Source organism: Sinocyclocheilus grahami, unplaced genomic scaffold (genome assembly GCF_001515645.1).
Source record: "Sinocyclocheilus grahami isolate Dianchi unplaced genomic scaffold, SAMN03320097.WGS_v1.1 scaffold83.1, whole genome shotgun sequence".
NCBI classification, from domain to species: domain Eukaryota; kingdom Metazoa; phylum Chordata; class Actinopteri; order Cypriniformes; family Cyprinidae; genus Sinocyclocheilus; species Sinocyclocheilus grahami.
Window position 1 is genome coordinate 732,741 of NW_015505262.1, and position 72,089 is coordinate 804,829.

The window sequence follows — 72,089 nt, forward strand, 5'->3', positions numbered from 1 at the left end:
TTATATTTATAAAGTCAGATGTTTTTTTTAAAAAATCCCTATATTTAAACAATTTAAAACTGATGTTAAAATGTATTTGGAAATTATGTCTAAAAGTAAAAACGTAAGACGTAAAAATAAATATATATATATTATATACTGTTTTTTTCCCCTTTTTTACTTTCAATATACCCCTGACAGGTTTTGTTATATGTGCTCTTGTTTGTACAATATGCTTGGTTCTCAATAATAAATTATTTGATTGAATGGATAAGTTGGCACACAATAATACAAACAAAATATACTTTGTAAAACATCAGTCACGACTGATGATAATGAACAAATTGAAAACTTCCCTCCTAGGAAGCCTATTTCTGTGCTGGTTTGGTGCTGGTAGACCACTATAGGCATGATGTTCGCTACCACAAAATGCATGGTTTTTCTAGTGAAGCTGGTTAACTAAGGAAGTCTTACTGGTTGAACTAGTCAGGAAACCTAACAGCATCATATGCTGGGTAACATCATTTAAAACAGTGGTATTATATTGTCTGCGCAAAATTATATGAATCCACTGCAGTCAAACCCATTGGCCACATTAAAATCTTGATTTGTGACTTGTGTCTTAGATGGTGTGGAAAAAGGCCGGGAACGAGCCTCTGTTCAGTGCCCTGAGTGACCCGGATGCCTACGTCTTCACCTGCATCAACATGACCGCGGAGCGGGAGGAGCTGGAAGATGAGCAGCGTCGCATGTGTGACGTTCGGCTGTTCTTGCCAATTCTCAGGCTGGTGGCCCGGGAAGGAGACCGAGTCGAGAAGCTCATCACCACCCAGATCAGTCTTCTTATAGGAAAAGGTTTGTGTCACACTGGTCCTCAGCTGACCTCAGAGCTGTTTGGGCGGCTCACAATGGAAGCAGCTTAGCGTTTACTCACCACTGCAGCAGAATGATATGGTTTTGGCAGCTGTTCAGCAGTTAAGAAGAATTTGCTTATTTAAACAAAAAAATTATGACAGGCTGATTCAGAAAATCTGGTTTCTAAATGTCTCTTGATGTTGATCATTTCCCCTTTTTGAGATAGTCTTTTTTTACCTTGGGTAGTTTTGTTAATGTTTTTTGAGGATGGATGTTCACAGACTCTGTTCATGTTACCTTCTGCCTAATTCGACTAGCTTCTACCAAGTGTTGATGAATTTGCACCAAAATACCCTAGATTTTGGCCAACAAAAGATGGGAGGTATTTTCTTCTCCCTTTTAAAATTCAATTTTAAGCCTTTTTATTTTGCTGTCCCTAAAAACGTATGATTGTATATGATTAAATGGATTTTATTATTTGCTTTTAGCATTGTGCTAATTTTTGTACAATATTACCAGAACAGACTTGCAGCCCATTTTTTGTGTCTCGGAGAGTTTTATTGTTGGTAGTTTTATTATCTGTAGCATTTTCATAATGAATGTTGACAGCGCAGTTTTAGCGTTCGGACTTTGTTCTAAATGGCAAAAAACCTTCTCCGCAGGTCATCATGAATTTGACTCCCAAAAAAACCATGAGGTGAATGAATTCCGAACAAAAATGCGGACATTTTGTGAAGAGCGTGCTCAGGTGCGTCAGATGTTGCCATGGGATCAATGGATGGAGTACAACTTCCCATGTGACTTGGAGCCGTGCTCTGTAGTGGCACAATCTGGGAAATCGTGCAGTGACAAAAAGATTTTTGTCAATGTGAAGTTTGAGGGCAGTGAGGTGAGTAAAGTCATATTTTACACGAGTTCATATAAATATACAATTCTTTTATGCTACAATTCAACTTTCTGTGAATTCAATACTTTAGCATAATGCTATGTATCTGCTTTCTGTTTGTGCTGATAATGTGAAATGAGCATGAAGTCAAATGTAGTCGTTGACTATTTAATCCTCTCATGCAAAAGTCTAATCTTAGACTGACATATTTTCTGCCTTTGATATCACAAATCGTAACAGTCAGGAGACGTTTACACGGTGATGATGTCACTGCAGCATCTGCAGGCACACATGGCTCTCACTGACCCAGTTTTCCAGAGTGAAGCCTTTGATAGTATTTATATGTGTTGTGTTGCCTGTCAATCCCCCACCCACTCAACACAAATGTTATTTACCTATGATCTTTAACCCTGTAATGAGTCTGAAGCATGCAAAAAAAAAAACTCCAGCAACACTTGTTTTTATAATGCATGACATGGATCAAAAGCCAGACCGTTTCGACACCGCATTTGCAGAGAAAAACAATCACATTATGAGTAAATAATCATACTATCATAAGTGAACTCTGACCCTGTGTGTATCAGTGATTATGAGGGAGTTTTCTTCTTTTTTTTTTACTATAACTAGAGCATGTTTTCTCAAACTTTTTTGAACCAAGGACCCCTTTCATAACACAAACTGTTCAAAGGCCCCAGAGAAGTCGCTGTTGGAATGAAATGAGGAACATGGCAATCATGACCACCCACTCCCATAAAGCATAGTCTCCCCACACTCTCAATCAACTTGGCAGTCTCTTCTCAGTTTTTGTATATATATTCAGATGCGAGATTTCTATATTTGTTATTATACAGTACCATTCAAATGTTGATTTTTTTAAATGTTTTTGAGAGAAGTCTCTTATGCTCAACAAGGCAGCATTTATTTGAATAAAAATAAGTAAAAACAGTAATATTGTGAAATAATATTACAATAGCTGTTTTCTATTTGAATATATTCTAAAATGTTTATTTTATTAAATATTTATTATATTATGTTTTTATTGTTTATTTTTTATTTAATGATTACATTTGCTGGTTATTATATTTATTTATTATATTTATAAAGTCAGATGGTTTTTTAAAAAAATCCCTATATTTAAACAATTTAAAACTGATGTTAAAATGTATTTGGAAATTATGTCTAAAAGTAAAAACGTAAGACGTAAAAATAAATATATATATATATTATATACTGTTTTTTTCCCCTTTTTTACTTTCAATATACCCCTGACAGGTTTTGTTATATGTACTCTTGTTTGTACAATATGCTTGGTTCTCAATAATAAATTATTTGATTGAATGGATAAGTTGGCACACAATAATACAAACAAAATATACTTTGTAAAACATCAGTCACGACTGATGATAATGAACAAATTGAAAACTTCCCTCCTAGGAAGCCTATTTCTGTGCTGGTTTGGTGCTGGTAGACCACTATAGGCATGATGTTCGCTACCACAAAATGCATGGTTTTTCTAGTGAAGCTGGTTAACTAAGGAAGTCTTACTGGTTGAACTAGTCAGGAAACCTAACAGCATCATATGCTGGGTAACATCATTTAAAACAGTGGTATTATATTGTCTGCGCAAAATTATATGAATCCACTGCAGTCAAACCCATTGGCCACATTAAAATCTTGATTTGTGACTTGTGTCTTAGATGGTGTGGAAGAATGCCAGGAACGAGCCTCTGTTCAGTGCCCTGAGTGACCCGGATGCCTACGTCTTCACCTGCATCAACATGACCGCGGAGCGGGAGGAGCTGGAAGATGAGCAGCGTCGCATGTGTGACGTTCGGCTGTTCTTGCCAATTCTCAGGCTGGTGGCCCGGGAAGGAGACCGAGTCGAGAAGCTCATCACCACCCAGATCAGTCTTCTTATAGGAAAAGGTTTGTGTCACACTGGTCCTCAGCTGACCTCAGAGCTGTTTGGGCGGCTCACAATGGAAGCAGCTTAGCGTTTACTCACCACTGCAGCAGAATGATATGGTTTTGGCAGCTGTTCAGCAGTTAAGAAGAATTTGCTTATTTAAACAAAAAAATTATGACAGGCTGATTCAGAAAATCTGGTTTCTAAATGTCTCTTGATGTTGATCATTTCCCCTTTTTGAGATAGTCTTTTTTTACCTTGGGTAGTTTTGTTAATGTTTTTTGAGGATGGATGTTCACAGACTCTGTTCATGTTACCTTCTGCCTAATTCGACTAGCTTCTACCAAGTGTTGATGAATTTGCACCAAAATACCCTAGATTTTGGCCAACAAAAGATGGGAGGTATTTTCTTCTCCCTTTTAAAATTCAATTTTAAGCCTTTTTATTTTGCTGTCCCTAAAAACGTATGATTGTATATGATTAAATGGATTTTATTATTTGCTTTTAGCATTGTGCTAATTTTTGTACAATATTACCAGAACAGACTTGCAGCCCATTTTTTGTGTCTCGGAGAGTTTTATTGTTGGTAGTTTTATTATCTGTAGCATTTTCATAATGAATGTTGACAGCGCAGTTTTAGCGTTCGGACTTTGTTCTAAATGGCAAAAAACCTTCTCCGCAGGTCATCATGAATTTGACTCCCAAAAAAACCATGAGGTGAATGAATTCCGAACAAAAATGCGGACATTTTGTGAAGAGCGTGCTCAGGTGCGTCAGATGTTGCCATGGGATCAATGGATGGAGTACAACTTCCCATGTGACTTGGAGCCGTGCTCTGTAGTGGCACAATCTGGGAAATCGTGCAGTGACAAAAAGATTTTTGTCAATGTGAAGTTTGAGGGCAGTGAGGTGAGTAAAGTCATATTTTACACGAGTTCATATAAATATACAATTCTTTTATGCTACAATTCAACTTTCTGTGAATTCAATACTTTAGCATAATGCTATGTATCTGCTTTCTGTTTGTGCTGATAATGTGAAATGAGCATGAAGTCAAATGTAGTCGTTGACTATTTAATCCTCTCATGCAAAAGTCTAATCTTAGACTGACATATTTTCTGCCTTTGATATCACAAATCGTAACAGTCAGGAGACGTTTACACGGTGATGATGTCACTGCAGCATCTGCAGGCACACATGGCTCTCACTGACCCAGTTTTCCAGAGTGAAGCCTTTGATAGTATTTATATGTGTTGTGTTGCCTGTCAATCCCCCACCCACTCAACACAAATGTTATTTACCTATGATCTTTAACCCTGTAATGAGTCTGAAGCATGCAAAAAAAAAAACTCCAGCAACACTTGTTTTTATAATGCATGACATGGATCAAAAGCCAGACCGTTTCGACACCGCATTTGCAGAGAAAAACAATCACATTATGAGTAAATAATCATACTATCATAAGTGAACTCTGACCCTGTGTGTATCAGTGATTATGAGGGAGTTTTCTTCTTTTTTTTTTACTATAACTAGAGCATGTTTTCTCAAACTTTTTTGAACCAAGGACCCCTTTCATAACACAAACTGTTCAAAGGCCCCAGAGAAGTCGCTGTTGGAATGAAATGAGGAACATGGCAATCATGACCACCCACTCCCATAAAGCATAGTCTCCCCACACTCTCAATCAACTTGGCAGTCTCTTCTCAGTTTTTGTATATATATTCAGATGCGAGATTTCTATATTTGTTATTATACAGTACCATTCAAATGTTGATTTTTTTAAATGTTTTTGAGAGAAGTCTCTTATGCTCAACAAGGCAGCATTTATTTGAATAAAAATAAGTAAAAACAGTAATATTGTGAAATAATATTACAATAGCTGTTTTCTATTTGAATATATTCTAAAATGTTTATTTTATTAAATATTTATTATATTATGTTTTTATCTTATAGTCATGACTGGTTATCAGTAGTTTCAGCCTATATTGTAGGCTTACTCTTTTTCTAATGAAAGAATGTAGAAAATGAATGAACAAATTTCTTCCGCAACTCAAACTGCAGGAACAGACGGTCACTTGGAAATATATGTATTTTTTTTTCCGTTACATTTTTTAGACCCCCTGGTTATACATTTTACTCTGTAGGAGACCTTCGTTCTCCAGCAAGGTCCACAGGACCTGCCAATGTTTCTGAAACAGAACGCCTTGAGAAAGAAGTCCACCGTGTTCCGATCGGCAAAGCAGGAGAAGCCAGAGGACTACGCCCTTCAGATTAACGGGAGATGGGAGTTCATTTATGGAAAATATCCACTCTGCCAGTTTAAAGTAAGTCTGAAAATCACACCATCTTCTCGACTTCACAGCTACATTTTCTTTAAATTTCATATCAAAGTATCACACTTTCAGACTCCAGGCTGCATGTCTTTTTATATCTTGTCCTATTGTTTTGCTAGTTTTTTTTTTAATATACTCCATTTTGCTGCAATGTAAAGTTTGCCAAGCTCTTCAGAGGCCTTGATTTGAATTCATCGTAGGACTTCACAGCTCTGAAACAGTTGTTGATTTAGAAACTGCTCGTACCTACGAAGATGAGTCATACATTTCTACCAGCCTTCAAAACATCAACTACGTTGAGGATAATGTGATTTCAGCTGTATTACGCTACCTAAATGAACAGGCCGCAGGATCTGATGATGATTAGTCCAGGAGTACTGGATCTGGTCCAGTCTTTATAGTGTACATTTTGGAAAACAGGAACTGATAAAACCATCTGTACCTCTGCTACCATTTCCATCCCTCACTGTCTATATCTGTGTCTGTTTACGAAGAGAGAGAAAAAAAACTATTTTTATGCTCTACCTCATTCATTTTTTATTTAAGAATTTTTGGGGCTTTTGTCTTTTTTTTTTTTTATAGTGGACAGATGACAAGAAATTATTTGAAGAAAATGAATTCAGGACATGATTTGGGCCAGATTTTAACTTGTGTCACCCAAATGAGCACCATAACTCAATGTATCTTGAAGTTATGAGCAAATTTTTTCTTAATTTAATCTCTTTTTTTCCCCCCACTCTTGCAGTATATTTTTACATGTTTGCATGGAGGTATTACCCCACACCTGACCATGGTGCATCATTCAGTCATCATCAAGTACCAGGAGGAACAGGGTGGCCTCAGTAACCAGGTGTCCAGGAGTCGTGCTCAGTCCAAACCGCCCCCACTGCCTCTGAAAAGGGTGAGAAGGCACTTTTACACCGGAACACGATCTGTTATTAACAGGGGAACTACTTGTCATGTTTCTCTTGAAGCTTGTGTTGTAGACTTCAACTTCTCTGAACTCGATTTACAATGCGACATACTCGCAATCATTTAGCCATGGTGACTTTTTGATCATATGTGACCCCTTCATGGAAGTGCTTTGAATGAATGAGATGGAGCATAAAGTGTTTTTTCCTTGCTAGTTGTATAGGCTTCCGGAATAAAAAAAAAATGTAGATAATTATTTGTAGCAACTTAAAACAAGCTACATTTTCGAACACACCGTCGTGGCAATTTGTAACCATTTTACGCTTTAGCGAATTGGTGGCTAATTTGTATGATCTTGTGTTTTTGTATAATCTTTTAGGGGTGGACTTTCATTCTTATATATATATTTTTTAGAAAAATCGGACGTTTCCGTACAAATCGTATCGTCTGAATTCAAACAGAATCACAAAATAGATTGGGTTGACGTTTTCCAGCAAACAGAGGTGTAGGGTGACAAAACGCTTCATTGCTAAGGTTTGCAATGTTGTTTTGGGAAGTATAATTCTGGGAAGTATGATTCGGTGTAGAGAATTAGTTCATTTGAAGAGTTTATTTAAATAGACTGGTTAAACAATGATTCACTGATTAATTTGAGTCACTGAACGGACATCGCTGTGCCTTTTTGAATTTAATTAATATTGTAGTTATATATTGCTGTTTCTCACCATTTTTCAACACGTTCATATAAATTAGGGTGTTTTCTTGTTTTTTCGTGGTTGTATTTAGTGTAAATGTATAAGCTATATTTTATGTTATACATTTAATACAGCAATTTTATTTGAGGTCCTCATTGTTTTTGTGGCAGATAAATGCTGCTCTGGTTGTAAAAATAAATTGTAGCCTGTATTATTACAGTTATGCATTTATAAAGATAGTTCCCCCTAAAATAGCTTCAATATAATCTGTTTCATTAGCAGCTTGTAGTGTAGCTAACTTCAGATCAACTTCCCCATCGCTACTATGTACGTTTCTTCTGTGGTTGTCTGATGTACCTGATATACCATTCGATGAAAGAATGATACTGAACCAAAATGAACTGCTTGGTTTACCTTCACAACATTAGATTCACACTCATGTTAGTTCCTCATTCTATGGTTTGGTTTTGTTTTCTCTGTAACTGTCAAGCATGCTTGCACATTCGATTTTTAGCTCGCAATGAAAATACAAGCATTTGATGATGAAGAAAATGTTTAAAATGTTAAATTACTTTTTTTTTCTCAACAGCAAAACACGTCTTCGCTGTGGTCTATCCATGAGCCTTTCTATATATACCTTCTACAGGGTAGCCGAGTGAATGCAGATGAAGGCATGAAGGTAAAACTGCTTTTTTGTTTACTTGTTTGTTTGTTTATCTTAATTTGTATATTGTTAGTAGGATGCGAGTTGTGTTGTTTAGCATCTCAACTGTGGCAGGTAGTGAGGAGTAAAATCATGAACACTGTGGTCATGTGACCCTGACCACATATTTCCCATAATTCATCAGAAGCGGTTAAGTGAAACATCAAAACAGGAAGTGGGGAGTGACTATCTGGCTTTACGGCTCTCTCTTGGGCCTAGATTCTTAGAAAAGGCCGGCACTGTTGCTTATGTTCACCATATGCATCTCCTTTTTTGCTTGTTGGAGAAGGCAACAGTCATTGAACGGTTGTTTCTATTTAAAAAAATTAACGTGAAACATGTAGACCAGTCAGATTTTTTTTTTCATCTAGCCTGAGGAACAATTACTGCAGTGGTGGACTATGTTAAATATGTTTACATGACAAAGCATTTTATCATGCAAAAACATTCATGTAATTTTTCCTCACAGCAACTGTTTTTTTTAAAGAAATAACAAATTTCTGGCTTTCAAAAAGGAACTAGCAATGTCAGAATGATATTTTGACATGATTCATGTGAACAATTCTCTGATCACATTTTAATTTCATTGTATTGCATTGTTCATAGTGTTCTGTTTGCTTTATTCTCAGTGTTTATTGTTGTGCAAGTTTAGCTCGTCTCTTGCCACAGAGCTCTGAATCGAAATTTGTTTTAGCGCATTTATCAGTCTTGTTCTCTGGCTGATTCTTCTTAATGATATCTTATAATAATATTAAAAGTATGATTATATTGTAAATTTAAGTTTGGAGGATAGAGTTCACAAACATTGAATTATTATAATTATAAATGATAAGAATATAGTTATTTTAATTCAAGAAGGTTTTGAACATTTTTGCACTGAAACCACTGCTAGAGAAAAACCACATTTATTTCTTGTGACATCTGTCCCGCGTAACAAGTTACTCCACATGCTTTTTATGCCAGACGCTCATTTACTTCCTCATACTTTACCCACTTCATTCATTCGTACATTCTTTTATTTTCAGAAAACCGAAAGTAAGTTCCCTCTTCTTAAAACTGTAGACTTTAAGGCAGATTTGAGACTAATTTCCAGCTCTGCAATCATTATCCTTCTCTCAGCTGGTGGTTCAGGCTGGCCTCTTCCATGGCAGTGAGCTCCTGTGCAAAGTGGTGACCAGTAATGAGGTCAGTGTTTGCTCCGAACCCGTATGGGACCAGAAACTAGTGTTTGACATCAGCGCGAGTGACCTGCCTCGGATGAGTCGCCTCTGCATTGCCCTCTACGGCGTCATCGAGAAGACCAAGAAGCGCCCTACCAAGAAGAAAAACAAAAGTTCGGTATGTTTCAGTTCATTTCAACAGCAAACAAGTCACTTAGCAACCAACAGACTGACTGACGAGAGATGAGACACCTAACAGATGCTATACTTGGAGTCTTTGACATGCATGGCTGCTGAACATGTTCACAGTGAATGTTGTTTCTAAGTCAAATAAACATAACACACCATTGGTAGTATAGTCAGCATGAAGCATGATGCAATATTATTTAAACCCTCACAACAGGATGTTGTGGTCCATTTTCTGCTTAATGCGAGTAACCCAAGTTATCGTTAGGACAGAGCAGCTAGTTGATGTCAAATCAGAACTCACCAGCCCGCCTCTTCATGGCCCTGTCTCGGTCATATAGCGTGCGGTGTCAACTGAAGGCGCAGTGTTGAAATTCCCAGGTGTCAAAGTGTGTGTGTTTGTGTGTGTATGGTGGGCTGCTGTTGGCAACGCCAACGCACCCACTTCTGCTTTCAGTGTTACTTCTCTTTCAGCAAACTAGAGAAGTCCACATGGGTGTGGGACATGAAGAGAAAAAAGAGTCTCTCCTCCTGTTACACTCGCATTGTATTCGTTCTGATGGGACCCCATATTTCACCATCTTGAAATTTAAGTGTATTGTTTATCTCTAGATTCTGATGAAATATTCACATGTAGGTGCAGTGTAATAGAAATAATGTTCTTTTTAAAAAATCTTTAATATCTATACAATTATATTTTTAATTCTTCTGCAGTGCTCTGTAAATTATTCTGTATTCTGACATTCTTTATGAATTATAAATTGTTTTATAAAATTGTATTAAAATATTTATAATGAATTATAAATTGTTTTATAAAATTGTATTACAATATTTATAATGAATTATAAATTGATTATAAAATAAGTTCCGAATTTCTTTTAAGATTTAAAAATATGTATTTATATATACCGTTCCAATGTCGATTTTGTCAATACTGAATTAATATGAAGTGGAATAGAATTTTTCTTTTATCAAATTATAGATTTTCACATGTAAATGTAGGATTTTAAATTTATAAATGATCCTTATATTAAAAGAAAAATCTTAATTATTAAAACTTAAAAAGTCTTAATTATTTTACAATTTATTATGAATTATACATTATTTTGTGACATTTCATTTACAGTAATTTCGTTTACTTTTCATGTACAGTAATACAGTGTATTTATATATACTGTTACTATGTAGATTTAGGCAACATTGACATAGTATGTGGAATTGAATTGGATTAGAAATTAAACTTTTTTTTTGTTTGTTTAATATTGTTAAAATGGGCAGCTATTTGCAGCAAGCTTTCAATTTTTTATGATTTACTTTCACCTTTTATATTTGACTGAATCTCTTTTCACAAACAAGCGCTTCTAAAAATACTATTGATTGCAGTAATGTCTGTCTGCACAAATAGTAGCACTTTAATTTGACAACTGGACTACGTTTTCAATCATACACAGGAAGTATTAGATCTGTTTTATGGGTGTATTGGTAATCACTGCTGTTGTGACTGGAGTATTTGGTTAGTCAGTTGAATTGTCACCTCCCACAACTGAGGCATTAATGTACAGCGTTGTTTAGATTACAGTGTTACCTCTCCCACATAAAATGACTGTTGTGTAAAGTGTAATCCCAATATGGTTAATAACCCTCTTTCCACAGGACTGCCCTTTAGCCTGGGTTAACACGATGGTGTTTGACTACAAGGACCAACTAAAAACTGGAGAATTTTCCCTGTCCACATGGCCATCAGTCCCAGGTACTTTTACTTGTATAATGGGCACTTCTCGTGTTTATTGCCATCTTATGATAAATCGCTTGTTGTATTCCTCAACTGTAAGTCACTTTGGATAAAAGCATCTGCCAAATGAATAAATGTAAATGTAAAATGAACAGTAGCTCATGCTATTTACTGTTACTTCTTTTGGTATGACCTTGGGTAGAGTTATTTTAGAGTATTGCTGTGTCTTGTGAGTGAGTTACTTTATTTAGAATAGTTATTTTTAGTGATTTCATATCAGGATTAGAGGCATCAGTTTAGTTTTAACAGCTCAATCGCTTTATTTTTAGATGATAAAGGAGATTTGTTGAATCCTATGGGCACTGTGGAGAAAAATCCAAACATTGACAGCACGGCTGGTCTTCTGATTCGCTTTCCCAACATCAGACCACACCCCCTGTATTATCCTCCAATTGAAAAGGTGCCTTTTTGTGGTTCTCCTTAATGTTTGTATGCTTCTCTTAATGTCTATACGTTTTATGGAAATGACGTATAAATGCTCAGTCATTATCTTCATATTATTTTCAGCTAAATGAGCTGGGTTTGAATGGTGAAAAAACTGTTGCTACAAAAGAAGAGGTAAGAAATAACACGCATCGGTCTGTTAGAGGAGAAACATGCAGATACACCAGCCATGAAATGGAAATGGTTGCTACATTAGGGCCTGTATTTCTACAGCACCGTTAAGAGTTGTGGTTAGCTGAAGCATTGAATGTTTTCCAATGATTGATTCATATCACTAGAGCCGAAAGTGCTAAAACTACCTTAGTAGACTTTACTCTTAAGAAATGTTTTCTTTCAGCACCTGAAACTGAGAGAGATTGTGGACAATAAAAACTACACCGAGTTCTTTGAGGATGAGAAGGAGCTTCTGTGGAAGTTACGTGAGGTGGTGAGGCAGCGATACCCAGAGAGCCTCCCCAAACTCCTCCTCATCACTAAGTGGAACAAACACGAGGACGTGGCTCAGGTATGTTGAACCACTAGTTCCTCGGGATATGATTATTTTTAGACATTGAAAAATGTAACCCTTTTGCTTTGCTAAACATCCTTTATCTAAGCTGGTGTTCCTGGGTCAGAAATGACGGGCCTTTTAAAAATCGCTTGTAAATCTCTCATTATGCTATATTATCACCAAATCTTTGATTCAGTCTTTTTGTCAATGCCAGTTTTGACAATGTTCACTCAAAAACTGAGGTGCATAAACTCAGATCAATGAGGCCTACAATCAGAGAAGTACAAAACTTGTGCTAATTGAAATAAAACAAGTTGATAAAAAGATTGAATCCAATATTTGGTAATAATGTAGCATAAAGAGAAATTTATGAGCAATTTTTTATAGGCCGGTGATTTTTGACTGGGAGCACCACAAGTGTAACGAGGAGGTGAAGACAAACAAACAAAAAAAGTATAAAAATTAGTATTATATTATTCCCTGTGTGAGCAAAGTCAGTAGGTTTTAGTCCAATGTGATAAAATTACAGTAACTATAATTTTCGGGAAAAAGAAGGTCAAAATGTCTGGAACACAACATGAGGGTTAATTATTCCAGGAATACATTATAAAAGGCACATTTAAAATAAATGTGAATAATTCCTTGTACCCTATGTGTACCCCTTCTGTCATTTACATTTTTATATTCATTTATTTTACTTTTTTGGAGTTAAAGGATTTTTGGAGGTTAAAGGGTTAGTCAAACAAGTGTCAAAAAAGCAATATACAAAATATTTCTATCCCCCCCAAAAAAGTATCCTTTTATTTCAGGTCATTTGTTTTACTTTTTGTTAAAAAGTAGTATTTTAAAAATAAAAAAGCTCTTCTAAATTAAATTAAATATTTTAAAAAATGACAGAACTGACAACATTTTGTTTAATTGTTTCAATTTCTTCCTTCAGGATTGATTTGCTCATTATACCACATCTCTCACACAATCTTTAACAACTTCCAGGGCGCTTTTCTGTCTAACTTTATGGTTTTAGAGGCTGTTGCAGTTCAGTGCATTTTTTCTTTTTCTTTCTTTTCTTAGATGGTTGGTTTGTTACGAAAATGGCCAGAATTGCCTGCTATACATGCTCTAGAACTTCTGGACTACAGTTTCCCTGACCCTCATGCCCGCTCCTTCACTATCCGCTGCCTCAGGAAGTTGCGGTGGGTGGCACTGCCTCTATAATCAACACCTGAGTGCTTTTAAAAAAATAAAAAAAGTAGCAGGAGTGTCAGTCAGCACAGGCTCTGTCATGCATATATGTCAAAATCGTAGGAAAAATACCTTTATTCATATTGCTTTAAACATTTGTAGAGACATTCAAATAAGCACTTATTAATAATTTAAATAATTCATTTTATTAATGTTTTATTTAATTTGCGTGTCAAGAGAGCCTTGTCTGAATTGGATATTTATGAGGGATTTATATTCAAATTTATTTACATTCAAGTTGGCTCATCTGTAATGTGTTGTTTTTTTCTCAACAGTGACGATGAGCTCTTTCAGTACCTCTTACAACTGGTGCAGGTTCTGAAGTATGAATCCTACCTGGATTGTGACTTGACCTGTTTCTTGCTTGAGAGAGCCCTGGCCAACAAGAAAATAGGTCACTTCTTGTTTTGGCACCTCAGGTATAAATTCATCTTCTTATAGTGCTCTACAGCGATGCACCCCCATTCCTTTCAGTGTAATTTAGGCTTTGTTTTCGCTTCCTCTAAAGGTCAGAAATGCATGTGTCCTCAGTCAGCTTGAGATTTGGACTTATTCTGGAGGCGTTCTGTCGTGGGAGCATCTTTCACCTCAAGAACTTGATGAAGCAGGTTTGTTGCATTCCTTATGTGAAAAGCAAAACTTTTTTTTTTTTTTGCATATGCTGTGATGCATCTTTATTAACTTATCTTTTATGACCTGATGTGAACCACTTTTATTTTTGTGTATTTTGCTTTCCGGGGCCCTTTTTGACACTTGGGGCCCAAACTTAGCACTTGACTTGTTTTCTCGGTTACTGGTTCTGGTAATTGTCACTTTGCGTTGTATCTTTTCTTGTAAGAAACAACGCCTGTCCGTTCAGGCACATATATGTACATGTATAAATATAGTAAGTAAGCACAAGGGTGCTGGAATATGTTTTTTTGGTGCAGCAGCAGTTCCACAGTGACTGTGCTCAGAACTCGTTTTCTTTTGAATGCTTAATAATAGCCAAACCACTGTAAGGAAGGGGAACTGCACTACGCTGCTCAAAGTTTGCAGCTGTTTGTACATGCCTTCTCAGATATTGATTATCACACCCATGTTAAATGCCTACTGCTTTAATTCAGTCCTGTTTTGTGATCGTCACCAGATGTAATGTTTGCGCGTATGGATTTGTAAATACTTATACACAGACTTATTATTATCTCTGTCTCCTACAGAATGAGGCTCTGAATAAAATGAAAGCTCTCAATGACTTTGTGAAATCAGGCAGTCAGAAAGCAACCAGGATACAGACTACAGAGGACATGAAAGTGTGCATCAAACAGGACACTTACATGGAAGCGCTTTCGGATGTCGTTTCCCCTCTCAACCCGAGCATCGTGCTGTGTGAACTATGGTACCATTCAAATGCATGTTAATAAAGTAGATTTATAGAAAAGTCTCAAATCAAATAATATAATATAATATCTATAATAGATTTTAGAGGTTGTTGTGTCCGCTCTTGTTAACAAATGATGTTTCTTTTGGTTAACATCCTACAGATGGTGTGTTATTTAGCAATGCAGATTTTGCGATATGATTGTGCAAAACACTTTTTAAGTAATCTCTCATTATGCATTTTTTAATGGTTTTATGGGTTGTTTTAAGTTTTTAAGTTAAAACTGAATCAATGGCATAATCTAATATTACAGAAGCAAAAAATAGTTTTCAATAATCCCGCTAAATGATTAGGTGCATACCATACTGTACAAGTTACGCATACAAGCATTTACCAGAAAGCAAAAAGCCTGTTTCGCAACCATTTGTGTACGTGTGCCGTTTCTTGATGCTAATCTTTTTTGTTTCAGTGCAGACAAGTGTAAGTTCATGGACTCAAAGATGAAACCTCTGTGGCTGATGTACAAGAACAAATATGATACTTTGGGCATTATCTTCAAGAATGGAGACGGTATGGGCACAAAGTCATGCTACCACATTTTTTGCCAGCACTGAAGATTTTTTTCCCCCCTCATTTTTTGATTGAAAAAAAAGAAAAAAAGACTGACCTTTTTCTCTGTTTTTTTAGATTTGAGGCAGGATATGCTAACCCTTCAGATGATTCAGCTAATGGATGTTTTATGGAAAACAGAAGGTCTTGACCTCAGGTTTGTGTAGTTAACTTTGTGAATAAGCACCTATATATTAGCACTTGTGTATATAGATTATAAACAAAAAAAAGGAAAAATATATATATAATTGTTAATTTATATTGTAAAAAATAAATATTTTATTTATGTAATATTTTATTATATTTATTTTTGATATATCTTATTAGTAATTTCTGAATTGTTTATTTGTTGGATCCCAGAATGCTGCCCTACGGATGCCTGTCAACTGGAAATAAAACGGGTCTTATTGAGGTGGTGAAAAACTCAGACACTATCGCCAACATCCAGAGAAACAACAGCAACAGTGCAGCCACCGCTGCCTTCAACAAGGACGCTCTTCTCAACTGGCTTAAATCCAAAAACCCAGGGTGAGCAGCACACTCTCTAACCTTACACCGCGCCACAGCCCGTGTGGTGTGAACGCTGCAAGCGAGCGTAACGTAGCCGACAAATTTAGCATCTTTGAGGATTTTGCATGAGACATGCAATGCGTTTTCTACTTTCAAACCTCACTCACAGAGTTAAAACTCTCTTGGCTCATTTGGCCTTTTGGTTTATATGAAACTATAGTGTAACATCAAATGCACTTTGGTTGCAGAAGTTGCAGCAGTGGAGATAAATTTACCCCATGTTATGCTGCGTTTACAATTTCATTTGTTCTTGGCAGGTGTTTTCTGCCAAAGTGGCTTTATGTGCATATTGTTTTTTGTGATAACAGCTAAGTATAAAAGCTGAGCACTAAGATGAAACCACAATGTGTGTTGCATTGTGTAACAGTCTCCTTTTGCAAGTTGTCGATCCTGTCAGAATGGGGGGAAAAATGACCTTTTCTGAAATGCACTGGTTTAGAGAAGTCTTAGTGTTGGGGTCTTTTTGGGGTCAAACTAACCTTCAGCATCAACACTTATTCACAGTGTACTTTCCGTACATGACTGATCTTAACTGTGTGATGTTTTAGCATTTAGGCAACTTACAAACTACTTTTGGTTAAGCGTATGTGGCTAACCTAAAAAAAAAACAGCTACTCACTATGATGCATGCATGATTTTTCCTCAAGTATCCTGTTTATACTCTTGAAACTAGAGTGCAGTAAAATGAAGACATTGAATTCTTGTCTGAAATGGATATATGCCCCCTGTGGACATATCCAGTTCTGTATGCTGGTTGTCCATTTACTGTAAATGTTATGCTATATCGTAAGGAATAAGAGTATGGGACACTCGTAATATGTCCTGTCCATTGCTTGCAGATTGGATGATGTTGTCTAATGTTTTCATGTTGCATTTTGGTCTTTAAGAAATGAGGGGATACACAAGGAAGCGCATTATTTGCTGAGCAGTTTAATGTATCTGTGTCTAAGATATGTAAGATGTATTTAAGATGTAACTTTTTGCCCAATTTGCCAATATATATATATAGAATTTTTTTTCTTGCGTGTTTTATTATTCATTTATTTTAATTGACTGCATTATTTCTATCTATCTATAATATACATTATACGTATGTATGCACAAAAACAGTAAATGTGTGTGCTAATGATTTAGCAAACAGCAAGATAGTAGAAATGGCAATGGGTTATGAATTAAAATATTTTTTTTTTTTTCAGGGATAAACTGGATCAAGCCATTGAGGAATTCACCCTCTCCTGCGCAGGCTACTGTGTAGCCACATATGTTCTGGGAATAGGGGACCGTCACAGTGACAATATAATGATCAGGGAAACGGGTCAGGTGAGAGTGAACTCAGTGCCCCAGCAGTGCTGTGTAATCATAAATTGTATCACAAGATGGCACCAGCCATCCATATGAGAATGGGTTGCACTTATCCTATTTCACATACTCGTGTATTCCTCAACTGTAAGTCGCTTTGGATAAAAGTGTCTGCCAAATGAATAAATGTAAATGTGAATTTTAGAATTGTCTTTCAAGTTTGAATTTGGTAAATAATTTAAGGTATGATTGAGATTTTCTCTGTATTGTTTGCAGTTATTCCATATAGATTTCGGGCACTTTTTGGGGAACTTCAAGAGCAAATTCGGGATCAACAGAGAACGTGTACCTTTCATTCTGACATACGACTTTGTCCATGTAATTCAGGAGGGACGGACCAACAACAGCGAGAAATTTGAACGGTCAGTACATCTGTTTTTTAATTCATGGCTTAATTCTCAACTTTAACGCAAACACAAAGCTAGTTGCCATATTCTGAACTATAGAATAATTGTTCTGAACTATAACCTTTCTAAACTAGTCTTTTTTTGTAGTTTACTTCCATTTTTATCAGCTGCATTTATCAAAAGTTTATCACCTGTGTAAAAGTGTCAGCACAAAAAGAAGCACCTTATGCCGAGTTCACACTGCACGATTTTAGCCCGATTTTTCACGTCGCCGACACCCGCAAAATATTTGGCATGCTAAATATCTGGAGCTGTCGACGATTCACAATCACGCTGTGTGCAATGATTTCTGACTGAAAACTACATCTGCGATGACCTACAGCCAATGAGAGACCAAGATACAGGGCAGAGGCAAGTTCGTAGAGGAGTTATAGACCAGAATATCAGTATTTTAATAGATATATGAACTATTATGTCATATAGAAACGAGCACAAACATTTGCTTGACCAGCCACAACATCAGCATAACAGTTACTGCAAAATTATTTATCTCCAACTCTCTTTGCAGAACACCAAATCCCTGTTCCCTGCATGTTTATCTTTTTCTCCTTGTAGCTGGAAATCAGCTCACAGACAATTTGCGGGCTATATATATATATATATTTTTTTTTAATAATTCCAGTCTTGCTCGAGAACTCCGTTCTGACGCACGCAGGTTCTTGCGTTATTTCCTTATCACTTCTCGCGTGTGTTTTGTTGTGAAACGTAGTTTGCGGACCAAGATTGCGGCGATTCTTCCTATTGTGAAGTCATGCAGTGTGAAACCCCCTGTCGCCGATCCATCGTGCAATGTAAACACAGCAGCAACTGAATGCTACCCCAGATAGTCACGTAGTGTGAAAACAACGCCGATCCGACGAATTTGAAAATCATGCAGTGTGAACTCTGCATTCGTTTCTATGATTTCCAACAGAAAGCATTTTTTACATTCCTCTGATATGTATGGAAACTGCTGACTGCTTATAACCAGACTACATTTATACTGAATGTAACTTGCTAATAAATGGAAGGTTTTTGTTGGGAAAGAGAATGTCAAATTCATGGTTGAATAAGGAAAGAGTGCATGTGTTCTTCTCTTCGCCAGGTTTCGTGAGTGCTGCGAACAAGCCTACAAAATCCTTTGCAGGAATGGGACTCTTTTTGTGAATCTTTTTGCCTTGATGAAAGCTGCAGGACTCCCTGAGCTCAGTTCTTCCAAAGACATCCAATATCTCATGGTAAGAATTGCACAGACAGGTATTATTTATTACCCATGACCATGAGATGGGTGATATTTGCAGTTTCTCTAGTGCTTTGCAAGCATGAAATATCAAATCTAAATGGATGACATCTAAAGACACTGTTATGTATCAGATTTGTTTTTAGAACTAGGCTAAAACAAAATGTTGCCTATAATTTTTCATTATAGAGTTCACCCAAAGATTGTCATCATAATTATCAAACCACTATAACTTTCTGTTTTTGTGGAACACACACACACAAAAAAGATAATTTGAAATATAGTATGGAGAAAAAAAGAGACATTCTTAAAAAAATATTTATTTTCTACAGAAGACAGCAATTCATGCAATAACATGAATGTTAATCATTTTTTAGTAAATGATTACATAATTTTAATTTTTAGGTGAACTGTCCTTTAAAAGTATGGTTCACCCAAAAATGAATATTTGCTGAAAGTTTTCTTCATCTAAACAGATTTAGAGAAATGTAGCATTGCATCACTTGCTCACCAAAGGATCCTCTGCAATGAATGGGTGCCGTCAGGATGAGAGTCCAGACAGCTGATAAATACATAAAAACAGCTGGTAATCCACACGACTTCAGACCATCATTTAATGTCTTGTGAAGTGAAAAGCTGTGATTGTAAGAAACAAGTTCATCAAAATGTTTTTAACTTCTAGCTAAAATACTCCAAAGTAGTCCTCTATCCATAATATTGTCTCGTCTGAATCAGGAGAGAAATACAGTATGCATAGATCAAGCACAAGTACCATGTAAATAGTCCAAAACAGTTCTAAACAAATATTTTGATGTGAGAGGACAACAGTGGATGGGATTTTTCACTGGAGGAAGCGTTGTTATGGATTATGGACATGTATTTTGGCAAGCAGCAGCGGTTTAAAGTTAAAACCCCTAAATGAAGAATATGTTTCTTACAAACACAGTTTTTCGCTTCACAAGATTTTAATTGAAGGAAGTGTGGATTACTTGTGGATTATTGTGATGTTTTTATCAGCTGTCTGAACTCTTATTCTGACGGCACCCATCCACTGCAGAGGATCCATTTGTGAGCAAGTGATGTAATTCTAAATTTGTCATGATGAAGAAACAAACTCATCTACATCAAAATGACAAAAGTAAGCAAATTTTCATCTTTGGGTGAACTATTCCTTTAAGAGTAATTCATTAGAGGAATAATGAATGTCATAACCAGGTGGATTTAGAATATGTTCAGTGGTGACATTCCACCTCCATCATGACGGATTGTTCTTTTTCTCACAGGACTCTTTGGCACTGGGGAAATCTGAGGAGGAAGCACTGAAGAACTTTAAAGTGAAATTTAATGAAGCTCTAAGAGAGAGCTGGAAGACCAAGGTGAACTGGATGATGCACACTTTTGCCAAAGATAACAGATAAATGGCACTTGATCACAGGAGACCCACTGAAACCCTCTTGATGCTGAGTTTTGATTTAAACCAATGCAGCTTTGAACACAATCAATGTCGCACTGCTGTCTAGCATTTATGGCATTATACTTCCATGCAAAGGCAAAAAAAGGCATGACCAATATCATAGTTCAAATGCGACTAGATTTGGTGTTTAAAATCCGGAAATTCAGTCAAAGAAGTTCCTGCGTTTTTTTTTTGTTTTTTTTGCAGGGCAGTATATACATCAACAGCTGTTTAGCGAATGTTTACATCTGTGACGTAATATTGAATAATTCTATACATTTGTTTTAGTGAGACCTACTGCTTGAAATGAGAGTAATTTCAGATACATGTTGTATTTGCAACACACTGCACTGGGAATCGAAGCTACAAATTTAACAATCTATTGGCGTGCCACTAATTTAACTAGCATCTCTGATTTGTATCTGTCACATTTGTGTACCTGCACCGATTAAGTGAGATTAATGTATTTATCATTTATAACTGTACAGCATAAATAATTGCCTTTTGTTCTGAAGAAGAAAGCACTTTGTGTTTTCATACAGTTTACATTTTTGTTTTGTCACATGAATGTGTTTGGTTGTACATATTCTTTAGTGTATCATACGTATATTTACATTCCTTAAAACAGTATTTTTTCATTTGAATTATTTGTATAATAGGGGAAATTGTTGATCAGGAAAGCCTTTGTATAGTGGTGTACATGAGAAGACATTTTTTATGTCAGTGTAGAAATGAGCCTTAAATATTTTGTATTTGTGGGGTATTCTGTGCCTTTGGGATGAGACACAAGCCATCTTGAAGTCGTGTCCAAAGAGTTAGCTTTTTGTTCAGTGAAATGTGTTCAAAGGATGTATGCCTTGTACTACTGTACTATAAATCAGGGCAAAAGTGGAATATTGTTGCTCTGTAGAACATTGGGCTGTTAATTGTGTGCCTATTTTGAATATAGAGTCAGTCAAGCTTGTGTTTTCTCTTCCGGTAAACCTTAATCAGTTCCAGAATGTGTCGCCACAGTATTCTCTGACTGAATCCACTGCTACTTGATTCATGAAGATACTTTTTCTCAAAAGATGTGTAAATTTTGTTTATTTTGAATCTTTAAATGTCCTCTAGAATGTGATTTTTTAAAAAAAAGAGATTTAAAGTTAAATCCATCTAATCTTTATATATGACAGTCCTATAAACACCCACCGCATGTAAGGAAGATTTGTGGACAGAGGAAGAACTTTCAAATAATGAATGGATTTTAGCAGTGGTTCAGGTATTGATTATCATCTATTGGACTACTAGCCGAGTACCTCTCATGCTGTGGTTTTGTTCAAGCCATCATTATTCAATATTTTTGATTGCGTACCATGATCTTTAAGTTACTTCACAGTGTGAAACGCCAGGATCTTGAATTTCTAGGTTTACTAATGTATTGTTTCAGTTTTTAACTGCTTTCTGAAGTTTTCAGAGATGTTATGGAAGTGTGATACTCATTCTCATTTTTGCCATAAATTATTGATTATGAAATTGACTTGTGGGGTATTTATTTATTTTAATTGAATAGTTTTTGATAGTAACACAGAGGCACTGGGAAAGGAACCGGACCTTTGGCTGTTTATGTATCTGCCATCGGAGGCAGGGAAATAAAAATAAAAAAATTCTGATATTAACTGAATAGTTCCCCCAAAAATGAAAGATGTAGATGTAGTTTGTTTCTTCATCTGAACAGATTTGGAGACATTTAGCATCATATCACTTGCTCACCAATGGATACAGTGAATGGGTGCCGGTAAAATGAGAGTCCAAACAGCTAAGAAAACTATCACAATAATTCACAATCCACATGACTCCAGTCCATCAATTAACAGCTTGTGAATTGGAAAAAGCTGTTTTTGTAAGAAACTAATTCATCATTGAGACATTTTTAACTTAAATCGTTGCTTCCGACTAAAATATGAGTCCTCTATACAAAATAATACATAAAGTAATTTTGTCTGAGTCAAGAGAGAAATATGACAGATCAAGTGGATTTAGATGTGAGAGGACAACATGCAATGGACTTTTTCACTTTAGGGAAGCGTTGTTATAGATTATTATTTGCATTTTGGCCTAAAGCAGCAGTTTAAACATAAAACGCCTTGATGGATTTGTTTCTTACAAACACAGTTTTTTCACTTTACAAGACGTTAATTGACAGACTGGAGACATGTGGATTATTGTGATGTTTTTATGAACACTCATTCTGACGGCACCCATTCACTGCAGAGAATCCATTGGTGAGCAAGTGATGTAATGCTAAATTTCTCCAAATCTGTTCCGATGAAGAAACAAACTCATCTACATCTTGGATGACCTGAGGTTGAGTACATTTTCAGCAAATTTTCATTTTTGAGCGAACTATTCCTTCAAGAGGACTGTCACAATGTGGCCGATTTACCCGAATTCACCCTATGTAATTTCCAGAATTCAGATTAGTGTGGGACAGGAAGTTAAATGTGCCTGATCAGCATTTGAATGTTATTATTGTGTGTGTTGGAGAAATATACAGTGAAAATGAAATGGAGATAGTAGGGGAAGTGGAAACTGCACGAGACCTCAATCTTTGTTGTGTAATGAATGATAAACGAGGCTTTCCCAGTGTGAGGATACAGTAAATGAGACTGCTGGGAAACTCTCAGTAACATATGCTCTGAGACTAGGGCTTGGAAATAGTGGTGATAACATTAAGAACAGTGATTTCTGTTTTAGTTCCATTGAAGGATTTTCTGTAATAGGGCAATCCTGAGAAACATGAACCCCACTCGGGCACCTTAATGGCTTATTGTAAAAGCTTATTATACATATTTAAAAGCTTTAATAGCATTTCTATACTCTGTGGAATTGAAATGGGTTCATTACCTGTCATGTTCATGCTGTCTAAACAAATAGCGGTACTTTATTATTATACCATCAAGAAGGTGATATACTCTGTAAGGTTTATGTCAGTCATAGGAATATAATGAAACTGTAAAATCCAATTAAATGTCTCCTTTTGTACAGTATTTAGAGAAAAAGATCGAATTGATTATATGTCAAAAAACTGATAAATTGCAATCAAAAGAACTTAAGAGTACACGAGATGGCATCAAAAGCACCTTTTAGATAAAGTAACTAAAACTGAAAAATAGTACGATCTATTACATTTGTCTATTTGTGAGTGGTACCACACAGAAAATATCGAGCTATTTAAGACAGGACAAAAACAATGTGGTGTATATGAAAAAAAATAAATAAATATATATACTGTATATATTGTGGCTCAGCCAGTGTATATTCAGTGCTCCAAAAACATTTTTTACATTTATTGTTACTAATGCTTAGGTAGCCTACTTCTCGAAATGGTAAATGACTTTTCATTTCTCTTGTTACATAATATTTAAAAATAATATAAAGTAATATAATATATTAATAAATTATTAAACTTATTTTATTTTAATAGATTTTTTTCTTTTTTTTATTGCTACTGATCTGTCAGTTTAGTGCTTAGGTACATTTTAGAATGTTATGTAGACTTTTTTTATTCCTCTTGTTATAATATATTAACAATATTTCATAATATCATATAATGATAAAGTATGAAAAACATTTTATTTTATAAAAAAAAAGATCAGATCAGTATTAAATCAGTGTTTCTTTTTTTACATTTATTCTCAGTATGTTCTGACTTTGCATTCCTTTTGTTATAATATATCAAAATACATAATAAATATGTACCAACCCCATAGACTTTGCTCGCTCGCTGATCACTAGTTAGCTACGCAGCGTCACAGCGCCCTCTGATGGCGACGGTCGCGCGTCGCACCGGCAGGAACTGATTCAGCAGTGCTTTACGCTCTTGAGTCACTCCAGCGCTGCCGACTGTCGGGATGTGACCCCGGAACAGGACGCCTGCTTATACACAACACAGCTCTCAAATACAACAAAAACGACAGAATCCTGGACCAGGAGAGGTAAGACGTCAAAGCGGAGGTGTTTGAGGCAGCATATGAAAACTACGCCCCAAAACGAGGCGCGAGTTGAAGCTGTTTGGCTGTTTTTCTGTTGCTAGCGAGCTAATGTGTGTGTATGGGAATTGTGGGAACTTCATTCAGGGCTTTGTTACAGCCCCACTGTCCGCTTTGCCTGTTTAGACACCCCCTGTATCTTACGCACACTAACTTTTCTCCTTTAAACACTATAGTCGTAAATAAAAGACAGTCTGTTTTACTGACCGTCTTCATTTTAAAGATAAATGAGCGATATATGCGCGCGTTTTGTCACAGAAAAAGAGAAGAGGACTGGAGTGATAACTGACTGCTGTACTAGTTCAGTATTATACAGATACTTTGTACGCTTACAATTTAAATGTAATCTAATTTGCATATTAATGACGTCGTTTATGATCTATACACGTTGTGCTGTTTACCTTTTTTGCTTTTAGACCGCTTTTTCAGCACACGAATCTGCGGCTGTGAATGCACAGATATGTTTAAATGGTCATTGCGGTTGAACTATAATTTCCCCACCTGATTCGATAAATGCAGCACTTTTATGATGAGTTTTTGTGGTTTTCCTGCATCAATTTAGTATTTATAGGTTTATTTGATCTTCTTAGACTCTCAGTTCATAAAGAATCTCAGTCACTGTGCCACATTATCTTGTCTTAGTGGCAATGATAGTCTATTTTTAGTCTCTCCACACCCTGAACTCATTGTGAATACAGAATACATGTGTTTGGCTCACATTCGGCTATGAAACTGGCAGTCTGCCTGTAGTGGGCACTTGAACCGCGCTGGGCTTCGAGAGTTGACGGGACAGGGCAGGGCCAGCTACTTGTGAACTTGGAAGTGAAACAGTTTTTTCTTCAGTCTTCGCATTCTCCTGAGGGATTCTGACTCTTTGAATCCAAGAAAGACGGTTCTCCTCCTTTATGGCAGGGGGGCAGGTGTGGCTCATGGACTGCTCAACCTCTGCGTCCCGAAGGGAGATCATCAGCTGCCTTTGAGCTACAAGCTTAGGCATGGACTCAGACCTCCTGCCAAGCCAAGCTTCACATTTTTTTTTGTTGTTGTTGTGGGGAGCCCAGCCCCCCTGGTGTCGCTTGGCATCTCCCACCCCCTCTCTTTTCTGTCTGTCAGACACAACACAGGCTGGGTTTATGCCTTGCAGGCCTGCTCCTACATGATCAAGGCCGGGATCCAGGCTTAAATCAGCCTCGCTGGCTGCAAATGTGGCTTCTTTCTGTGGTAATAAGCGAAATCCTCTTCAGCTTGCTTACATTTTCAGTGGTTGGCTTCCTTTGACTTTGAAAAATTTTGCTTGCACACTATTAATGATCTCAATCCTTTTCTGGCAATATTACATTTTACTAAATTAAAAAAGTGTGTATGTGTGAGTGTGTATGTCATAAAAATATATATATATTTAAAATATTAAATATAATAATTGTATTTTTCATTTTATGTTTTTATTATTTTTGTATTATTATATAATTTATATATTTTATTAGATTTTTTTTTTTTTACTTGGTTTAGGTCTCAGACAGATTAGTCGCTGCAAATGTGGCTTCTTTCTGTGGTAATAAGCGAAATCCTCTTCAGCTTGCTTACATTTTCAGTGGTTGGCTTCCTTTGACTTTGAAAAATTTTGCTTGCACACTATTAATGATCTCAATCCTTTTCTGGCAATATTACATTTTGCTCAATTAAAAAAGTGTGTATGTGTGAGTGTGTATGTCATAAAAAAAAATATATATATATATATATTTAAAATATTAAATATAATAATTTTATTTTTCATTTTATGTTTTTATTATTTTTGTATTATTATATAATTTATATATTTTATTAGATTTTTTTTTTTTTACTTGGTTTAGGTCTCAGACAGATTAGTCACACCTTAGCAGGAAAGGCCTGACTTCCTCTCTTGAAATAAAGTGTTTGAGCCCATTTAGTTGAAAAATAGTATTATTGAGGGAATTGTCTTGTCATTGTTTTATATAGCTGTATATGTCTGACAGCCGGTGCAGCAGTGATCCCAAAGGGAGCTTCCCACTGCAGTGGGTTTTGTATTGTGATTCATGACAAGCGCTCTGGTGCATGACAACCATCTTGTGAAACACTTATACTAGACTGATTTGAATACCGAGGCGATGCATTGACAAAATAAGCCTTAGAAAACTTCAGTAATGTTTGAACCGCTTCACACCCTGTCATAAGTTGGTTGCGATTAAACTTTTTTTTTTGAACTGCTGAAATTTCAAAGTATCATTCCTTGAATGTTCTGATCTGCTTTTTAACTATGTAGACTTTTTTTTATAGTTCGTCAAATTCAACTTCTTTTTGTGTTGACTATTTTTGAATTTACAGGGATTGCATTGCTGCATCATGCTTCATGCATTGCTAACGAGTCATGACCTAGTTATCAGTCATACCAGCTCTGGCTGCCTCTATTGTTGTCAAATACACTAACTATTGTTTCCACACTGTAAATGGCTAGTTTACCATAAAATCTGCTTGCAAGTGATTGTTGGGCTTTATAGTAGCTAAACTTTGTAATTGCACCATATTTTCTGCCGAAATCACCTCCTGTGTGTCTTATTTTATTGTTTCATTCAAAGTAGACAGGAAAGTGGAGGCAGAGAGAAGGGGAATAAGGACAGTCAAACCGGCTTGTTGTTTGCTGTAGGTGGTTTCTGGTTGTAATTATAAGCGGATTATAACCCACTGGATGTTGATCAAGTTTCTGATCATGTAAATGGATTTCAGTTTGGTCAAGGGTTGAAAATTGTTTTAGGTGACAAGCTGCTATATGTAGAACCATGCTACATAGAAACATGGTTAAACCTGGTTAAAAATCCTATAGGATTTAAAACAGAATAAATATAGTAATTGTACAGGAAATTCTCGTATGTCCCTGAAAGACATAAATAAATTGAATTTTTATTATGAAATTAATATTTATTTGATGTATGTTACAATTATATATAGTTATTTTTAATATTTTAGGTTTATTAAAAAAAATATATATATATATTTTTTTTTTTTTTTTGACATTTTGTTTTATACTTGGGGTTAATAATTTAGGTTTGGGAACTCCTGACTAAAGCATGTAAAATTCTAGTTTGTAGCTTCATTGTGAACACACTTTATTTTTTAAAGCAACTGACAGAAAATTATAGGTCCATAATATTGGTTATTTGCCATGAAATAATTATCGTTATAAATCCAGATTTCTGGTGTTGTGCATCCATAACCTCTTCTTTTCCAAGTTAGATTTTTCTAAATGTAAAAATGTATATTTTGAAGTCATCTTTTGTTGTGACATGGTTTGTTTTGTCCAACTGCAATAAAAATATATTGTTTGTGTCACTATGTATTGTCATTGTATGATTAAACTCAAATGTGTATAGTTTATTTTACAATATGCAGTGAGCATTTCATTCACGATAGACACATCTTCAAACTATGAGAATGTACAAATGATTTTAATAATGATAGTCTATCATCCACATATTTTATAAAATCTGCAGACTTGCTCAAACAAAATACCTGCTCCTCCTGAGCTGCGGTGTGCTACACATCTAAAGCCCTGATAGATTATGGGGCATTTTTTAGACATTCCTACCCACAGTCTTGGAAGGATGAAGTAGGTGTGTTGTTATGCACAGGCTTTTCTTGGGTGTTTGCGGCAGAGTTGAGCTGCAGTGAGTCTGCCTGCTTTCTGGCCTGTCTCGTCTCCAGCAGGAAGGACAGTCATGATCAAAAGCGAGTGAGGGAGAGTGAGCCGTCTCCCCCTTGAAGGTGTGCCTGGTGTCACAGAGCTGCCGAGCTGACGCTCCGGTCCCTCTTGTGTGTCTTTCATCTGCGAGCACTCCTCATCCCCCCCACGGCTGCCAGCGAGACGCAGCAGAATAAAGTGCATGCTTTATTTAATATGAAGCTCTTTTGATGCCACGGCCCTTTGGTGACTGATGAGTCTGTGACTGTAGAGGAAATCTGGGTTAGTTATTTTGCCAGGGTCGCCCGTTTCTATACTGCTTTCTGTCTTAAACTCCTTCCTGGCTTACATTAAGTGCCTTCAAAAATTTAAGCTGTTAACACACCAGACTGGCCATGAGGAGGTACTGTCATTCTTAAAGTCAAGGCCAGACAAATGTATCTGTCGTGAAATGAAGGGTTGAACCAGCTTTTCTATTAAATATAGGCTAACCCCACATCAAACAAGCTGTCAACATGTATTAGAGGCTCTTTGTGCAGATAAGAGGGTGTGAGACATCACAGGCTGGATGTCGCCAAAGGATTCACTCTGACACATTCACAAAACCCCCAGAATGTATTTGATGCCGTTCATTTTGCTTGATTGTCAGTGCTTCGTTCTGTGGGTGATACTTCCTCCTTTTTCTCAATATGACATTGGTGTGAGATGCATTATTGCATTGATTATGGATTAGGTATTACTGCAGTCTGTCTCTTTGTTTGTGTCGTGATGCTATTTTCTGGAAAATGACATTTGAGGCATCCGATCGTTTTGCAAATTGACTGTATTGTGGCTTTCTTCTGTGATTATGTTCTTTTTTGCTCCTCAAGGTCCTTAAAAATGTTTCACACTTTCACACTGAGTGTAAGTCTGAAAATAGGTCATTAGGAAGTGAGCAAGACGAGGGAAAGCTGGGAGCACGGTTAGATCTTCCATTAAATATGCATGAGGGCCATTTATAATGCTGTCAACCTGCTCCATGATCTGAAGTGTATTCAGACTTCACACACTAATTCTGCTTAATTAGAAGCTTTCTGCATTTGGCAAAGGTTATGATAGGTTTCATTTTTTTAAGCCAAATATGTTGCCTGATTGCATACAGCTAGTTTGTAAGGGTTTTTCTTCTGTATAACATTGTTCAGTTTATATAAATATAATGGAAATGTTCACTGCAGTTAAATTTAGGTCTGATTTACATTTCTAGGCCCTCATGCAATATATTTTTTTGTATAAAACCCAAGTAGGACTGTATTCAACTCACGAGTTCTTGAAATAAAATTTGGCATATGAATAATTGAATGCTCTCTTGCTCTGTGTGCGGTTGCTCAGCAGTGCGTCAGGAGCAGGGGGGATGAACCGAGAGGAAGCCCCTGGCAAGTCTCCTGAGGAGATGTACATCCAGCAGAAGGTGCGGGTGCTGCTCATGCTCAAGAAAATGGGATCAAATGTAAGTGTCAGACTAGTGAGAATAAGACATCTTCTGATGCGCTTTAACCCTTTAAACCCGGTACACAAGGGTTTAAAGGGTTAAAACCCTTTTTACCCCCCCCCCCCCCCCCCCCCCCACGAAGAAATTCATAATGAAATTACTAAGCAACCACTGAATGGAATAACACAAAATATGTATCATTTTAAAGCTTTGAAACTCAGCTTTGTAATGTATGTATTATTTTTATCAACTCTTAACCAGTGCTGAGTAGTCCTGAGCGCATGAAATTACTAATCATATTTTTCAAACCACTGAAAGCTTAGAGTCTGACCTTTGCAATGCATGTAGCCACTTTGATTAACAAAATATATTTTTTTGTATGACAAATGTACTGTAATATGTCAGAAACATCATACAGTTCAGATAGTCATATGTCATTTGTCATATGTCTCACTGAGTAGAATAAAACAAGCATAATTGTTTGGGGCTTTGACTAAACTTGTGCAAGTTATTGTACGCAAAGTCACCCCCGGACCCATATGAAAATAATATATGGATGCATAGTCTGACCTTTGCAATGCATGTAGCCACTTTGATTAACAAAATATATTTTTTTGTATGACAAATGTACTGTAATATGTCAGAAACATCATACAGTTCAGATAGTCATATGTCATTTGTCATATGTCTCACTGAGTAGAATAAAACAAGCATAATTGTTTGGGGCTTTGACTAAACTTGTGCAAGTTATTGTACGCAAAGTCACCCCCGGACCCATATGAAAATAATATATGGATGCGGCATTTATGTCACTTTATTGCTTGCAACTTCATAAAGCATGCTGAGATTGTGGAAAAGTACACATCATTATTTAGAGCAGATTCTCCTGATTAAAATTAGCATTTTAATCCATTTATATCTAAAGATTTTTCTCATGAATTTATAACACACATAAAACTGCAGAGGCACATGTAGCTTAGCAAAAAAAAAATCAAAGGTAGCTTTCATGTGATGTTTTCGCTCGTAACTTGACGCAACATCATTTTCAGAAAATTCTCCAGATTAAAAGGAGCCCAAATTTACCATAATTCGTCGATTAGATACAAAGATATTCCTCATTAGAGCTATAACACATAAAACCAGACAGGCACAGCAAAAAAACTAAACAAAAATAACACCTGCACCTTTCACGTGGCGTTTTTGTTCATAACTTCATGAAACATGCATTGATCGTGGTAAATTGCACGACATTATTTTCAGAAAATTATCTCGATTAAAAAGAGTCCAAACTCACCATAAATTGTCCATTAGATCTAAAGATATTCCTTATGTTTGTTATAACACATAAAACCACTAAATAAAATCAAAGGTAATTTTCATGTGACATTTCATTCATAATTTCATGAAACATGCATAGATTGTGGAAAATGTCACGTCATTATTTTTAGAAAATTCTCTCGATTAAAAAGAGCCCAAACTCCCCATAATCTGTCATTTAGCTCTAAAGATATTCCTCATCGAAACTATACCTGCCTTTTGACTCTCCTTGCTACGGTTTTGGAGTTATGAGTCTTTATTTTTGTGTATGTCACTCAAAAAACAGTTTTAAAAATGCCTTCAGGATGTCAAGGGCTAAACAAAAAGACTTCTTTTCTTCCAAAATGCTGTAACTTTTGGATACTTTATTCTATCACTACAAAATTGGAATCGGATACAGCTAACATGTTGGAGAACATCACCAAAAAAGAATAACATTTTTCCCCTACCTTATTTCTTACCCGAGATATTGAATGTCAAATTTTTGAGTGTTCTGTGAGATATGCTCAGATTCATGAGCAGGACATTAATTTTTCTGTCCGGATTAAATTAGAAGTCATTGGCGAATATTAATTTCCCACAGCGGCACAACCTTGGTTACATTTTATTGAAAGATTGACTATGAAAACACTTTGTTTTCTTTAGAATAACCTGCGTTTTCTTTAATAATAATGCAAAATAAGACCAGGGATACTTAAGAAAGCAAATTGCTTGCATTTTTATATTTTCTTTAAAATATAGAAACCAGTCGTTGTCATGAATTTGGTGACCGCTTCATTGTTCCTTGAAACTGATCTAGCGTTTGACAGTTTAGTAGCGTTTTAGGTGATTCTTAACTGGACACTGGCATGGATTTTCATTGCCAAATGTGAAGTTATTTTTTTTGTCCCCACACTTACAGCTGACACCAAACGAGGAAGCGTTTCTGCGGAATTATGCAGGCGTGGTGCACAGCCAGATGAGTCAGTTGCCACAGCACCCTATTGACCAGGGTAAGTCAACATTTACAGCCTGAACACCACAGGTCAAACCTCCACCCTTTACCATGAACACTCTTATTTATTGAGGTGCTGTAGTTCATATCACACTGGACATTGGAATATTAGAAGGATTATTGTCTTTCTTGATTGTTTAGTTTATAATTGGAAATGGTGTCATTAAAACTGTCATGCATGATACCATAAGTTGACTCTAGATCATGTATAAATTGGATTTGAACTTGTGACAAAGGTGAAATAGGGATTTTGTAAAAGCTACCATGTGTTAAACAACTGACATAGTTATGTACATGGCTGTTGCCAAGGCAAATTTTTATTAAATTATTAGCATATTTAAACAGTGTAAAAAAAAAAGTGTACATAAACAATGCTTAATATTTTAATTATATTTGTAGAGAGAGAGAAAGCAAGAGAGAAAATATTTATTATATGTATATACTTTAAACTCAATACTTCAATAACAGTATTTCTTTATATTTTGGACAACATTGTGCTGTAGCTTGTTCCACAGGGAGGCGCTAGCACAACATAAATGTTTCAGGTAGGCAATTTAAATGCTACATACTGTATATTGTAGGATAATTTCCTCTGATTTTAACTGAGATGATCAGCTGATCTATAGGTCTAAAGTGAAATAACTTCACGTAGTTGCATCGTATACCATAGTAAGAATGAAACTGTAATGCTCAGTCATACTAGGATGCATTAACTGAGCACCTTGTCATAAAGAACACATGCTTTCTGAAATGTATTATTTTTTTTCGACGGGAAAAAAGAAGTGTTAATGTTGTGAATAACTCTAGGTGTATAGAAGAATGGAGCACAGGTTTTGTTTTCATTAAATATGCACATGAGCCTGGTTGTTAGGCATGGATACCAATGCTGTGCTCTTTTTGGAAGGATCTTCATAAATAATGCAGTAGCAGAAGAAAAATGGATGTAGATGTCAGTGTGTGTTGTGCTTCTGGGATTTTTCTAGCTCAAATGACTTCTTGTGCAGAGCTTTGTGTGTGTTTGCTCCAACATTAGGAAATATTCCGTCATTGATGAGCCAACATTTTGATGAGTGGTTTTTAAGATGTTGTGATGTTTCTAGAATAAGAAATGTAAATGGCAGCCCTTAGATGAAAGCGATCAGTAGACGCTTGTGGTCTCCTGCAGTATAATGAGGTTGAGATGAAAGGGAGGAAACACTTAATGAACAACACACGGTGAAGTACAATAACCTTTGTTTAATGCACAGACAAGGAGGGCCATCAGGAATATGTTAGGGGAGTATCACTGAGATTAGTCCGTTTCTTTTAGGAGAAACTTTGCATGTGCTAAAAATGCTAGAGGTCTGCTGAGATGAACTGGAATGTTTTTAGTAGTAGTCACTCATTTTTTTGTTCAAATTAAAGGGATAATGTAGGATCACGACACGGCTATCTGAGGATTTAGCTAATGTAATATTGGAGCAAATGGATGGCACTTCATATCTACACATGCTAATGCTTTCTCTCTCACATCAGGCAAAATAGTGCCGCATCTCAGGGGACTATACTGCAGTTAGATGAATCATATATGTATCAAGTTGTCCCAGAGGGCTGCCTGTGTTTGCGTCCAACACCTTGGAAAATGACTAGTGACTCACCCGGTGACTAGTATATCTGCAGATATGGCTATATTTGTTTCTCATAATTCTTACAAAAAAAGATACATGCTATATGGCTTTATATTTAAAGGTATGCATGATCTGTAGGCCTTTCAGATTTCTGGGGTAAATTAAAGGGCTGTTGTCTGTACAGTTAACAAGAACCATCTAATGAAAAGAGTTCATTTGTGTTTGCCACATTTGTGAGTATAATAGACTCGAACTGAGGCTGAACATTTCACTTTCTCAATGGCTGTTGTTCTTTCATGGGAATAAACTTTTTTTTTTTCCCAATCTTTTTTGGGAAAGAACTGTTTTGGCGTGATCTTGCTGTTGTGAATGTGATCTCAGTATTTTTCCCAAGCTGGACAGGTTTGATTGATTTCTGATATTTGAAGGTGGTTTACACATCATATATAACACAACACACTCTTTTGACTACTCAGAACACCTTAGCAACAGCCTGGCAACCATCCACAACACCCAAGCATTGCGACAGTGAGTTTTGCACATGCAACCACCACTCCCGATTTTCTTCACAAGTGTACAAATATGGTATGTTTACTCCTTCAGAAGCTCCAAACCTGCCACTTTCCCTGTTTACTAGTCTACGGATTAAACACATTTGCATTCGGGACCATCTAATTGGCTAATTAGCATAGATGCATATTCTAAATTTTGTAATGCAATTTTAATCATATCTAAAGCCTTGAAGTTTAGAGGATAAAACTGGTGTCTGGGGGAGGACGGTGGGCATAGGAGAACTTTGTGAGTTTAGGCAGCTCAAAGCTTCACACCATGCCAAGCAAACTCATTAACAGGCCTAAAGAAATACATGCTGCTAAAATGAAATGATCGGCCAACTTTTTATTCATACATTAATTAGGTGATGTTTGTGGGGGGGAAAATAAATAATTCTATATAAAAGTGATTATAAAATAATAAATATTAAACCAATAACATAAAAAATATACATTTAATAATATTATTATTATTAATATCATTAATATATGCATATTAAATGGCATAATATAATTTATTTATTTCTTAAATAATTTAGAAAAAGTGTAAAAAGAGAAATTATATAAATAACAGGGGTTTGTGATATTTAAATAAAGTCCAGTGCTTAATAAAATATATTTATATTTTAAGGCTTTTTCAAATCTAATAAGAAAATAAAATGAAATATTCAACATGCAAAGATGTTGTAAAATGCACTGTATTTTTAAACATTTAGTTTTGTACTTGGGATAAATAATTTAGGTCACAGGTTTGGGAACCCCCATAATACTACTATTATTAATAATTTTATTTTTATTTTTTGGATCCAAAAGAAGTGTGAGTGGCATGCCGGTCTCTGGCTGAACTCTGATCCTCATCATTGGATGAAAGTCGACAATGAGGCTGTGAGAGAGCACACCGCCCCTTTTGTGGAGGTCTTGAGGACTGAACAACAGAGCAAGTACAGTAGACAGTTTCCACGGTGATGGAATTGGTGGCGAGCAGGGTGGACACGGGCTTCGTGCTGGTATGTGAATGAGGGAGAGGAACAGGCCTCATTAGAGGACCTTCAGTCAAACCGGATTGTTAATTACAGTCGGATCGTTTGGTCCTGTCTGTGTGACACAGCATTTGAAAGGATGCTGCTCTTTTACGTCCCACTTACAAGCTTTTATTGTCTTTGTTGTATAAGTGCCTGCTCTTTTAAAGAAGAGTTCAAAGCTATGCATTAGTTAGTTGTGTATTATCCATCTGTTAGACTGGTGCGGCCGAATCAACAGTCTTTTGTCTTGTGTCAGCTGGTATAATCCTCAAACGGTATAATCCCAGACTGCACTCCATCAGTGGACCGATGTGACACAGAGAGAGCACTTAAGACCCTTCATCACTAAACCAATGACTCATTGCCCAAAACACAGAAAACACCAATTTCTCTTAGCATGTGCAAACTACAAGCTATTTTTTAACATCTATAAATAGACCTCACGATGGCTTGAATAAATTACTTTTGCTACGTGGCTAAAATTAAAGAGCGTAAAAAACCCATATTTACATGATTAATTTCCTCCCAGGCTCTGGTATTTTAAGCCTAGCCCAAATATGTCCAGTTTTTGTGTTCATTGTAACAACAATTGGTTTGTTTGCCATCTGTGAACAGCGTGTTTTTAGGTGGTCCACTGGCACAGCATAATAATGCAGTAGATGTTATAAAACAGCCTTGTCACCATCCTGCTGTTCACATCCTCTTCTGCTGGAGCAGATTGTGACCCGTTTCTAATTGCAGTAGTAATGGTCTAAAAGTCTATTTCCCCCGATAAGCAAATTAATGAGCCACAGAGCCTGCTTTAAAGAAATTTCACTGGCATGTGGAAGGGGGGAAAGTAACACTGAGGGTCTGATGTTTGCTATACAGTGGTTCTAGGCATTGATAATGCTTTTGAAATGTTTTTGTATACATCTCCAGACTTGTGCCTGTCCACAACTTTATCCCGGAGATATTTTGACAGTGCCTTGCCACCCATAGTTGATTGTTTGCTTCAGTTGCACTACCAAGGACTGAAACGCTCCAGGAAAGCTCTTTTCATGTTGAGCTAATCAAAATGACCACAGCTGATCACAGTTGAAAGTCAAATGGCTTTGTGTGCCATTGAGAAGGTGATTAGCTACACCTGATTGAGTTTACAAGTCATTTTTAGGAGGGGGTGATTCTGTTTTTTTCTGACATGTTGGTGTTATATCTTTCACTTGGATGTTATAAGTTGCACTGAGTAAATACAGCTGGATAAAACAAAAACTGTCCGTCTTCATTTCAGGCTGCAAAGAAACAAAATGTGATTATTTTAAAGGGGGTGATTTTTTTTTTCTATACCCACTGTGTACAATCTATTTTTTTTTATATATATAAGTTATTAAAAGTGTATTTAATATTTAGACTATTATGAAAAAAATAAAAGAAATATCTGGGATCATGAGTCATATTTTGAGTCTTTGTCGATGTAAAAGTGTCTTGCGTGATGCATACAGAAGGGTGTGGGGGTGTATGTGTGGTTGTGTGTCAATCCCACACACTCACTACTCATGATCCATGACCATGTTTATACCACACTTCCTGAAATAACCCACTAATACCATATCTGCTATCTCAATCCCTCAGCCGTGATCTGCCTGCAATTATCTATTTAAATGTGCCCCTAGAAGTGTGCTCCGTCTGGTCCATTATTACAGTATATTATTGCTATTATCAGATGATTTGTATGTGTGGGTTAAACAGTCTTTTTAACTATAGCTGTTAAACAGGGAAAATTGTAAAAAAGAACCTCAGATCATACTGTGAGGGATTTTGATTTAAATGTGCACTTTTTAATGTCAGTGCGTAATGCCACTGTAGAAATAAATTGTTATATATTTTTCTGTTTTGTTTTTAGTGTCTTTTCAGTTTTCCTTTTTGTTTAATTTTTCCTTACTAATTGTTATTTATTGAATTCATTTTTAGTTAAATTTAGTTTAGTTAGTTAAATTTATTGTTTAGTTTAACTTACTGGTATCACTTTACATGTGAAGTAATGTGAAATTAACTTTTAATAATATTAACCGATACAACTTTTGATTTTATTAATGTATTAGTAAATATTGGAATAAAATAGGAAGTATGTTAAAGTAATGTTAAAACATTAACTAAAATTAATAAATGTTTCAGAAGTATTTTTCATTGTTAGTTCATGTTAACAAATGGAACCTTATTGTAAATTGTTACCAAGTTATTTTTCGTTTTCTACTGAGGCAACCCACACCATGTAAAATAAAACAGCTTTTATTTATTATTATTATTATATTATTTTATATGACATTATCTAATTACTGTGTACAACTTTTTTTGTAAGGTAAAAAATGACTTATTGTGCCTTTACGGTATGTTCATGAAATTAGAGCGTATTTTACATGCAATCATTTAGTCTAATTAAGTAAGTATCAGAGAGCTCACATTCGCAATTAAAACCGCTGTCAATTCAGTATCATAGACCACAGGTGTTTTGTAATATGATTATGCATTGCGATGAGTGTATTCATGGGTGACATTAGGGGGGTGCAACAGTCATGGAATCCCTGATGTCGGCCCCGCTGCATCGCTTAGCCAAGCGCTAAATACCCTCAATATGTTTTTGCAGCATTGAGCAATGTAACCAATCACAGACATATCTGTTGATTTATTGAATGCAATGGCCAATCAGAAACGTTTTGTCATAATTCACTCACTGCTGAAAGCGCCACAGTTTTTAAGTGCAGTTTTGCACGCTCGTGAATCATCTCATGACTAAGTGCAGACGTGATGTAAATAAGAGATTCATTGTGCAGTTTAGAGAGCTTCATTGATTATAACGGAACTTTGTAAGATCGCGATGAGTGACGCATTTTAGTGATAAAGGGAGTGCGCTTTGCGCACTTTCTAGGGTATAATCCATTCAGAATTTGTATGAAATTTTCGTTTTTCAGACACATAGACTACATCCTGCAAAGTTTCGGGAATGACATCCGCATATTTATGCGGGATTCACTCTAGGAATAGCAGTGATTTGCAATGGATGGAACATAAATTGTTGATTTAATTCTGGAACTGGTCCTGGCCAAACCTCCACAGACAGCCTGCGTCCCGAGCGAGATCTAATTCACTGACCAAAAGCGAATGTAAACTTTATTGAGATCGGGACATATCAACCAGTAATTTAATTTAATTTACAGTAACGGTCAGTAGAGAGTTCAGCAATGAATGGTATGCGATTTATGACAGAATATGGTCCCACAACTGATCGTTTATTATTTCTTCACGTGTCTCGCCTTTGGTAACAACGATTCAAAACAAAAACATTTCAAGTGACGCAGGAAAAAGACACGGAAAACTTCAGTGAACATCAGAAAAGCAGCGTGCACATTTCTGGTTAAAAAAGAAAGGTCATCAACTGACAAACGGGAAGCATCACCATTCAAGTCAGCAGGAAGAGCCAAAGCTAGTTTACTTTACTAAACGGTGGCAACCTCTTTAAGTTATTCTTGACCGTGTTGGATTGACTGCTTTGATGCGTTGCAATATGTTAGGGCATTATTTTGATGCTTACATCAGAAGAAAATTATTTTGATTTTATTTATTTTATTTATTATATATTATTTAAAAAAAAATTCTTGCCCCCCCTGACTCAAGAGTCAAATGTTGCGTATGAGTGTATTGTTGTTAAGAGGTTAAACCGGGCAGTACGGGGAGGCAGACAGCTGCTGTTTGTTCATAGGTGTTTGCTGCCTGCCGGATTGTGATGCAATCTGATTCTGAGCTGTTGCTAGGAGATGACTCATGGGGGCTCTGACGTCTGCAGCGCATTGGCTTGTGCTCCTGTGACACAGCGTGCGTCGCAAGGAGTGGCTCCACCATAATGAAGGCAGCCGGAAGATGGAGAGGGACATTTTCATCCACGGTCTCTCCATCCTCCCTTTCACACACATTCAGTTTAACTGTAAGGATTTTGAGAGCAGCCTGTTGGTGATTATAAAGCCTTGTCCTTGTCTTTGACCCCTCCTTACCATGATCAGACTGTTACGCAAGCATTATGCAACCCTAAGATGGTGCAGGATCAAAGACATGCTGTTGATGGTTTAGTAGCCGAAGTCTCATGGCGTATACCCACTTCTTTATCAGTCGGAATTGCGTATACCCACTTCTAAATCCCCTCTGATACGCATCATTCAGTAGTGTCCTGCATTAGCCAAAATCATGACAGTCCAGCATGTGAGTAGCTAATGCAATCGCATGTGAATAAATGCAAATATTCCCTAAAAACACCCAGTAAAGACAGTGATGCGGTCAGGACCGAGGCGTAAACACTCTCATGCAGTGTGTTTCATACATACACAAAGCTGAAGGAGGATCTCGTGCAGAAAGTCCAAAACAGCCTCATAGAAGTAGTAACTTCCAGGAAATCCCTAATATGGATAAAGGCATCCAGCTATCACTGTGGCTAAAGCAATCTCTGCTGTAGCTAAGTTGAATAAAAAGAAACATTTTGACTGATGAAACGTGAAGACAATAAACACACGATTGCGACCATATATAGTTTGTGTGTTTTTCAAGTAATCTCCAGGTAATAAAAAAGTATCTGAATAATGCAGTGCTAATTGACATCGCATTAATTACAGTTGGCTATAGAAACTAAAAAATATCTGAAAAATACAAATGGATCATAAAATGGTCATTAGGAAAATATAGAAAAAATATTATAGAATACAAATTATTGGTTATTGTCCAGCAGTGTATTTGATTTCTCAGCCAATTAAAAGTAAGAGATAATAAATAATAATAATAAACTGTCAATTAGACCAAAAAACGAAGGTATTATTATATTTGACATTTCTGTTCTGGCCAGAGGAGAACTGGCCCCCCGACTGAGCCTGGTTTCTCCCAAGGTTTTTTCTCCATTCTGTCACCGATGGAGTTTTGGTTCCTTGCCGCTGTCACCTCTGGCTTGCTTAGTTGGGGACACTTAATATCCAGCGATTTTGTCGACTTGATTGCACATTTACTATTTAAACTGAACTGTGCTGGATGATGATGACATGACTGAATTCAATGATGAACTGCCTTTAACTGAAAATTGAGTGTTTACTTTTGTCATTTTGCATTTGACACACTATTTTCCTATTTAATACTGTAAAGTTGCTTTGACACAATCTGTATTGTTAAAAGCGCTATATAAATAAAGGTGACTTGACTTGACTTGACTGTCCCCCTCACTTCTGAAATGATGTCTATGCTCCTGGGTCAGGGCTCGAAATTACCATTTGCCCATCACCGTATATCATGGGAGAAACAGTCAGTCATGCATAGGAGTAGAGCTGCACAATTATGGATAAATTGAGAATCACAATTTTTTATTTTTTTTTTTCAAATGGAGATCATGATTCTCCCACGATTTTGAACAGACAGCTAAACAAAATAGCATGTAATTTACTAGAGGAGGTTCTGACAAAGTTAATTACAATCTATTAATTTTTTTTATTTGAATTACTTATTGCTAAATCTGCACCTCCTCTGTGGCTAATATTAATTTCATAATGATCCTAACTTCGTGAAGTCAAGCAGCAGAATTTAAGTGACTGTGTAAAAACTAGTGGCCCATTTTGGGGTGAACTAGTTTTACATGTTACTCTTTATAACACAGGGCGTTCATCCTTTACTGGGCTGCTTAAAAAAATGGGGGAATAAATTGAGTATACCCACTTCTCAAGGCACCACTACACCACTGGCGTCATGTTTACTGTCTATACAGTGGAGTTTAATTTGGATGTATTTTTTTCTTTTTCAGGTTATTCAGAGATGTTTCCCAAAAAGTATAAAAATGTGATTCTATGGCGCTTTTATTTTATTCTGCTGTAAGCTAAATCATCAGAAAGCCTGAAATTAGACCCATTTTCAGTAGAATCAGACAGCATACAGCTTGTGAACAGGGTGAGAACCTTAAGTGTTTTCAGTAAGGTGCTAACACTCGTCTGAAGCTGAACTTCACTGTCTCTGTATGCTAATGTTTCTGTTTACTTTTATTCAGAAAGGAGTAATAAAGATTAGAATAAAGACTGTTCTTCTTTTGAGTATTAATATTATAGGCAATAAATACATAAGATATGTTGTTGTCTTATAATGCCTAGTTTAAAGGATTATTTATGTATGTATTGTATTTATTTATTTACTTACTGTTAAATATTTTTGTAATCCAAAAATTTGGGGAAATTTCTAGAATATTGAATATTTCAAAACAAAGAAATTGCATTAAGGCCAAATGGCAGCATATTTAATACTAAGATGTTTATGTACTAAGATATTTTCAATTCTATTTTTCAGTCGAAATGTTTTGGTTATAATATCATCTTCATTTTCATTAGCGACTCAGATTTTACCAACTATATTTGACAAATCTCCCTAAATATACAGTGGGGCAAAAAAGTATTTAGTCAGCCACCAATTGTGCAAGTTCTCCCACTTAAAAAGATGAGAGAGGCCTGTAATTTTCATCATAGGTATACCTCAACTATGAGAGAAAAAAGGAGAAAAAAAAATCCAGAAAATCACATTGTAGGATTTTTAAAGAATTTATTTGCAAATTATGGGATCATTCAAATTCCGTTGTGTATAAATGTTCAACAGTCCCACAAATTGGCAAAATTATGATGGATTTTCCTTGATTTGGAAGTTTCTTGTTCTTTTTGTTCTTGACCTTTACTACATTTGTTTATAATTTGAAGGGTTTGTGGTTTTCAGTGCAGTACTTTTTAGTAAATATTTCAGTAGGGTTAAGTTTTGGATAAAATATCCTAAAATTGCCAAATTCTACAGGAAAGTAAGGAGCATCATCAAAATACACTGGCCTTCGGTGAAGTACAAAGGGTACCTTTTATGTTGAGTGCGTGTCTTTTGACAGTTAGACAGAGTATCTTAAACTCCTGGAAAATTAAACTGGTCATTTCATGTACAGGAAGTGGTGTGTCTGAGTTTGTGTGTTAGGGCAGGGGTTCCCAAACTTTTTGAAAGCATGGCACCCCTTTGTAGTGTTTTTTTTTTCCACGGCACCCCAACCCAATTAAACTAAACGCACATGTGTACAATATATATGAAATTAAATCCAGATGAGCAAACAACAAATGAAGCATAATCAGCAGCATGCATTTATTATGAATGCATCACAACAGATGTAATATGAGGTGAAACAACCCATTCAAATGAACCATCTGTCTTTTACAACTGGATGACACGTCAACAGACTGATTTGAACCATTTACTGTGGGAATCATTGGAACAAAACACATTTAAAGATTGATACTTAACTCTTTAAATAATAATAAACAACTCAAATTAAATTTTTCTTTAGTTTCTCATTTGATTTTTTTCAACCCTGACCTTATAACTTAAAAAAACGGCAACAGCACATTGACTGCGCATTCTGAGATAGATGGGTATAATGTAGGGTTGTGACGGTGAGGAAAAGAGGGGGGTAGTTTTCCCTCTTTTCCTTGCTTTCCTTCGCTTTCAAATAGCTTAAAAGCGCCGTGCGCATTTTACTTTCACTTTCAAATTAGCAGCAAATCAGCAGAATTCAATTCAAGCAACAACAAAATACAACGTAGAACATATTATGCCTAATATAAATAAATAACAAATAACTTACACAAAGTTTAGGTAGCTTATACAAAACTGAAGATCAGTAAACACTGTGGAACCAAATAAATAAGAAACGCTACGTTTATAAGCAAAACAAATAAGAAAGATTGGAAACATGGCATACGCTTGATGTAGAATAATATATATATATATATATATATATATATATATATACAGTTTAAATACATTTAAATCAGCAAACACTGTGGAACCAAATAAATAAGAAACGAATGTTTAAAAAAACTTCTAATATCACCTTAGATAAATGGCAGAAGTCAACAGGCTTTTCAAAATCCAAAATATTTTTTAAAACAGGCGCTTTTGCAAGTCCTTTTGAAACTCTTCTGCCATCGTCTTGTCTGTCTCACTTCACTCTTCTTTGTCAGCTTCTCCTCACAGGATAAATTAAATTGCATTGAGCAGCCGCGTTCAGTTTTAATTTTAGTAAACTAATGATTTTTATTACTATAAAAAAAATCAAAACGACGTTGGGCAAGTGACATAACCGGTGTTGCGGCTTCCCACCGCTAAAACGGTCAACACCTTCTATTAGCAGCAACACGAATTTCGTGTCCTGTCAATCACTGCGTGAAATATAAAATTGAAAATTGCACCATTACAAAGTGCGGACCTGAGAGGAGCGGAGCAGACGGGGCGATTGTCTCCTGAGAACAGTCCAATAGGCGGTAAATACATATTAAACTTTAAGTATGAAATATATCAGTGTTATTTTTCCATTTTATTTTTCACGATTTATTTTCGTTTGAACATGTTCATATGTTGGTGTTTTGATATAGCCTATTTTTAAAATATATGCTGTAAAAGGTTATATGGTACAATAGTATTTTAGGTTATTTAAATTGGAAAAAAAGCTAAGATTCTGCGGCACCCCTAACCAGTTGTCATGGCACCCACTTTGGGAACCACTGGGTTAGAGTACATGAAAGGCAGAGGAAATTATTAACATACCAGTTTAGAATAAAAAATTAGGTCCATAACTAAGACTGGCAAACATATAAGATATTGGGCTACATCATCTAGACACATGAGCACTTCCTGTGCAGCAATTCCTACATGACTTTCAAAATAATCCAGCCAGAGCTCAAGGTTTTGCTGTTTATGTTGTGTTTACACATTTGTGGGATTGTTATTAATCCTTCTTCATCTTGGGACAGCTGGACCTACAAATCCTGTTTACCTGGTTTGCAGGGGTTTGTTTTCCTTCCCCTGGTGGCATCGTTAATTCAGGATTGGAATTGATTAGCGCCTTCCCTCGCTGAGAATCTGTCCCGAACCTTACTGAAATCACAAATGCTCTCATTCCTTCTTTAAACACCCCGCAGACTTCCCGCAATCTGCCGGTGACATTTTCATGTCTTTAGAGGACATCTCTTGCAATGTTTGTTTTCCCAGAGTCCATATTTCAGATACGGACACTGGTAGATTTGGTTTATAGAAGCTTTTAGATGCATTTCTTATCAGTGTGGCACAGAAAACCCCAAGCAGTGGTTGGTACTGGGGGTGTTGTGTCTCATGCCACATGCTACAAAAGTAGATGCTGATTTGACCCTGACGTTAAGCTGTTTATGTGAACAAACTGAGGGCTATAGGTATCTGCTCTGTATTCATTATTACTATGATCTAGTTTGACTCTTATGAATGAACTCATTATTATAGACTGTGAACACCCATCCCCACAGTTCTCCAGGTCAGAGATCAGGGCAGTGGGAGTATGAATGTGTGAAATATTGATTTGAGGAGTCAGCTTTAGACTTTAGATACCTTGGCAATATCTGAAATTGCATACTGCTAACTTACAGTATGCACTGATACCCAGATGACCCACTACATTGAGCAACAATTTTCCATAATACTTTTACATACATTTAAATGTATGCATTTCAGTCGTTCATGCATTCAGTATGACTTGAACTCATGAGTTTGGGGTTGCTAGTGAGTGACAAGTTTTAATGCGCTTGGCTTTATCATATAGCCAGAATGTCAGTAATTAAGACATTTTTACTTTGAGTAAAAAATACAAAATAGTGAACAACAGATGTTCTACATCGTACTGTTCTAAATGTTTACCATTTCATATTGTATGCATGTTTTACATGCTATTTAAAAAAAATAGTATGAAGTATTCGCTGTATACTGTACAGTATGCAGTATGCCTCCATTCAGAACATAGCCCTATATTATTGTAGTTTTTTTATTTATCCCAGTGTTTCTGTAATTTTTCTGACTGGAGTGTTTGTAAGGCAGACAATTGTAAGGCATTGTCTGAGTTTAATTACACACCACACAGCCTGCATGCTCTTCAGCCATTATATCATTGTGTGCTGCCATTGAACGAGCTCACGTAATTTGCTCTGTTCTGAAGATTACGTTTTCCTTACCTAATAAAGCTGTTAGGCTAATAGCCTGGAGAGTGGCTGTATTTATTTTATGTGTAGTACTTTGTACAATACGAATAGTGTAGAAATAAGTAATCTTCTCAGAGCATTATTTAATTTTTGACTGAACATTTCTGTTTGTAGGTACTTTAAAAAATAAATATATATATTTATAATAAAATATGTATTATTGTTATTATTATCTGTAATATTCTGGTAATAATTAAAAAAATATTTATACATTTCATGTAAAATATTCATAATCACTAGTTTTAATCGTTTTTTTGTGTGTGTTTTTTCCCCCGCAGGAGCTGAGGATGTGGTGATGGCCTTCTCAAGATCAGAGACTGAGGACAGGAGACAGTGACCTCTCGCCATGCCAAGTCACTACAGCTGAACACAACACAACACTGTTGACTGATGGAGAGGGCGGAGCCTGAGACGAGAGAGGGGCGGGGCTCTGCTGCATGCCCATTGCCCCACTTCCCTTCTCTTCCCCATTCCCCTCTTCCTCACACTAACTGTTACACTATTGGGCCCCGCGGCCGCACTACCTGATGACTTAAAGCAAATGAGTCCGAAAGAGTCCTGGCGGGTAAATATTAGATTTGGGTATTAAATTTAGTTTTTGCATCATCCTTCCATAATGGCGTTTTATATTTGTTGCCATGAGAGACTTAATGGACCAAGAGCTTCATTTGTCTGGTCAAAAAGAATATAAATCGCCTTATGGGTTATGTTATTACAAACAATTTTCTTTTTCGGTGTATGTAGTTTCTTGTTTTTATTGTCCACAGGATCCTGCAGGTAGATTCTTTTATCTTCTTCTTTTTTTTTTTTTTACTATATTATTTTCAGGGTTTTTGATTGTTTCGTAATCGTTTGCATCATAATTTCATCAAAAAAACATTAATGTTGTTGTGGAGGATACTGAATTGTCAAAATGGACGAGGCCCGTACACACTCCCAGAATGATGTACACAAATGACCTGATGTTTCATGATCTCTTTTTTTCGATGTTTGGATTAATGTGAAATTTCATAGCCTTTTTTGTACACAACGTGAGAAAAAAGTAGAAAAGTGAACGAGTCGTGCCAGCTGTGTTTTTATGTAAAATATTTCTAAAGGTATCTAATGAATGTCTTGGGTCCTTATTTATTTTTTCAATGTCTTAAAATGTAGACAGACACAGACCCCTTTTAAATTACAGTCCTGATTTGTAACCAAGTTTTAATACAAATGACTTGAGAAACTGTAATAACAAATTTACAGCCTTAAGCGGTGTAACAGGACGTTCCATACTCGGATGTGAGTACGTGTCAGCATATATTTGATTGAGTGGTGCTAACGAAACACGTTTTTAGTTATTCTAATTGAAGTCGAAGATGAATAAAAGCTTGTGTGAATTCAGAGGATGCTAAACGTCCTGCGATAACTTAATGAAAACCAAACCTTTTTTCTATTAGGAGTTCAATTAAATTGATTTTGTGTTTTGGCCTCTGACCTTTTTGGTAACATTATTTCATGTTCAGTATTTAATGCGTATTCATGTTTTGTTAACTTGCTTAACATAATTATTGTGTCTTAGTGTTTTGAAATGATGCATGCCTGCATTGTGGTCTCTGGTGTATGTTCAAGTAGCTCTGTAATGGTCACAAGAGCCTTGATGCTTTAAACATCAGTGTGCACCTCTTTTTAATCTGTGGATGTAAGTCCTTTAATGAAAATGGCTTTTATAGTTCTCGCTAATATCAGCAATAAGTATTTGATTGAATGTCTTCAGTCATCAAGATTACTTGTCCATGTGACAGCTGCATTATGACAGGAACATGCATTTGATTTCTTTTTGACTGTAAATCTTTATTTTGCCTATGCAATGTTTTTTTTGTTTTGTTTTTTTACATCAGAAGCACACAATTGTTTCTAACACACTCATTTCAGGTTGGGTTTGTGGCCTTTGAGCTTTGCATCCATTGAATGTCACTCTGGATTCTTGTTTAATTCATTGGCTTCACTGCATGTTGTCCGTACTCGCTTGAGCTGTTAAACTATTTAATGTGAATTGCTTTTTTATTGTTTTAAATTCAATTGAATGGTTGTTTTATGCTGGATGGCTGTGTCGAACTCGTCCCTTGACTTAAATGCGTCCGAAATATATACCAACTGAACCATTAAAGGAGTTAATGCCTGTTGTATTGAATGTTTTTGTTTCAATTGGCATTTATTCTGAAAGCATAAAGTATGAAGGACTGCAGTGTGTAGTCATCAAGATTACTTGTCCATGTGACAGCTGCATTATGACAGGAACATGCATTTGATTTCTTTTTGACTGTAAATCTTTATTTTGCCTATGCATTGTTTTTTTTGTTTTGTTTTTTTACATCAGAAGCACACAATTGTTTCTAACACACACTCATTTCAGGTTGGGTTTGTGGCCTTTGAGCTTTGCATCCATTGAATGTCACTCTGGATTCTTGTTTAATTCATTGGCTTCACTGCATGTTGTCCGTACTCGCTTGAGCTGTTAAACTATTTAATGTGAATTGCTTTTTTATTGTTTTAAATTCAATTGAATGGTTGTTTTATGCTGGATGGCTGTGTCGAACTCGTCCCTTGACTTAAATGCGTCCGAAATATATACCAACTGAACCATTAAAGGAGTTAATGCCTGTTGTATTGAATGTTTTTGTTTCAATTGGCATTTATTCTGAAAGCATAAAGTATGAAGGACTGCAGTGTGTTTTGAATCTTCTGCGTGTGAGATAAGAGCTACTGTAAGCTGGAGGAAGATCTCATAATAAGGGCATATTTTGCTTCTCTTTATGGGAGTATCTGGAATCTGCTCGAGTTCTGATAAGATACCAGCATAAGAAAAACATAAGCAAGGACACAATAGATTATGGATGCGCACATTTTTTTTAAACGTAAATACACATGCAGATCATCATACAATTTTGTAAGTTATGTTGTATGTTTCCTGTTAGGGTTTTAAAACAAGCAAATAAAACAAACAAATGAATCGTTAATAAAACGGTAACACTTTAGAATAATGGTCCGTTGTTAGTAATTCATTGGTTATTCTTTATTAATTGGTCATAGTTCGCAAGTAGTTCTCAATGAGGATATATTTTTTTTAGTAATTATCAAATATCTTATAAGGAACTACCTTTGTCCTAAATTTGCTACTACTTACTGCTTAGTTAATCTTGCTTCTCTATTAGTTAATAGTATTAAGTTAAGTGTTAATCTAGTACTACCTATTACTTCCTGCATAGTTACTTTTTAACAACAGACCATTATTCTAAAGTGTTACCACCTTATGCTGAATCATATCCACTAGAATGTGCCATTTTTAACTATTTAGAGGGCGATGTTACATCCAAACCATATTTATAGACCAGCAATTATTTCAAAGGTAGTTTATGCCAAATCAAATTAAATTATGAAAAATTAAAACCTAGAAAGGTTTTATTGCATTTTAACATTTGCCCTTTCATTTTAATATTGGCAGTATTCAAATATTCATCAATATATTATTTATTTTTATTTTTTCAGTGAACATTTATGACTCTAAATGCATCATTTGGGGGAAATGAGATTGGAACTCTTGTTTCAAAGTGAAAATAAAGATTTGTGATTTGGTTCTCTTAATCACTATCATTCACAATAATACTAGCAGTGACTTTGTCCTTGAGTGTGCATAACTGTATAGTATTTTGAAGGCAAAAGTGAGGGTACAGTATACAGGCTTGTGCTAACTCCAGACTGCGATCTGTTTCCCCATTCTGATTACATGAGTTCCCCATATAATAACCAACATCTGTTCAGTGCTTCTCCCGCCATCTTCCACAGATGGTCAACTCCTGTGATTTAGAGGAGGCTGGCTGTGGGAACGAAGCACCAGCTGCTGTGGAATTTAAATGGGTATGCATCATCCTCAATTGGATCACCATTTTCAGAGCATGACACTGACACACAGCTCTGTCACCTGACTAGATGAATATGCGCCCATCCCAGATCCATTAGACGCAAAGTGTTTTACCCCTCGGTCCCTTTCCTTCTGCCTGAAACCGTACGTTCATCTCAGATCTGTGCAATATGAAGCCACTTGCCCTAAAACGTAGCTTGAATATTCATGATGTCTGTTTAGAGAAAGTTGGCTAATGGTTGGAAGGCATACTGTAAGCTCGGAATGGAGCCTAGCCTTTTGGCTGACTTAAAAAGCTGTGCTGATACTGTCTGGGGAGATATGAGTGCAAAATGAAGGCCATTATATGTTACAGCAGCACAATAGTCTATAACCATCTTTGAACCTTTTAAGGAACTTTACAAAGTGCAGTTCACTGAGAAACAAACAAAATGAGACCCAAAACCAAAGTTGGATGAAGTACACAATTCCTGAATTAAAGTGCAGATACCCTGATCAAGTATTTCTCAGTAAAACTATAAAAACTTATTTTAGATTTCTATACTGTTATATAAGTACACAACTATTTACTTTTGAGCGTGTTTAGATATTAATAACCAACTTTTATAATTTTTTAAATGGTTGAAATAGGTCAATGAATCAGTATTATTATAATTCATCTTGAGGATAATATTATTTCTGGTTCTTGGCTCATTTTGAGTTGGACAATACGAACTCGGCGAACGGTTAACATTAAGTTATGCATATAACAACTGCACAGATGTCCTCCACAGACACTCCTCTAAACAAAGCCCATTATGTCACCATGCCCCTTGTTGAGTGCGCACACCCCCCTGTAGACAGAGCTAACCCTTTACTCTTATATGCAATTGAAATCGCTTCCACAATCCAATGTGAAAGACTCTGCTCAGACAGCGGCTTCCCCCGAACTGGGTTGGCAAAACATACAAACAGCTGATCAGAAGAACACACGGCCTGTGTCTGCTCTATGTACCTGCGTAGAACTCGCACAGGACACAAAGCATGAAGCTTCCTGTCTTCCTCAGAGTCAAAAGAGAGGTTTGACAGGGCGGGCAGCTCAAATGGGAGTGCACTATGCCCCTAATAAGACTTTATGCATATACGCTGTGTTTGGGTGCAACACCACCCTCGACCCATCCAACACAAACTGGATGCGCGTGGGATGCACTGACAGTGCATGCAGGTCGCCAACGCATTTTGACGATGTCAGCGCCAAAAGCAGGGCAGTTTTATATGACAACATTCTTACATTCAAGGATTCGAACCGCTCAAATGGAGGTTCACACATAGCCTCCAGAACCACAATCAGGTCCTATGACGGGACCATTGATTTTGTAACGGGCCTCAGAGGCCACGTCCCGAATGGCAAGCGAGTGCACGCTTGGCATAGCACCATATATGCCCTCATGACAGGCACATCTGGCCACTATCTCCAATATCTCCAACAATTCCTGCAGAAAATATGTAAATATCTTCAAATATGCGCCACTTCAACACATAAAGCCCCCTTGTTGATGGTGCCCTAGTGCTCTGAATTGAGCCCCGCTGCCATCAGATTCTCCCTCTCAGTCCACAGCTCCAGTCGAGGATGCAGAATCTTGGTAATGGCTTGGTAAATCTGCAGCAAGGACATAGAGTGCAACGCTCAAGCCGTGCAGGCTTGATCACTATAAATCCTGCCGAGCTGTTTGTACGAGAACCGGCAAGGACCTGTTGGGAGAGTGGGTACCTGTGATACCACTATTTTGTGTGGGCGCCAGGTTTGCAGCAAGAGAATGTTCCATTGGGGGGGCAGACACCATCCCTGCTTCTCCCACTCCTTCGAACTCCGTAAACTTTTTGGACCCGACACCGGAGGAGGGGGTGACATGGGCTTCAGCCACGAAGATGTGAGCTCTGCCACAAAATCTGGATAAAGCGGCAAGCGTGTCCTTACCACTGTCTGCACCAGAGACAAATAGAACCCACCAAACCGCAAGCTTTTCTGTACCTCCCATTCTCCGGTATAGATCAATGAAGAGATCCTCTACTGTCTCACTTCCACCCACCGCCTTGGAGGGCGAGGGAGAAGCTGGGATTTGCCCTGGTTGAAAAATGTTGTCGGAGAACTTTTTGTCCGCATCAAGGTTCATCGTCACGACACCCAAAATCCTGATGAAACTCAGGAGCAATTAGAGGAACACTCCTGTCCTCCTCTGCTTCCTCCAAAACAGCTAGAGCCGCATCTGGATCAGCCCCTGAGGACAAAAGCAGACTGTGTCTGGCCACTGCCCCAACAAGCACATGCTCCACAAACGCCACGTGCCGCTCGAGCATGGAACGACGGAACTGCCGGCAATGCACACATGCTCCGTGGTTGGAGAGAGCCAACTTAGCGTGGACAGTACCAAAACACACCAGACAGTGCTCGTGAGTATCCTTTACAGACAGTAAATACCCACATGCCATAGGACAGGGGCGAGAACCTTTCTTGTGCTGAGACATCTTGCTTGAAAAGAGTTAATTAGCCCTTGTTAGCAGAGCTAAATTTGAGCTAAAACCCTTTTCTTTGTCTTTCGCCTTAGCTTCAACAAGAATCACCACCGTGGGCTCTTTCTTGTGAAAAATGTGGCATGATAGTATCCTAGCAGTGCGGTGAAGAGCTGAAGAACAAAGGGAATGATGCATGTGACTGCATTTGTATGCTGTGAGCAGGTAGCCCCACCCATATCGTCATGCGTCATTGGCCTTTCAGGCATGAATAAAGGTGTCTTCAGCGAATAGCGTGAGAGCGCGATATTCCATAGACATGTATTGTACCGAGTGAACTGACTGAATGAGAACTTGAGACTCGCTTCGACCGGATGATGGAATCAATTGCACAAGCCAAATTCATAAATTAATAATTTATCTGATTCGTGAATCTGTTCAATCGGCACATTGAAAGGAATTGTTCACTAATCGGACATAGCTATCACGTCGGTTTCTTCCCTTCTGAATAACGAAGAACTGAACGATTTTTAGGTAAAAAGTAGTGTAGAAAAATGAAAGTTGGAAAATATACGAAAAATCTCCTTCACTACTGTAATGAATTAAAAAAAAGCTTTTGCAAGAACTCTACCGTCAATTGTTTCTCCAGTAACCCCATCATAAAGGTCAATATACTATATTACATACAGTTGGAATTAAACTGCCAAATTGTAAACTAACCAGAAGCCTAAACAAAAAGTGTTTATCTTCTGAAAAGCATTATAATGAAAATTTCCACCATATTTTGATGTAAGAAAGGGCGTGCCCATTTCCGGTGTCATTTGCCTAGTTATTTTACCTGTAGGCTACGAAAAGTCTGTTATGCTGCTTGAACTGGTATTTTTATTATATTATTTTAATTAATCATCATAATTATAAACACACCGGTTTGTAGTGCAAATACCCTTTACTGCTCATTGTTATTTTTCTAGTTATTTAACTATAGCGGCTAATGAATTGGAAGTCACGCACATTCAAAGAAAATAGTTCAGGTTACTTGCACATTGCAAAATAAAGGAAGCTAAGTCACTGCAAAATCTCATATTATTAGAGCCAGGTGAATATTTGCCCACGGGTTGAGCTTATTTAATAAGCTGGCGTAGAAAGCAGGACTCAACATGTTAGCTTGAACTATCTCCTTCTGGCAATAATTTCACCGCTTAATTCAAAGACACTTTCAAACGACCTGAAAACGCTGACATGCTCAGACTACTCCACACCTCAGCTCATATGTTTCCACTCATATCCAGTGATGATATTCAAGCAATATCACGCTCACAGTTGTAAATCCGCAAGGTAAATCACATCTGAAGCTTTCTGTGATGAGTTAAACATTGCTGCTTTCACTTCATGCACACCTCTTCATTGTTTTCAGCCATATATTTTACAGATTTGGCTGATATTAATGAGTCATATGTGGGTGGAGAGCTTCACTCTGAGTCTCCTGTCCTCAAACTGCTCTCTGTTTAAATGAGTAGCCATAATTCAACCCATACTGATTAATCCTGGGTGACGTCTGCATTCATTTGTGCCTTATCACAAAGAGCACATTAGTCTGACCATCTGCTGCAAGTTCTTTTCTTCAATAATTAGAAGGATAACTTAGTTTTAACAATCACTATGCTGCATTTAATTTTGATTCTGTTTAATTTGAGTTACCAGTTGTCGTTCTAGTCTAGTTAGAATCCGCTTACAGTTATTGAATTAGAATTATTTATCTACTGACATTTGTACACTTTCATCAAATGAACAACAGGCATAAATTGGATCAATAATAGCCACAGGTGGAAATCATGAAATTACAATAGACATTTTGTTGGTCAACAAGCAATGAGAAATGAGAAAGGATACTTTCACAATATATTGGTGCCACTTCAATTGCTTTCCCTTTTTTAAATGGTAAAATATGTTTTAAGCCAAGACACTGCAGGCTTTGTTTTTTTCATGCATTGGCTAATTTTGATATTTTGGGGTTATTTTGCTTCCATAACTTGTCTTCTTTCAGACTAGTGGAAAGAAAACATCCAAAATACACAATATATGTGTTTTATTATTTGTGTCCGTAAATGTCAGTTGCAACACTTATTCTTTAATAGCCATTTTCTCAAAATACATTTTTTTAACCTCATGTGGAAAGATTTCCTCTTCAACACTTACATGCACCAAAAAGCTTTATTCCTATATATATATTCACAGAAATTGTCACAGAAGCAATGCACACATGAACTGACGCTGTTTCAGGTTCATTTTAGCACGACAGACTATATTATAAGCAATTATATGAAGCATTCAGTATGGTGTCCATCATTCCTGGTGTTTTTGAGTCCTTTCCACCTATGGCCTTCTCATACACCCATCTGTCTCCTGCTTTTGCCATAAGGATGTCATCCCACCTCCACCGGAGGTCTGAAATGTGTGTGGGAAAATAAGCATATCATTGAAAAACAGTGGATAGGAGATATATATAGTTGAGGTTATTGCCCATATGGCCATATAAAACAAAGTTTCCTTTGAAAGCTTTTCACCAGTATCAGTTCTATCGCTTATGTGAGCACTAATAGAAAAGAATGTGTTGATAATGTCAGGGCCAGTAACATCTCATTTAACTTGTCCTGTGGTTGCCATAGATACCGCACATTGCATGCTAATTATGCAGCGGTCAGGCCGCAGCCGAAGGTCTGAGTCTTTTATTAACCTGAATTTTTGTTCCAGGAACTCCACAGGGACACACTTCTGCTCAATCAGTTGTGTGTTGACGGAGCAGGATAACATGAGATATGCTCATTAATTAGAGCTGATAGCAGTATATGTTAGCTCACACATATTTACTGCTATTATAAGATCCAGTGTGTGCGTTACTAGGCAATCTTTACATAGCCTTGAACATTTGGAGCTTCAGGCACATAAGAAGATCGTGTGATGCCATCAGTGTCTGTCAAGATGACTAAATGTGCTTGTTTAAGGATTATAATATTCAGTCATGATGACCATATCAGCATTTAGAAACCTTTCTTAATCTGTGGGACATTTTTTGTCTTGATTTGAGAGGCGGGATCTTGATCTCGTTAGGATCACGTCTCTACTTTTTATGGCTCCTTGAGGGACGAGTCTGGAAACTGTTTTTAAGAGAAACCTAAGCCTTGATATTGGCTACGTATACACATTTAAATACACAAATGTTGTGTTTGTTTGTTAGTGTTAGACAAGAGGTAATAATTAAATAAGTAATAATAAATAAATAAATTTAATTCATAACGGAAAGTCATATTTAAAGTCATATTAAAGTTATATTAAAAATAAATTAATAAAATAATGTTAATATACATCTTCCATTTGACTTTATTAAATATACTAGGTTTAATTGTATATGCAGGTGTGTTATATTCTATAGAACTTGCTTGTATTTGTACAAGCAGCCATTATTTTCTTAGCATAGAAAACATTTCTAAATTGCTTTTTCAAAATGTAGATAAACACAGCAAGAGTCCAGCATTTGGTTCAAAATAAATAAATAAAATAATATAACTGTTAAAATAAAAGTAAAATGGTTGGTTAAAAAAAATAGTTAAATAGATTTGAGTAATCCAGAGAACTGGAAGTTGCTACACTGTAAAAATTGATTTTTCAAAGTTGTAAATAAAGATTATTGGAGTATGTTTTACAAATACTATTTAAATCTTTCTACTTAAAAATGTAATGTTTAATTCAGTGTGTTGCTTGCATTTTTGTTTGTAATTATTTGTCAAATTTACCAGCAATTTTAATTGATAAAAAAATTTTAACTGAAAATTTACCGTAGTGAAAATTGTTTCTACACCAAATTTTCACAAAGTTTCTAGTTGTGCTGAGTCTGCGCAGACAGTGACTTGCGAGTGTTCCGGAATCTGCCGATAGTGCTGGAGTTTCTAATTGATTTAGTTCTTAAAACACACAAAACATGTATTTCTAGCTCTAACTACTTTTAATTTTACACAGCATCTTAAAAATGCAGGGCTCATGCACTTGTACACAGACCAACAAATAAAAACACTGCAATACAAGAACATGGACTTCAGTCGACTGAACTAGAATCAGTAACTCTCTTCTCAATCAGTTATACATCACATTTCTAAGAGATACACTGTAAAAAAAAATCTGTATTTTTTACAAAATAATTTTGGCAGCTGTGGTTGCCAGAATAATTTTGTAAAAAATACAGAAAAACTGTAAACACATTTACAGCCAAAACCTGTACATTTTACAGTATAAAACTGTAATTTACAAACAAGAAATTTTTAATGTAAACCAGTAAATTCAACAATGCACACTGCTATTAAAATCTGTTTTGTACCTTTAACATACTTACAACCACCATAATAATGCAGGTGGTAAAAGAGAAAGCCACATGAAGAATCAAAGCTTATCACAAGTAGCTTCGCCACAAGCAGAAGTATATACTATAATATTATAATATATAGAAGGTGCACAGAGTCATTCATGCAAACACAAAACACCATCATGGTAACACACATGATACTTAAATAATGCATTAAACTTTCATTAAACAACAGAAGATGTAACATAAAGCCCAAATATACATAACTAATAACAAAAACTTTAAAAAAAAAACATGATTATTTAAACAAAATACTTTCAAATGTGGAGTGTCATGCAGGGAATTCTGGGAATATCAGTTTACAGTTTTTGACTGTAAATTATACATTGATTTGTTATTTTTACTTCTAAAAACTGTCAAATTAACAGCATTTTACTGTAAAATTACATGAAATGTCTGGTTAGATATTTTACATATATATATACGTATATAGTACGGGAACTTACTGTTAACCTATTAAGAGTTTTTTTCCGTAGCATCTTTGCAAAATTTTACAGTTAAAATTACACTTATTTTATACAGTGTAGACCTGGCCCTAGATCAGCTGATGCTTTTGAGCGAGACAGAGCGGTTCTGGTGAGGTCAGGACGGGAATGCAGTGCTTCAGCAGACTCAAGCATCCATCACTCCACAGGCAGCCAGCGCTGAGGAACCTGCTGTTCTTTTGACTCGTGGCTGATGATCTCCTGCTGGGCATAGCCACAGTGCTGCTGAACTCAATCTGACAGCTTCCTCCAAAACGCATTCCAGTGCCATAGATGTTTTTGGCCTAGGATGAACGTAGCCTCTTTGAATCCTCGTAGCGTGTCATTTGAATCAGGAGCTGGAAGAGATGGGTAAATAATTCATCCAGCCACGTGTGCCTTCTCCTGAGTAAATAAGGGTGCAGCTCTGCCTGCCGACCATTAGTGGTGTGTTTTTTTAGCCTAGCATTATGAGTCAAAGTTCAGAGAGTTTGTGTTGAAGGAAGTGAAAGAGCCGGTGTTCTGACGATTTGTGCTACCCTGTCAGATTTTTCTACCTCCCATTAAAACAGATGGTAACATAATTCGATAGCGAAAAGTGCTGTACTACCTATCAGATTTTGCTTCCAGCTTGATATTAATAAGGTGTGAGGCTTTATTAACATGTACACCTACCCCAACCCTAAACCTACCCTTACAGTAGGATAAAGACAGTGTTGGTAGCATAATCTGATAGGTAGCATTGTTTGTCAGAACACCTGATTTTTTTACTGTATCACCTTTGGGTTTTTTTTTAATATGTCCCAGTGTTTTTGAGACATTTTTTATCCAGGATTCTTTGATGAAGACCAGCATTTATTTAGAAAGCTTTTATTAGAAACATTTTGTAATGTTATACTGCCACTTTTGATCAACATTAATGCATCCTTACTGAGTAAGAGTATTTTCTTTCTTTTCTTTTTCTTTCAAAATAATCTTACTGACCCACAAACTTTGGAATAGTGGTGTGTTAGATGTTAAAGTTGGCATAAAATACAAATGGACTCTATTAACCTACTTTTTTTGCACATTTATTTGTGAACGATTAATTTTTTGCATGTTATTCCAAAGAAAGAAAAAATTATTTTTATAATCGTTAATCATAATCTGCTGATGTCACTTAGGCTGCACAGGTTGTTGGTCATTTTCCCGTTCATTCGGAAATACAGCACAAAGGAAAATGGGTTGAGAATTGCAGTTCACGCTGATTTGAACATTTACATTTATGCAGGTGCTTTTATCCAAAGTTACCTAGTTAAAGATCAGTATGTGCATCTCCTGAGAATCAAACAAATGACCTTGGCATTGTTAGCACAATGCAGAGTTGTGCTACAAAAACACATTTAACTGTTATATTGAAGAGGTTTAATTCAATTGTATGAGAAGAAATACTGTGGATAGCTACCAGCAACTGTTTTGTCACCCACATTCATCAAAATATTTTCTTTTGTGTTCAGCAGAAGAAAGAAATTCATACAGGTTTGGAATAACTTGAGCGTGAGCAAATGATGACAAAATTTTCATTTTCGGGTGAACTGTCACTTTAAATTAAATCTCAGTTTCAATGATGTAATCACTAACAAAGTTCACACAGTAAATCAACTGTTTTCCACTTCCTGTATCTAGCAAATAACTCTGGGGGTAATTTTGAACCTGGTATGTTATGCTATGCTATTCTACGCTATTTCAGTACTGTGCACCAAAATTGGATTGTGGATCGTTTTCATAGTACCCAGATCCACAGACACTAAACTTAAAATTAACCAGCAGCTGTTCTCATGCTATCTTGTTCTATAGATACAGATTCCCAAAATACGTCTGTGCTTGGTTCAAAAGTGCAACTACGGACGTTTCGAGACTGGGCTATTCTGGACAGGACTGTCCACTCTTCATGTGGCAGTGTGACTGTGACATAAGGGAATTGGAAATGATGATATTTTTGAGGGAGTGGACAATTTATGGTGATTATTGGAAGATCCAAATAGGAAGTGCAGTAATGGTTTCCTGTGGGTGTGGGAGTGACATCAGAACTCAGTAATGTCAACATTAGAAGGCTATATGAATCTGCAGATGAGGCTATTTTATGCCTCCGGTTTAATTTCATAATAATTAAGACTGTGGGTTGACTAATGAAATTATTTTTGTCATTTTTCTGAAACATCATTCACCTTTCCATCACAATGCCATTTTCATTACATATTCCATGTTCACATTTTAAACATTTTGGAGTAAAATGGGTGACACATTTATCTCGAAAAGGCTCATTTCCTATTTAAACATCTAAATACACGAAATATTTTCAGACTTTAGAATTATTGTACAAAATCTGTAAATTTTTGTCATTCACTCAGCAGTGATATTTGTGTTTCACTTTTCATGTCTCATATTTTTATCACATGCATGCTCGTACATTTATTTTATTTCAGTTAATATTTCTTTTGATAAAAATGTTTTTTTTTTAAATTGTTTAAGTATTATAGTTAGCGATAATAACCCTTACGGATTGTCGTAATGTGTGTACATTTTAATAATTTTCACACAATACATATTTAAATGTTTCAGGTTTATGCCACTTTGCTTATAGCATCAGTTTAAAAATGCAAAAATTAATATATTAATAAGGGATTGTAATATATTTAAAATGTTATGTCTGGGTCTGGGGCTAGATTAAAACAATTAAATCTACACATATACTGTAGAAAGCAATTTTAAAGTGATAAAAAATAATGAAGAAACTATCAAATGTTTTCAAGTTTTAATGTTGTCTACATATATATATATATATATATATATATATAAACTGAAATCTGTTAGTTTTAATAAAATATCAACACCTGCAACATACAAGTTGAAGCGCAGGCAGTATAGTAGTTTCAACTGTCTGGATATGATTAAGATGGTATAAGAATGATTATAACATATGTGCACATCTCTGCTGCTCTTCAGTGTAAGCTAATGTTTCTGTTTTTCAGGTAGGGAAATATCCTCTCAGCTTGTGCTGTGCTGAAAGCTTCAGATGAATCCCCCTCGTTTATTCTGCTGATGCTGCAGGTATACGAGAGCCAGTAATTTAATATGCGGCTGTGGGAGAGAAGAGCTAGGATGCTGGAGAGGATCAATAATTGAAAGGTCACACAGAGTGGCTGAACTGCTATATGTGAGCTATAAGAGGAGCACATTGTGTGTGTGTGTGTGTGTGTGTGTGGTTTCTTGCTGCATGCAGAATGGTGACACAGATCAAATTTGATCATGTGATACTGAAGACTTGAGTAGTGATGCTAAAAATTCAGTATAACCATGGCAATTATTTTTGATCAAATAAATGCAGAATTGGTGAGCATAAGTCGCTTCTTTAAAAAAAAATTAAAACATCTTACCAACCCCAAACAGTGTTTGGGTATTTTTGTACATTTTCATTTAGTTTATTTTCTAACCATTTCTGTTTGGTTATCCTTTCCTCAATGCGATCACTTTCTCAAACTAGTCTCACTATTTTCAGCTCTCCACACAAGTTGTAGTGTTATTCATTGTATTCTTCCTCTCCAAAGCAAGACTGAGACTACATGAAAGAAGAAACCAGTCTTTTGCATCACTGAAGCTTTTTAACAGAGCCAAATCTTTCACTTGCAGCTGATATATCTAGAGGCTGAGCATCTCACCTGATTATACTGTGACCATCTTTACTGATAAAACTCTGGATAAGTCTTGCTTCAGTCATATTATGATCTCTGTCCGCCATCAGGGGAGAAGCCACATATTGTTTCCACAGGAAACTGTAACAAATCCATCCACCCCCAAGTATGGCTGCAATATGACAGAGGTATATCCACAGCTTCCTGTGTCTGTGCAGCAGGTTTTCTCATATATTTCTTTTAATTTTTTTATAACCGAGGAAATCTTGGTCATTTGTACAGTTTTTATCCAGCATGTAAGGGACCTTGCTTCAAATTCTAAATATATATATATATATATTTTAATTGCGTCTGAGCTTTTTCATTTTCGTGGTATGGAAATATTTTGATATTTTGATCATTTTATTTTTCCATGGGTGACAGAATTTTCAAATGACCAAATTTAAATGTGTGAATGGATTCTACCACAGCATTTCAAACCAACACTATTTTAACCTACAACGGTTCCGCTTGAACTCGATTATCAATATTTACTTTTGTTTTTGGAAGCAGCATTAAAATCCACTTTTGAGTTTAAGTCTGTAAGTGTGTAGTTCTCAGCATAGGTTCTGATACTGTTCTGAGTGTCATAGTTGCCCTGACCCTTGCAGAGTTACAGTTGCAGTAATGGGCTCTAACCCGTTAAGACCTAACCTCAGTGTCTCTTGGGACGGTTGTCTGCAGGTGAATGATGGGGCTTGTGTGTGTGTGTAAGTATGTGATGGTGGAGGCCTTGTCCCTGATCGGCAGATGTGCATGAAGGGGGCTTTTACTTCAAGGCCATGATGCATCAGCATATCACTTTTGTAGAGGTCAGAGATCACTGTCTGTTAAACTCAATTGTCAGTCCTCTTCATAAGCAGACTGCACTCATCAAATGCTTCTCACATAGGGAAATTCCCACTTGGAGTCTGCACAAAACTAATCAAATTAGATTTGAGGACTACTATATAAGGAATTTGACTGTTCTGATTCAGATTCCTATTCCTCTCAATGTTTACAGCTATTTATTTGTTGTATTAATTAAAAAGAACTGTCTCATGAGAGTTATTATTGGACTTCACTGATTCCCAGTTGCGTGGATTCTTTTTGCTTGAATTTCATGTAAAAAAAAAAATGGAAGAACAACAGTAAATTTGATCTAAACTTCAAAGTCATTTGAGAATCTTAACTTTGCTGGCCATGTTTTGTGCTGAATTGCAGTATTTCAGTACTGTGTTCTGTCCGCAAGTGTTGAAAATGCATGTGCGAGGACCATTAAAGGAACATCATGGAATCATCCAATATTTTTGAAAGGTTCTCAGTTCCCAACCCTAAATTAGATTCATGTGAAGCATTCAGATTTCAAGACAAAACTGCAAGCCACCTTATTTTGAATGTAGTGAAGAAATTAGTGTTAAAGGGGTCAAATGATGCGATTTAAATTTTTCCTTTCTCTTTGGAGTGTTACAAGCTCTTGGTGCATAAAGAAGATCTGTAAAGTTGCAAAGACTAAAGTCTCAAAGAGACTAAGAGATATTCTTTATAGAAGTTAAGAGTCAGCCATGCCTACCTAAAACGGCTCGTTCTAACACGCCCCCACATATCTACCTCACTATCTGGGAAGATTTGCATAACGCTGCCCAAATGTTCACGCAAAGAAAGAAGGCGTAACTTTTATTCTGATCTGGTTGCTGAGGAAATACTTCAACTTCGCGCTGTCGATCGCTGGATCGGCTTTCACCGTGGACGACGTGGAGTCCAGCCCGGGGTCGTCACATGTGGTTGCCGCAGGCATCACAATATGGTAAGGGACGTAACATTTCCTTGAGGAATTCGGCCAATCAGAGCACACCTCGCTTTTCAGACCAATGAGCTTTGTAAAAATTGACGTGTTTCAGAAAGGCGGGGCATAGAGGAGAAACAATAATGTACAGTATGTGGAAAATAATGTGTTTTTTTAACCTTAAACCGCATAAACACATTTCATTACACCAAATACACAAAATAATGTTCTTTTTAGCAGCATCATATGACCCCTTTAAGTTATTATTCAAAGTCTCATGATGATAATATAATTTTCAATGAAATTCTATTTTAAAAGAATGCAAAATATAGTTATGTTTAATTACAAGATTTCAGGACAGGTCTAATGTAGGTCATATTCCAGTTAGTCTTTTCTCCAGGGGAAGCACCAGACACTGAGCTTCGTCCTAATAAGTCCTTGTGGTTTTAAAGAATACAGCTCCTGTCTTCAGTTCTGTTTGACTCTGACGCACTCTGTCTTGTCTCTGAGGACACCTTTGCCAGGCAACAGAGGAAAATGTTCTCCACAGCAGAGCAGCAACACCTCAGAAGAGAAAATCTCAATAAATGACAGACCTCTGACAGCTCTGTCTCACACAGTTTGCGAGTGTGAGACATGTTTGTACAAGAAGGTCTCTTCAACTGCTTGAAATGCTTTGAAATGCTAATCTAAAATATGATATCGGCCTATCATTTGAGCATAAGAGTATAAATCAGCAGTCAATTGCAGCTAGGCTATATATACAGTTTTGATCTCTGTTGTCTCCTTTCTCAATGCCAGGGAAGCTTCCTGAAAAAGAAGATACATCCTAAGGTTCATGCTCTCTCTTAAAGTGATATTTCACCCAAAAAATGTAAATTCCGTCATCATTTATTCACCTTCATACACTCTTAAAAATAAAGGTGCTTCAAAAGGTTCTTCAAGCGATGCCTAGAAGAACCATTTTTGGTTCCACAAAGAACCATTCAGTCAAAGGTTCTTTAAAGAACCACCTCTTTCTTACCTTTTTATAATCTGAAGAACCTTCATTCGCCCCAAAAAACCTTTTGTGAAACAGAAAGGTTCTTCAGATGTTAAAGGTTCTTTATGGAACCATTTAGACAAAAAGGTTCTTCTATGGCATCGTGAAGCACCTTTATTTTTAAGAGTGTACTGTCTCAAAACCGTATGACATTTTTTTCGATGGAACACATACGGAGATGTTTTAAAGACTGCACTAGTCACTATTTTCCATACAATCACAAGCACCTTATAAGTATCATAAAATTGGTCCATATGATTATATACTTTATGAATAAGTATTTTGATAGCTTTATGGGAGAAACTGACCATGTCATCTTCATCTCGAGCCCAGCTAATGGGGAACGTTCTCATAATTTTGGTTGACGTTCTGGCAAGGGCCTATCAAACTTATAAATAAATGTTCGTCAAGTAACCTTAAATAAATGTTCATTCAAAGTTATCTGGTCTTTAATAATGTTCTCAAAACGTTATTACAAAAACGTTATTTATTGATCATTCATAGAATTTTTTTTAATACTTGTTTCAGAATGTTCAGAGAACATTCGACGGTCACATAACATTCCCATTATGTTGGCAAAATTATAAAATGGAATGTTCAATTAACATTTGTATAATAAAAAAATTTTGTTTTTTAAATTTACATTTTTAATGTTCAGAGAACTTCAGAAATAACATTTTCATAAATTAATGGGTATGTTAGCAAGATGTTCTTAGAACATTTTTTTTTTTTAGCTGGGGGTGAGCTGTTAACTAATGCAAACGAATCATTGAGTTCTTTTAATCATCGAGTCAGGGATAAACTTGATCAAGTTTTGGACTGATCCAATAAACCTAAATTTTGGACTGTGAACGAATTATTTAAACCAGTATAATGAACTACATCAATCAATTCAATGGCAAGTTCTGACTAAAAAGAATGATTCGTTTACAAATCGGACATTGCTATTAGTGACAGAAATGTCTTATTTTGACAGAAGTTTAATTTTTGAATGATCTGTTCCTTTAAGGAGACAGGGGTTTAATAGGTAAATGACCTTGAGCAGTAGTACAGAGAGCTGATTTGCATTTGGTGTGAAGCTTGGAATGAATGAATCATAATACTGATGCTTTGAATACCCTCCGTTCAATATGCATGAAGTAGACTTGAGGCAAAGCTAATAGGATGATCCTCCACAATCTATGGACTCATTTTAAGAACCAACATCTTATCACAAATGATCATAGATTTCCTTTGGATTAAAGATTCATACTGTTAGTGAAACTATAGAATAGAAAAGAACAGAATGTCACAATAAAAAAAAATATATATAAGCTAAAATATAAAGATGGAATCAGGAGGTTATTGTCAGACTTTAGCGGTGTGAACAGTTGTCTGCCCCCGTTATATGACTGAATAAGTGCATCAATCGTTTTTAACGTGTCATTTGAGATGTCTCACTCCAGTTCTTCCTCTCTCTTTTGTTTGCGCCTCTCACAGGACTACACACAAGAGCCAGAGAGCTGAAAGCCTATTATCTACGAACACTTTCTGCAAGGTGCTGTTACCTATTTTCATGTCTCAAAGCTAGTTAAAGACACCAACAACTGAGTGTTTCTCATCTTTTGTGGATTCAAAATCAGGGCAGATTCAAGAACAAACTAATTCTCACACTGGATTTCAAAAACAAAGAAAGTCTATGGCTTACAAAGAGTTAGGGAGGAAAATTGGGCCTCTATTATAATCCAAAGAGAATCACTGCACAAAGGAGAATTAGAAACAGCACAAAGGATGAGAGTGCACAATATATCACTGACAAAACTAATAATGCATTCAGAGCCAAAGTTTCCAGTGTCCAAAGAGAAGAAATAACTATTTCCAATTAGACCAATGGAACTTTCATAATAACGTCTAAAGAGATTCAACTTTCATGAATTTACATTTAGAAATAATTCCATGTATACATTACCATTCAAATGTTTGGGCTAGTAAGATTTTCGTAATGTTTTTGAAAGAAGTCTTTTATGCTCATCAAGGCAGCATTTATTTAAAAAAAATACATTGAAAACAGTAATATTGTGAAATATTATTCGAATTTGAAAACAGTTGTATAGATATGTTCAAATGTAATTTAGATACAGTGTATGCTGTACATGAAACCATATAGATTTATACATAAACATATATTTCATATTATATTCATATTTCATAAGTCAACATGAATTGCTGTTCATATGTGAAACAGGAAATTCAATGAGACAGGACTTGATTTTATTGAGAATTGATTGGACAATGACGAGTGGGCGTTACATGCCAGAATGAGTCAGGTGGTTGGAGGGGAGGGGTAAAAAATAAGAGCGATTTATGATGTCAGTCGTATAGGAAAGTCTTTTCTGTGTGCATTTAATAAAAGATTCAAAAGTTGAAAATATTTTCTTTGGAACAATCTGCGATGAATCATGCAAAAATAAGGCTTGCAATTGTGGTAATATATATAGGCTTATTCTGTAGGTAAAAATGGCCTTAACATCAACTATAGGTTAGTATATGTTGTAGGACATTCACCAGGCTTTTCATGCACTGGGAGGCAGAAACTGTGGTCTTTCATAAAGATTGAAAGAGACAGAGAGAGTGAGGAATTGGCTGGACATACAAGGACTGAAATATTGTCATTGTCAAACCAAAGAGATGACAAGTAGCATTACATTTGAGATTTAAGAAGACTTGAGGTTTTCTCCACAGGTCTTTATGGGTTTTTTTTTTTACCCAGTGTACAAGAAATATAGAAGTGCTGGATATGGTGCTGTCAGTTATCATCCTGATGTAAACATCAACTGAATGCAACTCTCTTTTTATTTCTTATTCAGTTTATTTATCTCACCAGAGCGAGACTGGACAATATCCAAAGGTCCCTTCAAATAACACAACTGCTCTCTATGTTCTAATCACTTTACATCAGTCATCTTATACATTTTGACTTATCTAAGGTTATTGTGTTAGCATAAAATTGAGCATACCTGTATTTCAACTAACACAACATGCATGTTTTTTTTTTTTAATGTTGTAATGTCTTCTGAATGGCACATTCAACAAAATCTATTCAGCCAAGTAGGCTAGCTGGATCATTCCTGTTATACAGTAGTACTCACAATTTTTAAAGATGAACATCATATTAGTAAACTTTCTTTTATCACATCATCAGAATAAGTCAATTTATCAAAATAAATAATTTTACTATACTTTGGGTCGAGTAGATGTTGTCATTTTTGTTATCTCCAGTTGTTAGCATGCTGATTCCCTAATACAAAACGTTTCAAACAAAACATGTTTCCCTGCAAAATTTGTTTTAGTTGATAATATTTTATAGGCTTTTCTGCACTTCAACTTTCTATCCAAAGCCTTGTATACAGGTGCATCTAAATAAATTAGAATGTCGTGGAAAGCACCTGTATTATCACTTCAACCAACAAAAGCCATGATTGTCAGAAAATACTAGTTGTAATTGTAGATTTTTGGGTACAAGGCTAAAGGAAACTATATAATCTCAAGTGCAGCCATTCGGCCAATTTGTGATAATCCTGATAGGAAGGCTGCATCAGTCAACCAACAGGAAGTTACATTGTTTTTATGGGTAAAAAACCACCACAAACATGAGCAAGTATTATGGATTTGATTAATTTTGTGCTGGTTTGTGGTATGAGTTTGTTTGTCTTCACTATGATAATATTAAAATGTCAAAAGGTGGTTAGAAAATACCAAAGCTGACACCCTCTTACAAGCTAACACAATCGTTGACACTAAACTCTAATAATCACGGTGGATTAAGCAGTAAAGGATTGGAGAGCACACTGTTTTACACACCGCATCTTTTCAATCCACACCCTCTTTCTGAGGTTGACTATCCAAAGGAAAAAGCTCCCGTTGGATGCAGCAGAGAGAGAGAGAGAGAGAGAGAGAGAGAGAGAGAGAGACTGAACGGTGATTGAGAGAGAAGAGCTGAACGGTGATTGAGAGAGAAGAGCTGAACGGCGGTGGCGGCAGCCATCTTAAAACTACCGCACTAATCCGAGATATACATCGTGTGGATATTTTTCGCAACACTGAGCTCAATCAGATTTTACCGGGCGAGAGGAGACAGAATAAGAGTGTTTAAATCTTTCGCTGTTTTTATTACGAAGACGGGATGCGGATCCGCGGGGTGAAGCCTTTCGCTTCTGCAGTCGGGCTGCTTTTAGGACTATTATGCGCGGTGGAGGCAGCCAAAGGTAAGATTCAAGACCTAGTTTTATTTATAATGAAAATCATAATATGTAAATGTTTATATTCTCTGGTATGCGAAGATATTAATACAATAATTTCACACACATATATATATATACTTAAAAAAAATATATGATTAAATGTTCCCTCAAGTATCCTCGGTCAAGGTTTCTAGACAATGATCTGAAATGATGGCTGTGAAATAAAGTGTGTGGTCCTTGCGTCCACATTGCAGCTTATTAAAAATCAATCTCTGCTCTTAATTTCGCGTCTCATACTGAAAAGATGTCATGAAACAATTGCCGTAGCCTGTCAGCTGTGAAATGTCCACTCTCCTTTACGGTTCCCCTTCACTTGACAGCTATTTTTGAGTGCCAATCCTTTAACACAAGAGTCTTCTGTGCCAACACCCCGCGGCCAAGACTTCAGCCTGCAGCTAGTTGTACATCAGTAACGTTACAAACCTGTGCACTTGATTTCTACTCCATTCTCAAACGCACCGTGGGACATTTTATACGATAACTAAGTTGTTCGTATTGTATTGATCAAATGAAGTGTGCGGTCCGCATTGCAGATCATCTGTGGAATACTATGTGTCTGGTTTTAAACATTCATCTTTGAAATGGCTCATGCGCAGCTAAATATGACTGAAGGACATCGCTGCAGGTGCACGCGCAGACATCACACACACACACACACACACACACACACACGGCTAGATGTGCCAAACATTTGCTTGTGAAACGCTGCCTTTCCAGAAATATCCTGCCGTGCAGTTACCTTGTTCATTATTCTTAAAGGTACAAGTGTGAATTACTCTGATGTTAAATCTTAGTAGGTGGATGTTATTGAAGACGTTTAGCAGTTAACAAATATTTACATTGTTTGTTTGTTTGTTTACATGGGTCAGTGACGTATTTTTGTTGTCTAATTATCCTATAGCCTATGCTATACAAAAATACACTACAAAATATATATTTGTTTACATTTAAAAGTCATTTTGATGTTTTATTTTTTGAGAGGTCAAAATTGTCAACTGTTATGTACGTTGAGTGTTTAAGGTGCAAGTAGGGTACTAGATGGTTACACCACTTGACATGTTTGGAGTCATTTGGTGAATTTGTAGAAAAGAGAACAAAAAATGAAACATGATTTCTAAGGTCACATTTAAAAACAGGATTTTAAAATATTGCTCCTTTTTTTTGGACATCACATCCTTGTTTGTATTTGAACCACATACAAATCAAATTTTGGATATCATCATTCGTTAATAGGGGTGCTAATAATTGTCAGTCATTATGTTGTTGCCATGTGACTGTGAGGCAGCTGGGAATGCATGGCCTGAGGCCATTAACATATAAGATAATTAACAAGTTGTTTTATGGTCTGTGGTGCAATTCATGGGTTGAGACTTAATTTAGAACTTTGTATGTGCATGTGACCATCTTGACTCCTGTAGCTTTTTTAATAGTTTGATCTGTGGTTTTCAAATATTTTACATTTTACATCAAGTAATGAACCAACATCAGTTGAAATCAAACATTGAATGCATTAGTATTACCTTGACCTTCATAGGCAGAGCAATAGGAAAAATTATTAACATGACATTAGCTGAATAGTAAAATTATGCAAATTCATAAACCACAACAAAAGTGTGGTTTACCAGACACTGGTACAAATATTGCATTTGTATTATCCATACCAGGGTCTAGTTACTCTGCATTTAAATACCATTGAGTTTGATTGGACGCAGAGGCATTGATGTCAACAACAAATCATATGAGACATTTTCTTCTCTCTCTCTCTTTTTTTATTTTTAAATGAATAAGCATATTCATCCACAACTCTTATCAGAACAGACCTCCAATCCATTTTTGGGTTGCACGCCACCACTTAAGAACCATTGGTATAGGTTTCCTTGCTGGTTTTCAAATATTTTACATTTTACATCAAGTAATGAACCAACATCAGTTGATGTCCTTGAAATCAAACATTGAATAGTATTACCTTGACCTTCATAGGCAGAGCAATAGGAAAAATTATTAACATGACATTAGCTGAATAGTAAAATTATGCAAATTCATAAACCACAACAAAAGTGTGGTTTACCAGACACTGGTACAAATATTGCATTTGTATTATCCATACCAGGGTCTAGTTACTCTGCATTTAAATACCATTGAGTTTGATTGGACGCAGAGGCATTGATGTCAACAACAAATCATATGAGACATTTTCTTCTCTCTCTCTCTTTTTTTATTTTTAAATGAATAAGCATATTCATCCACAACTCTTATCAGAACAGACCTCCAATCCATTTTTGGGTTGCACGCCACCACTTAAGAACCATTGGTATAGGTTTCCTTGCTTTACCAAAAGTGTCTTCAGTCTGGCGTGTTTTATAAGTTTGGAGTCAAAATTGCAATCATTTTGTGCCATCCCTAACAATTTATGCCTTGTTAGGAATAGGATTGTGATTACCATACTAAAGTACTCTTTGGATCTGTGGATTTTGCTAGTTTTTCATCACTGGAAAATTGAGATTGCTTGACAGCCAGAAAACGTGTCACTATTTAGAGTAGCACTTGTGATTTGTCTAAAATTCACAGACGAGCAAAGTCCTCCATTTTCTCTCTTTTACAGAGTCTATGTATTCACAAATTTAAATGTCCACCTCCACAAATAGGGATCTCTAAAGTAATATTGCATTTGTTTAGTGGATATTTTTACAGTTTAATTATAAAACTTATTCGAAGACTGACATATTTTCTGTTTCTAAAGAATGGTTAGAGGTTAATTAATGCATTAATTCAAGCTGTGCTCACAAAGCAGTTACTTTTACTTTTTAAAAGGTGTGAAGGGATTTTCTTGTGTTTAATTGATGTAATAATAAAGCTTCAGTAAGAAATCTTTGGAAAGTTACCAGAGTATATCAGAGAAGCTAACTTTCTCCTGCAGTTTATAACGGTGATTTATTTCTATAATTTGTCTTCTATTGACAGATGGTTGTTTGTTTGGTACAAACTTTGATACATTTGTCTGATTAGACTTGCTCAAAATTTCTGATGTTATGGAAAAATGAAGATGATTATTCATTTCATAGCTTCTTGTAAATCCCTTTAGCAGTTCACAACATTTCAGATTGGAGAAGGTTTTGTATAAACAGCTGCTTTGTTCGACTCCCGTGGCCCCCGGTCATATGTTTGGCCTGTTTCAGCAAAGTGAATCCTGTAGCAGAATGTCTTAACTTACAGATGGCTTGATGGATAATCTCTCAGGATTCTTCCCATAGGAACTAGATCACTTTTGATGTGTTGGTTTTGCAGATAGCTAGATGTCCATTAGGAGCTCTCTGCTTCGATGTAGGCTTTAGAGAGCCCATTAAGTCTGGGAACAGTGGGAAGAGAATATATTCAGCATAGAGGATGGATAAAATAAGCTGAGCAGACTTTCTCTCAGGAGGAGGTATTGGACTCATTGTTCCTCACGGTGAAGCATGGAATGCACCGGGACTGTTGTTGATGCATGTTCAAACTTAATTACTTTTAGGCTTTTAGTGTTTATTTGAAGTGTTTTGAAAGCATTTGGCTCATGCGTTTATGAATTTATCATGTTTTCTAATGGAAACATTGTTGTTTTTTGGTCATTTTAGTTTCTCTTTCGTGTCTGTTGCCCTGTGAATTGCAGTTGTTTAATGACCGAGAACCGAAAGTGTCATATGTTGTGCTATTTATTAATGGAATTTGTACTCTGGGAAACAAAGGGTCTCTTGGCCGAGAGCTCAGAGCTGCATGCATAAGCACGTCACAATGCGCCCACTGTTAGACGCAACTCAGAATTATTAACTTGTGTATCTTGAATTCCAAGGACTTTGTAAGCATAACAGATAACAATGCATTGCTCATCTGTGTTTTTTTAGTGCTCATCTTTTAGTGCAGCCAGTGTGGCAGAAATTCCTTCAGACAATCAGCCCTTAGTCATTGTGGTGGCTGGGCAGTCAGTGATAATTTCATTGGCCCCTTTGCGAGCTGAATTGAGTCAGTGATCTGTCAAGAATAGGTCATTATGTACTGAATATTAGGTCTGTTTCTTTGACTCGAATGGTAGCCGCTTGACTGCTATTGCTGATCTTTCTAAAACAACATGGTGTGTTTGAAGTATACAGGCCAAATTGCGTGTTTGTATATTGTAATGGAAGATATTTTTCTGTGCTATGCTAATTACTGGGTAAGGATGTGCTAAACAGCATACAAAATCAATTAGAAGGTTAGTTGTTTGAATGACTAGTTCTTTGAACTAATCGGTCTAAACTGAAAGTCTACATTTCAGAATCATCTGTCCTCAATTAGACGTGTTTCTTAAGAGAGGATGTTAACCTCACTTTTTTTTAAATTTGTTGAATTTTAATAATACACTCCCATTCAAAAGTCTTTTAATTTAATATTTAAAAATGCAATTTATGTCTAAGTATGCTGTATGCTGTTTATGTCTAAGTATGCTGTAGTGTAGACTGATACATTTAAATAAAAACTAGTTCTTTTACAACTATTTAACCATCGTAGCTGGAAGAAAAGTTTACTACTGATGCTCAGTTTGACCAGCGGATTGCATCCTCAGCTGTATATGGATGTTTTTGTTATCATGTTTTTTTTTTCTTTCAAGGTTTAAAGATAAATCTTTTTCTTGATTACTCAGGAAGAAACAGAACAAAAGAATAAAGAGCATTCTTCAGTACCCTAAAACTGAG

The 72,089-nt window shown here is 36.2% G+C and overlaps 2 protein-coding genes across 4 annotated transcripts in view; both read left to right on the plus strand.

Moving 5' to 3' along the window:
• LOC107586517 (phosphatidylinositol 4,5-bisphosphate 3-kinase catalytic subunit delta isoform) overlaps positions 1 to 22,058 on the plus strand; it is a 24,501-nt gene extending 2,443 nt beyond the window's left edge. For both annotated transcript variants that reach the window (XM_016273920.1, XM_016273919.1), the window contains exons 3-23: positions 3,418 to 3,646; positions 4,309 to 4,535; positions 5,771 to 5,950; positions 6,705 to 6,860; positions 8,156 to 8,245; positions 9,389 to 9,607; positions 11,269 to 11,365; positions 11,677 to 11,807; positions 11,915 to 11,965; positions 12,189 to 12,356; positions 13,413 to 13,534; positions 13,859 to 14,002; positions 14,092 to 14,191; positions 14,783 to 14,961; positions 15,413 to 15,513; positions 15,631 to 15,709; positions 15,913 to 16,080; positions 17,319 to 17,442; positions 17,698 to 17,843; positions 18,973 to 19,105; positions 20,391 to 22,058. In XM_016273920.1, coding sequence (XP_016129406.1) covers positions 3,418 to 3,646; positions 4,309 to 4,535; positions 5,771 to 5,950; positions 6,705 to 6,860; positions 8,156 to 8,245; positions 9,389 to 9,607; positions 11,269 to 11,365; positions 11,677 to 11,807; positions 11,915 to 11,965; positions 12,189 to 12,356; positions 13,413 to 13,534; positions 13,859 to 14,002; positions 14,092 to 14,191; positions 14,783 to 14,961; positions 15,413 to 15,513; positions 15,631 to 15,709; positions 15,913 to 16,080; positions 17,319 to 17,442; positions 17,698 to 17,843; positions 18,973 to 19,105; positions 20,391 to 20,525 — 2,979 coding nt within the window. In that variant the 3' untranslated portion in view covers positions 20,526 to 22,058. The remainder of the gene's footprint in view (positions 1 to 3,417; positions 3,647 to 4,308; positions 4,536 to 5,770; positions 5,951 to 6,704; positions 6,861 to 8,155; positions 8,246 to 9,388; positions 9,608 to 11,268; positions 11,366 to 11,676; positions 11,808 to 11,914; positions 11,966 to 12,188; positions 12,357 to 13,412; positions 13,535 to 13,858; positions 14,003 to 14,091; positions 14,192 to 14,782; positions 14,962 to 15,412; positions 15,514 to 15,630; positions 15,710 to 15,912; positions 16,081 to 17,318; positions 17,443 to 17,697; positions 17,844 to 18,972; positions 19,106 to 20,390) is intronic.
• A 2,364-nt stretch (positions 22,059 to 24,422) lies between these two features.
• Positions 24,423 to 47,466, plus strand: LOC107586518 (beta-catenin-interacting protein 1). Of its 2 annotated transcripts, none has more exons than XM_016273921.1 (4): positions 24,423 to 24,537; positions 29,654 to 29,771; positions 31,972 to 32,062; positions 45,599 to 47,466. In XM_016273921.1, exons 2-4 carry the CDS (start codon positions 29,676 to 29,678, stop codon positions 45,655 to 45,657), a joined length of 246 nt encoding a protein of 81 aa, XP_016129407.1. In that variant the 5' UTR covers positions 24,423 to 24,537; positions 29,654 to 29,675; the 3' UTR covers positions 45,658 to 47,466. The 2 variants fall into 2 exon arrangements, with proteins under 2 accessions (XP_016129407.1, XP_016129408.1); XM_016273922.1 differs by having other exon boundaries at positions 29,657 to 29,771.
• Positions 47,467 to 72,089: the final 24,623 nt, after the last annotated feature.

What these genes read in the sequence shown, in the direction of transcription:
- LOC107586518 (XM_016273921.1), top strand. Translation starts at nt 29,676, where the DNA reads ATGAACCGAGAGGAAGCCCCTGGCAAGTCTCCTGAGGAGATGTACATC. An exon ending in TCAAGAAAATGGGATCAAAT is followed by an intron (nt 29,772 to 31,971) that starts GTAAGTGTCAGA and finishes CCACACTTACAG; the next exon opens with CTGACACCAAACGAGGAAGC. An exon ending in ACAGCACCCTATTGACCAGG is followed by an intron (nt 32,063 to 45,598) that starts GTAAGTCAACAT and finishes TTTCCCCCGCAG; the next exon opens with GAGCTGAGGATGTGGTGATG.